The 72,089-nt window shown below is 40.2% G+C and overlaps 1 protein-coding gene across 8 annotated transcripts; it reads right to left on the reverse strand.

Moving 5' to 3' along the window:
• Positions 1–5,565: 5,565 nt before the first annotated feature.
• On the reverse strand, positions 5,566–47,318 carry TTPAL (alpha tocopherol transfer protein like). Of its 8 annotated transcripts, none has more exons than XM_044090014.1 (6): positions 47,241–47,318; positions 43,809–43,914; positions 43,181–43,639; positions 35,501–35,694; positions 8,895–9,005; positions 5,566–6,316 (listed from the first exon to the last, which is right to left on the reverse strand). In XM_044090014.1, exons 3-6 carry the CDS (start codon positions 43,617–43,619, stop codon positions 6,038–6,040), a joined length of 1,023 nt encoding a protein of 340 aa, XP_043945949.1. In that variant the 5' UTR covers positions 43,620–43,639; positions 43,809–43,914; positions 47,241–47,318; the 3' UTR covers positions 5,566–6,037. The 8 variants fall into 8 exon arrangements, with proteins under 8 accessions (XP_043945949.1, XP_043945948.1, XP_043945947.1 ...); XM_044090013.1 differs by having other exon boundaries at positions 46,965–47,304; XM_044090012.1 differs by having other exon boundaries at positions 46,862–47,304.
• Between the last annotated feature and the right edge of the window lie 24,771 nt (positions 47,319–72,089).

Consider the following 72,089-nt stretch of genomic DNA (forward strand, 5'->3'; position numbering starts at 1 on the left):
GAACACAAATTTGTGGCACTCACAGGAAAACAGTCAATGGTAATATGACCAGAAACTTTAAACAATCAGTTACTATGAGTATTTCTAGTCTAAGTGAATGGAAAGAAGACCCTACAGGAAAGGAATAAGCATTACAATATCCTCTTCTACAGACAGAGTGAGTTATGGGCAACAGAAGCTTAGCCAAACCAAAACAAAAATAAATTATATCAGTATGTCTGTAGACACTCACACACACACACACACACACACACACACACACGGCTATTTAAAGGTCAGAACAAAATAAACATTACTAACAAACTACTTACTCTATTGCAGACTTGGAGAGAGGTTTATATCATGTGAAACAGCAAGACAAAAAACATTAGGTATTTGGTTTCTGTCCACAATAGTCCTTTTAAGTGCCATAATGGCTTTTCTACAAGAACCACTGCAACACCTGTTCTGCTGCACAACAGCTGTTCACAGGAGGACAGACATAACTCTTTCCCTCCAGAGGTTGAGTTTCAAGAAGCTGGCTGTAAGCTTAATTTGACCCTATTTTCTGGTAACAACCACCCTTAATGCTTCACTTTTTGCTGCTAATCTGCTTCAGAACATCAAAACACACTTGACCAACACCTGGTTAAATTCAAACCAGGAAACTGAAGTGCAAAGCTCAAATGTATAAATAAAAACATTACTAGTGTGAGAATATTTCACAACAATAATGCCACTGAGAGAGTATGCTAAGCTTTCCATGTTTGAGGGGAATGTATACCTACAGTAATACTACTTACAAATCTTCAAGGTTGCAACTTCTAGAAATTGGAAATATAGTCCTGCCAGCAGTTTTTTTTCCCCAGAGTTTGAAATAACATGGCCTGTATCAATATATTGTCTGTTAGTGCTTGCATATAACATCTTAGTTTCAGTAAGTCAGGTTATGACCATTCTCCTTACAGCACCTACACAGTTATTCATGGAGTTTCTGATGTGACACATAGCTTACAGTTTTCTAGATGATTTTGAGAACTGTACTAGTGTAATCCAATGTTGAACAAGACTGTAAATATTACAATAAACATGACATTATAATTTAAACAGTCTAGGAAAATAAGAGCTGAAAGCCTACACATATCACAGACTGAAAGGTGAAGTTCTTGGACCATCAGCAAAAGACTGAATGGATTAGTAAAGTAAATCTATAGGGCTTAGTTTCATAGGTTATAGTTTCAGTATTCCTGTGTTCAGGCTAATTTCTTCATACCCCCCAATCCATTACCTCTGCTGGGCCTCCACCCATTTGTCACATTTGGTCCATCAGGTTCGACAGCCAGGTATCGCCTGGTTCAGCAAGGGTCATAAGACCCATTTATTCCTGCCCAGGGAGCCCATCAAGCCATTTATGTCCCCTCTGGCAATAGGTGAGTGGTTCAATGAGATACAGCTTCAGGGTACACTGGCTCAGCCTACCATCTCTTCTCCCTTGTCTTCCCTAATTTAGTTTAATCCTTGTAGCAACTCCAACAACTCCACTAGCACTTTAGTGCCTATGGAAGCAGGAATGCAACCACTTGACCTCCTGGTTTACAGTGATGTCGTTGACAATGTGCGCTTGTCAGACCCATACTCCACTGAAACACCACCTAGCTCCCTCTAAGTGTCAACCAAAAGAAGTGCCAGAGCAGCCTCCCTCTCTCCTGCAGCTTAGGAACATGGATGACTGCCCACTAACTCCTATATTTCTGGTCTAAATCTCACTTATGCCCAAACTACTAATCAAACACAGGTCATCTAGGTTGTAGCCATGGTTTCATCCCTCTGCACCAAGGAGCCAGGCACACAGACTCCTAGTTAAATTGCTATAGTTTACTAGTAGTTCTTCTTTCCACTGGTACTTCACTCTAAAGTCTAGTACAATTCACTTAGTAAGTCTTCTTGATGCTTAGCTAATTGTAATACAAAATTTGCTCTCCGATCAGTACAAACTTCTACACTTAACATAATTCTGTAAGCCTCTTCTGTAAATGCTATAAACATAAGATGTAATTTGCCACAGACAAATCAATAATTCATGCTGTACACACCTACGTGTTTCCAGTCTGTCACAACATTCCAAATGCCAGAGGGATAGTATTGTAAACCTACGCTGTACTAACACCAAGCTGTGTATTCCTTGCCCCCACTGTACTAAATTTACTCTCTACTAACTCCAAGTAGTGTACCCCAATGTATAAAGCACAAAAAATGGAATTAAACTCTAGGGTTGAGTGTATCATTATATTACAGAGATTGTTTGGTATAAGACAATCTTCACATCATACGGATTATTAACAGAAACAATCTTACAAAACTGAAACTTCTTTGAGAGCTCCACCATGCAGGAATACTTGCCTATCAAGTTCATGTTTTCCAAAAATCATGAACTTGCAGCTTTTTAATACTAAAATTTAATTACACGTTTGGCCTGCACACCAGTTTCCTCCTAACAGCTGCTTAGTACTTATACATCCTTAATGGATGAAAGTAATATGCAACGTTTTTAATCAATGGCATATTCTTGTAAACTAACATCTTGAAATACAAGGAAAAGAAGCAAATACATAATGTAAGAGTACAAGGCCTAAAACAGACCTTTGCGGTTCTCCAGTAGTATGGACTGAACTTTTCTTAGAATATTCTCCCAGTACCACAGTTCTTTGTGCTCTGGCATGAAGTCATTAAATAACCCACCACATTATAAATGGATTAACTTTATGCCAAACTAAAGATGTAATAATGCCACCAAGAGGTAGAGTATCAAATGATTTGGCTAGGCCCAAAAAGCTACGAAGACTGAGAGCCCACAATAATTTGAAATACTTACAACTTCATTAACACCCTACAGACATGTTAATATTGAACTGACATTGATAAACTCATGATGAATTATGTCAGTACTATATGTACAGCACCACAACTGTTTTGGCAGAGTCAACAGGCAGTGTTTGAAACTCCTTGAAGGCTTTTTAGCAGAGGCGCTAGAATTTTTTATTTTTGGTTATTAAATTTTACTACTTGGAGAAGTTCATGGCCAGTGGTGTTTTTTTTTTTTTTTGTGGTTGCACTATTTGAAACATCTATATGTGACAAAGGTTAAAGCTTATAGACTTTTAGTTTTGGACGGAGGACTGTTCTCCACATTTCTGAAATGGTATAACAATTGTTATTTCATTGTCACAACATTGTCACAACAAAAATCACTTGCAGATCACTAAAGCCAATAACTCTGCTGGTGAAGCACTATTCTCTTGCGCCATAGCCAAATTATGGAACTCACTCCCACCCACCATTACCTCCGTACCATCATGCACCAACTTTTTAAAAGCGCACCTAAAAACATGCTGGCTATGCCCTTGCAACTCCCACTCTAATATCATCCACCCCATCCAACTACTACCTTTCTTTCACCTCCACTAACTACCTTGATGATAGCAAGCTCAGATGCTCATAAGCCTAGTACTTATTATACAGCAGGAACTTCTCATTGTTACATTTGTTAATGCCTGTTATGTACTTCACAGATAAAGATTCTAGTTGTCTACTGATGTACTATGTTCTTCATCTGTAAATATGTTGTAAGTAATTTCTATGTTAAATTGTTAATCGCTATGTAATCCAATGTAACTACTGTCTGTTTATTTTACTGTGGAGCTTTTCTCCCCGGGCCTCCGCTGAAAATGGACCCACGTCCAGTCGGACACTCCCGATCAACAAATTTAAATAAATAAATAAATAAATAAATTGATTTATGGGAAACACAGCTGTTAATCAAAATAAAAACGAACATTTCCACTAGTAAGTTAATTAGACTGCCCCATATGGTGTGTCAAACAATTCTGAGATATTATCTCAGCCCATTTCTTAAATTTTCATAGTGTTCTTTTAACCATCACAGTATCAGGATAAGGCCACATAATTTCTGAAAAAACTAGGTATAAAAGTCAGTCACTGATTTCCCACAAAATAATCAGGAAACAGAGTACTACAGAAGGGGAAACCAAGACATAATGGAATCTAACCAGTCCCATTTTAAGGGCAGAATTCTAGACCCCCCCAAAAAAATATATATGAAGATATAAAATTTCTTCCTATGTGCTCTGATAGTCGTCAGTGTCTTTGACTTGCACACAGGCCGAGATGTTACTCAGTCCCCCTTCCCCAGCCTTCCAGTGGAAACAATGAAAGTTTCCTGTGAAATCAATGGATTAGTACAAAAAAAAATGTATTATCTTTTATGACACCATGCTTTGTCCATTAGATACCTGCTAAATTGTGTCATGGCTGACTGTTTTTGTATTTTGGAGATGGGGTGGGGGAGGAAGAAACAGAAAGATGCTTAAATGGGATTTGGGAGCAAGAATGGCCCAACTACAAACAAAGTAAGGTGGATCTATATTATGCAATATATATATCTACACACACACACACACACACACACACACACACACACACACACACACACACACACACACACATATACATATACACACACACACACACACACACACACACACACACACACACACACACACACACACACACACACACACACACACACACACACTCTGATGTTTACACTTACAAGATAGCAAGACTGACATTGGGTATATCCAAATGCCAGTATTATGTTAGGAGAAACATTTGGTGTCTGGATACAGACTTAGGTGGACAAAGTCAGTTACTATATGTGCCAAAAAGGCTATTTTCTTTGTCACAGTACAAAGAAAATATTTAACTGTTATGACTGAACCCCCATTACTTTCAGCACTCTTATCTAGAAAGGTCTGGTTGGTAAAACAGATTATGTATACAATGAATACCATTCAGCTGACTGGATTTATGCAAACCAAATAAATCCCCAAAAGTGGAGTCACTCCATGATCTTTTTAAGTATACAGTATCTGCTCAGCAAAATGTCTATAGTAGCTGTAAAATGAAGAGAGTTTAAAACAAAAATCATCAGGGAAAGATGCAGTAGTAACTACCACAAGGTCTGAAATGCAGGGCAGTATTTCTATCACCCCAAAAGTGAGAATAATTTGGTGATGATGCTGTGGGTCATGGTTGATATTTCACATATCTGGAAAGCACTCCTGTCCTTATCCCTTACACTTTCATGTTGCTATTACCTACTTTGAAATGTGTAAGCTTAACAGAATGAAAAATGGTTAATATGAAAACTACATGGTAAATGCCTAAAAATAATGTCTTCATGTTGTCTTTTCCTGAATGCTTTTTTCCCCTATGGGTTCACCAGAAGCAGTTTTTCATTCATATTGCCAAGATCATGCCACTGTGAACTGCAGTGGAGACTTTCTCCTTACCACTAATGTCCTTGCTACTGTTCATGTTCAAGCTACATTAAAAGAAAAATAAATAGTGAAACTTAACCAAATTATTCCTCCAAAGCCACAGTAATTCAGCTGATGAAAAAATAACTTGACTCCACTCCTACGTAAAATGTACATATATTCAGCAAGGACTGCTTTGTAAGCACTTGTAACATCAGAAAGAAAGTGTTAACAAAGTTAAAAACTATTGTGGGGGTAGACAGCCCTCCATACCCCCATGCTGGAGGTGTGCTGCCTCTTGTAGTCCAAAACTTTATTAATTTAATGTCAAGATCGCTACAGGAAATGATGAAAATGAAATTCTCAACTGCAGCAAACCTGGTCGACAAAACAGTACCTATTACATTAATGACGGCATTTTTTGTACTGTGTGGGTACCATATACCTAGCTGTGGGGATCTCATCTTAACCAAATACTTACACAACCACTAAGTAGTTTCCAGACTGTAACGAAAACATCAGAAACATGCTTGACCGCATCATTACCTTCTGGTACAGAACTAGAACCATTAATCAGTTCTCAGAAACATTTTTTCATTGAGGTGTGAAAATGCTCCTGCTTGTCTAATTTGTTTTTCCTAGGTAGCAAGTTATTAACAAACATGTTCCACAGATGCAACCCGGTTTGTTTGTACATTCTTGCACATTATGCACTGCCTTCAGTAACAGTAATAGAGTTGCGACTTCACTCCTCGGAATGAATCCTCACATTGAACCTCTGCTGCTTCACTTTCACTCATCAGATGCTGTTGTAACAGTTCATCATCTGTCACAGGTGAATGGGAAAAATGATGCACAAATTCTTCCTCCGAGGCCAGCAGTGTCTGATTCCATAGGGCGGTATCCAGTACACCTGCTGAACCGCCATACTCTTGAGGAAGGATATGTCTTGGTACATTTTTATGAAGAGAGTTTAAATTAGAACCATGGAGAAAAAACTACAAAAAAAAAAAAAAAGGCAAAATATGTAAACATCATTACATCTATGGCAAGTACAGAAAATTAAACATGCAACACATTCTTAAAAAAATAAACACACAGCAAAATTATCAATGAAACGCACCGACAACATATAAAAATGATGAATAAGTAAACGAACATGAACATCAAGCTGCTGTTTTGGCTTTGCTGCATCTTTGACAAAAATTGATTCGGACAAGCATTTGAATCATGTCTCTTGTGGGGGCCAACCCCCCATTATCAAGTACCCTGTATCTCTTACTTAATATGTCACCTTAGAGGTTGCTGTATCTCATGGAAAGGAAGTTTCTCCTACTAGTAACATGATCTACACAGAGTGTTTTCACACTCGGGCACTTGTAAAAGTAGCTAGATCAACCAATGTATGTTATTCTTTCTTCCCCAAGAACATTCACAGTCCACGAAAGAGATAAGCCAGATTAAATAAATAATGGACTGCTTGCTAAACTCTTACCTCTAAAATAAGACTCTGTTTGGGAGATGCTGACTACAGGAAGTTGCCAGCTAGGAAGTGGAAGCTTTTGCTATTTTCCCCCATCAGGTGTTACTTATCCATTACACGTTCTAAAGTAAACTACACTATCTCTAACAAAGTTTGAAATCCTCATTGTCTAACCAGTGATTGCTTTCTTTTAATAGGATATTTCGGAAAAAAGTAAAGCCCATGAAGCCACACAGTGAACAAAATAAGAGAACCCTAATTCATTTGAATATAGATACATATCAGTAAAACTACATTTTTGCTCTGTAAAATCTAAGAATCTTACCAGCACCCTATGCATCTTTTCCTCCCCACCTGATATTCCACAGTATTTAAACCCCTTCATAGGTCTACATTCTGCTTGCGCTCTGGGAATTCTCTGCATGATCTCACAATCCTTCTGCATGAAGTATTATCATCTCCTTATGCTGTCTTTAACTCCTACCCTGCAGCTGTCTTCAGACCTCCATCCTGCATTCCTTTCCTTCCCATTCAGTCCTATTTCATAAATGTGCTCTCACACAATGAACCATATACCATGTCTGTTCCTTTTTCATCCAGTGCATACATTCCCAGTGCTTTCTGCCTTCACTTTAATTTCATGTCCTTTCGAGCACCCTATCTTCTTGGTAACCCTCCACTGCAAAAACTCTTCCAGCTTGATGTCTCATCTGCTATATCCTTCTAAACTAAATGCCATGTGCTGAATGAAGCCTCAGCAGACATGGATTCTGAGCGAAGCCTCACCAGTTCTCTACATAACAGTAAGATGGCATATGCAACTGCGAGTCATGTGCATTTGCCTTCCAATACTGCGCTCTCACAATACACACAGTACTGTTCAATGTGAATATGACATTAATATCTACCTCTTTTTCTTCTGTTCACCTTTGGGTACTTCTCACATGACATGTAATTCTTTGATCTTCTGAAAGGTTTTAACTCTCCTCAAAAATACACATACCACAGCTGTCAAGGTATCAATGGGTATAATGTAGCATCAGCTCTACTATAAATATTGCAGAAATGTTTGCTGGCCAGGTCCTAGATTCATTCTGCAAAGATACTCAGGGCCACCAATTTGGTCTAACATGACTGGTGTGGATGTGTGCGTCTGTGCCCACCAGTGTACATTTATTGTTAAAGCACGTATTTTGCAAATACCACCAACAGAAAAAGAAAACACTACAAATGCTACATTTGCCTCTTGTTTCTTGCATGTTATGAACACTGGAAAATGTAATTTACTTTCACTGAGGTTAGCTGTAACACAGTGCACTGCTTGGAGTAGATGTCCATTTAATGTCTAAAGTCTACAAAATCCTTAACAAGAAAAAAATAAGGAATCCTGAATAAAATGTAACGGTTTGAGCACAACTTGTCAGTCGTCTACCCCTCAATTTCAGAGTCGTCTCTCTTAAAATATGGAATAAACTGGCAGTTTATGGAAAATACGATATATTTTTCTCAAGAAGCTCAAAACACAAACATGGAAACCAGGGAGAAATACCATGGCATTACAGAAACATCACAAAAACATTTAAAATTAACTTTTATATGTCTGCATAATTTACTACTTGATTCACGACTGCAGGAGGATAATCATCTTGTCAAATATGCAACCCACTGAATGACAGTCACTGATACTGCAGTGTGAGAATGGGGACACTACATGCATGCAGGAAATATGTAGGCCATAAACATTGATGCTGGAAACTAGAGGAACATTCATGGCTGCAGGGTGCAAACAGTGATGCAAACAGGAAGGAAAGCTTCTAGACTTCATCAGCATGTACTCCAGTAAGTGGAAGGATTACCTTTAAATTTCCACTTCTGGATTCCCTGGACTGCACACTGCAAGCATGCTTGTTGATGCACTGCGGTACTGATGTCCGTCATGCTGCAAGTTTGATGAGACAACTGCTTGCCTGCAGCCCTTGATCCTTTTCTACCACTAACTTTATTTAAAAAAATATTTTTCTAGACATCATTTAATGTTATTTCTATTAACAGCTCATGAAAAAATAAAAATATTTTATGATAAAAACACTTACCCTGTTGGTTATTTTTTCCTTCAGAAATGGCCTTATAATGGCAAAAATGCCTTTAAAAATTCTAGGCTCATTTATGATGTTGACGGCTTTAATTCTGACTGGAAATCCATCCTATGAAGAGACAAAATTAACCAGTTTCTCACTGCTAATGTATTGTTAATATTTGGCCACCATAATTTTTTCTGAAACCTGATGTGTTTAATATTAATAATATGCAGTGTTTAAGCATGATGTGTACATCCCACCTGCATTCCACAAACAAAATGCATGTATACTTGACAAATATAATGCTGGTGTAAGTTAGATATCCTTTACATCTTGCAGACCTGGAGACAGTTAAAAAAATTCAAAAAGAAAATTACGGTAAGTAAACTTGTCCTTGTGCTGAATACTCAGAGCATGCAATAATAGAAGTCCTAAAGCGTCTAATAGAGTTATGCCATTTTGCTGTGCGAGTTTAATAAGAAAAGTCTGCAGATTTAAAAAAAGGCAGAGTATAAGCACAGACGCAGACTTTCAAATGGTTATTTCAATAAATACTGCAGCAAGAAGTAAAACAAAAATGCTGGAATGCTATCTACTTCTATATGGACGTCATCCTTTCTGATGTACAGTGGTATTGATAACCATCTTTCAGTGGGCAGACACACATTTTTACACACATGCACACCATCAACGTCCATTTTCTACATGGGGTCACCTGATTTAATGCCACTTTCCTACCATCTTTGACAGTCCTGTCCGAGTGCTACAAGTTTTCTCTCATACAATCTATCCATCTCTTTGCTGCATGCCCTTGTTTCCTCCTGCCTTCCTCCTTTCTGCCCTAAATCTTTAACAGATTGTCTTGTTTTTCCTACACATGTACCTGAACCACTGTAATCTGTTCCTTTGACCTCTCCGCAATTGGAGCTACTTGAGCTTCTGCTCTGATGTTCTCATATCTTCATCTGTCCCCTTCTATCTACATGCTTTCTCCAAGTTTAGGAATGCTCATTTGAACACTTTCCTAATTCATAGATTCTTCTCAATTATCTGTCTCACTGCAAAATTTGGGTCAGCTGTGCTGCATCCTAATCTGAATCCATAGTCCTCATTTCCTATCTTACTTTCTACTACTCTGCAGATTTGTTTCAGTCTCCCTCTCCAGCATTTTCAAGCAGTGTGACAGGAGTTTACGAACTCTATACTGCTCAAAGTTGTGAATGCTCCCTTTGTTATTGTACACTTACACTAGAATGCTTATTGTCCAGTTTTCTGGGTTACACCCTTTTTCCATACTGCTACTAGTACCCCCTAAAGCCATTTCTCCACAAAGTCACCCAACATCTCAAGCATATGGTGTCACCTCATATGAGCCTGCTGCTTTCCTTGACTTCATTTCACTTGGGCTGTTCTTACTTCTTCTATGGTGGGCTCCTCCTCTTTCACTGTAGGCTGTGTCTGGGGCAGTACTGCTTCTGTGGGGATTTCTTAATTCAGAAGCTGCTGGAAATACTCTTTCCATCTACCTTTGATGTCCTGTTGACTGATAAATAGGTTGTTGCTGACATCTCTTATGAAGATTGTCTGCCGACTATCTGCTTTATCATTCTGTATGTGCCTTACAACTTGATAAGAGTTTCTTTGTGCCATCTGCCGAGTCACTCTCCAGAAGCTGACAGAGTGCCCCTGATGCCTTGTTCTTTGCCACTGCGACTGCTGTCTTAGCCTGCTCTCTTAGCATCTTTATTAGCCACCAAGTATTCCTTCTTAGTCTGGTCAGTCTTTTCTATCTCCACTTTCTCCTGTCTTTTGATGAATTCCTGGACTTGAGCATTCCACCACCAGCTTTCCTTAGGTACTCTGCTTCCATACCTGACTCGGCCACATATCTTTGAGGCAATGCCATTCTTCTTTAAGTCCACCTATTTCTTCTTCTTCTTCCTCCTGAGGTGATAGAGCTAGGAGTATTTCCTTGAACTCTTGCGTTTCTCTCAGGTCAAATTCAAAGGCTAGTCTCTGTTGACCTTAGAGCCTTCTCTGACTGGTGCTTTCAGCTCACTGTGGCAACCATGGGTTTATGCTGTTGACGGATTGTTTCACTGAGGATGACTTTGGAATACCTGATTCTACCCCAATGCCTTTCCTTATTCAGACGAAATCTATCAGAGATGCATACTGGACACTTTTGTAAGTGATCTTGTAACTGTCTCTCTGCTGAACCATGTGTTGGCCACCATCAAGCTATTTGCCAGGTAGAAATCTAGAATGGTTTCTCCTTTATTCCTGTTGTCCCACCATGTGGACCCAGGCGCACACACACACACACACACACACACACACACACACACACACACACACACACACACACACACAATAATTATATGTGTTTTTTTATTTTACATTTCTTTACTGGAAAGTCTGACTGGACACACGTCCTTTTTCAGCAGACACCCGGGGAGAAAAGCTCCAACAATAACAAAGACATACTATTTAAAAGCTAAAAATGAACAATGACATACGTTGTAAAAGCTAAAAATGACCAATGTTGTTGTATCTTTTGGCTTTTCCCAGTTAGGGGTCGCCACAGCGGAACTCCGGTCCGCAAAGGAAATAATACTGGCATACAAATTCTGCAATAGTACAAACAGGACATTACAGTACTTTATCACATGAGATAAAGAGGAAGGGAATTTATAATAGAAATGAAATAACCAAGTGCAGTACACTAGTACTTACTGAGGGGATGGGTTAAGTATACAGAACGGAGTTATCCATGAGGGTTACAAGGGCAAAGCCAAGTGAGTAGTGAGAACTTTTTTTGAATTGTGCTATGGAGTCATTAGAGGAAATAGAGTCAGGCAGTTTAGTCCATATTTTAGGAAAGATGTACGAGAAGGGAGATTCACCAGCTAAGTAGATAGCTTTAGTGTTTCTAAAAGAAGGTTGTCAGTGGAATGGAGAGCTCTAGAGCAGGTGTATGGTTGTATTAGATGTTTGACAGCAGGAATTTTATCAGGTTGATGAGGAGTTTGTGGGTAAAGGTTATTTGTTTATAGTGCAACAGGTAAGGGAGCTCTAGCCAGTTTAGTATCTTAAGAGAAGTGCAGTGATATGACCTGTGTGTGGCATTTGTAGCAAACTTGGCAATTTTGTTGTAACATGTTTCTAGCTTGGTGAGAGCAGTTTTACCGAGGTTGGTCAGTACAGGGGAGGCATATAAGAGAGTTGACAGGAGGTGTGTATGGGTGATAGCTTTTGTAGAACTAGTTAAAATTGTTTGTTTCTGTAAAGGAGACCTAATTTTTGTGATAGCAGCAAGCTCAGATGAGGACATGAGAGGTATGATAAAGATGTTAGGTGACAGATGGGGAAGAAATGGCTCCTGAGGGAACGTCTAGCAGTATAGAAAGAAAGGACGTACCACAGATGATTGCGATAAGCACTCTATTTTATAAACAAGAAACATTTTTATTAAATTATCACTTATGACAAAGGCAGTCATACATTTATATAAATGAAAACAAACCATGTTGACAATCTTAGTGGCAAGCATTTTACATTACAAACTACATGGACATAATTTTAGTTGCAAACATTACACATTACTTATAATCTACCCAATCACTGCCAAACATTACATAGCTCATTCAAATCCTGCCATCTTTTAAACCCCATTCCTCCCCTGTATGCACTGTTCTTACAATTCCCATTTTTTTGTAACTTGCTCCTACCCTTTTCTAAAGAACCCAATTCCAGTTGTTTTATTTCTGTTACTATATTCATGATTTCTAGTACACTTGGTTTAGACTCTGATTTCCATTTTCTAGTAATTGATTTTTTGGTAGCCACCACAATTAGAGAATTACCAAGGCTGGACTGTGTCTAGGCAATTCTGATGCTGTATCACAGCTTAGAAAAATCATTTCTGTAGTTGCACCAATCTGCTTAACCAGAATTTTCTGCAGGGAATCTTTAAAGTCTGCCAACTCAGTTACCTCTTTCTTCCCCATCACACCTCTAACATTTGCTGTCCACCCAAGGAAGAATTCTCTGGAGTCTACTTTGGGTATAAAATTATCTATGTAAACATTTTTTTTAGATGTTGTTGCATATTTAGGAGACAAACATTTATTCCTCCATTGTTTCTTTGTCAATTGCTTATTCAGTCTCTCTTTCCAATCCTTTCTAACCTCCTCTGATTGAGTCTTATAGTTACCATGCAATATTTTATATGCTCTACTAATTATTCCTTTAACAGCAGCATCTGTTCTAAATTCTACAAAAAACTCGCAACAGTGCTAGTCTTTCGTTTAGGACTCCCTATTTCTTTCTCTTTGCCTATACTCTGATATCCATGATAGGGAAGGCAACATCTAACTTGCAGTCCAAATAAATTCTTGGCCATCTTCCCATTCTATTACCTTCCTTCTCTAGTTATTTGCTCCCAATACCTTGGTTCCTTTGCCATTTTTTCCAATAAACTCCATCACCCTCTTGCCTATTGTCTGTATCCCTATTTGCAGTCATCCCTATTGGCAGAATCCCCCTTTATCCATTCCCATGTTGACTTAATTATTAGAATACTTTCTGCTACTTTATGGATATCATATTCTGCATGATTACTGTTATTCTCCTTAAAGGTCTGCATCCAAAATTCCAGTCTCTCCTTGTTTCTTGAGCTTCCCTCCTGTTTCAGCATCATCACTTTCCACTTTGAATTGCAGGTTTCTGCTTGTGCTATGTACAGGAGCCTTAACGGTGTAGCTCTGAAATACCCCTTCAAACTGGCTAATCCCAATTTGCTTCGTTATACTGGAAGAATAAACTTATCCCGCTTGACTCCTTCCCCTTTCAGATAAAATTAATTGCTATCCACACCTTCTCCTCTGGTTAATAAAAACATGCCTGACCTGTGTATAAGATTAAAGGGACTAAAAAAATTTTAAGTGCTTGTATCTTACTATCCATATCCATATAACAGAGCTTCCAATTTCTCAGTTTTTTGTATTATCTTTTGTTTGGTCTCTTCCCACATATCCTGAGCTACCACACCAGAATCATTTTAATCCATATCCTAAGTACTTTATTATCATGTCCCCATAAATATGGATATTGTGAGAATAAGCACACTAATGTCAGTGTTCAAGAACAAAGGGGCCATTCACAACTGTGGGCAGTATACAGGTATCCAACTCCTATCACTGCATGAAAGCTCTGGAGAGAATGATTGATAAACGAGTATGCAGAGTAGTAACAAAATAATACGGGAGATGAGCAGTTTGAATTTAGATAGGGATGTAGTACAACTGACCTGACATCTGCAGTGATATAGATACTTGAAAAGAATCTAGAGATGGGCAAACAGTCCAACTAGGCATTTTTGGACTTGGAGAAAGCATATGGCAAAGTCCCAAGAAAGCGGATTTGAGCAGTTCTGCAATGATCTGAAGTCCCAGAAACGTCTTTTTAAATGCCTTTACCGAATTATTACCTGTGACACTGACAAATTTACATTTATGTAAAAGTAATCAAACCGTAGTAAAAAGTTCACATTTATAAACATTATGCATCACATATTTTATATCCTATAATCAAAGCAACATTGCATACATTTTTCAATTCCTGCCTTCTCTTAAACCTCACTCCTCCTCCAAAACATTATTCTATATGCACTGTTCTCATAATTTCCATTTTTTCTATGTAATTTACTCCTACCCTTTTCTAAAGATCCCACTTCCTGCTCTATTACCTATAGTTGATTTAGACTTTAGTTTCCATTTTCTAGGAATTGCTTTTTTGGCAGACACCAAAATTAAACCAACAAGGCCTTACTATGTCTATGCAATTCAGATCCTTTATACCCACTCAAAAAAAATATCCTTAGTTACACTCGTGCTCGCCCAGAATTCCTGACAGAGTACTCTGCAAGGAATTTTTATAATGCCATCTCACTACACTCATAGGTTCATAGGTAGGTACTACGCTATTGACCATAGGGCCTATATAAGCCTAGTCAAATGGTACCCTGGCTTTTGCCAACCAAGAAAATTATTTTCCTGTGCCCCTGTCAAGCAGAGCCACAGAAGTGATCCCCGGGGTGAATTTCCTATCTCCCATCCAATCATCAAGATTTTTCTTGAAGAATGCTAATGAGGAGCTTTGTTTGATATAGACAGGTAGTTTGTTCCAGAGTATGGGAAGTCTCCGGGACAGGAATCTATCCCTCCAGCATGTTCTGTTTATTGTGGTGACAAGGTTTAGGTCCCTAGAGCGTGTAGCTCGGAGGGCTTAGGATTTCTTTACATGGAGCATGTCCAACAGCTCTGGATTTGACACAGCTTTGTATTTTGTATGTTAGGCAGAGATCGCCTCTGAGTAGGCGATATGCGACAGAGTAAAGCTGGAGTTTTTTGAGACATGAGGGCATCTGTTTGAGGCCGGTAATCCTCTTTGTGAGGTATTTCTGTGGCCTTTCCAGTTGTTGTAGATGTCTTGTAAGGTACATACCAAAAGGGGTGTTGTACTCTATAATGGGTGTAATGAGTGACGAGTAGAGGGGAACAATGACCTCTTTTTTCCTGGATGAGAAACCTTTTGTGATGAGGTGTGCCACGTAGAAGGATTTCCTGACTACTGTGGCGATGTGATTATCAAAGGAGAGACTACTGTCCACCTGTGTCCCAAGGTCTCGTCACACTTTCGGTGTTAAATAGAGAACATATGCTTTCAGGTACCTCTTTTTTCCTCAGTACACCTCCAACATTGGCCATCTACCCGAGAAAAAATTCTTTGGAGTCTTCTTGGAGTATGAAAGCATCTATGCAAACACTTACATGTAAAAATACATTTTCTAGATTTTATTGCATATTTGCAGCATCTCCTTTCTCCATTCCCATGTTGGCTTGGTTCTTAGTATACTTTCTGAATATAATATTCTGTACAATGTTTTTTCTCTTTAAGGATCTGTGTCCAAACTCCCACTCTTTCCTTATTTCTTGAATTAACCCCTTGATTCATCATCATCCCCATCCACTTTGAATTGTAGCTTTCTTCTTGTGTTATGTATAAAATCTTAACTGTGTAGCTCTAAAATATCCTTTCAAATCAAGTAATCCTAAACCTCCTTGCTCTATTGGGGAAGATAAACTGATCCCGTCCGACTCCTGGATAACATCCTTCAACTATTCATTAATTACTTACCACATCTTCTCCTCTAGTTGATAAAAAAATATGTCAGACCTGTGTATAAAACTAAAGGGACTAGAAACATTTTACTAATTGTATCATGCTATCTATATCCATAGGCAAGAGCTTCCAGTTTCTCAGTTATTCTATTATCTTTTGTTTTGTCTCTTCCCACATATCATTAGCTGCCATAACAGAAGCCTTTTTAATCCATACTCCTACACACTTCATGTTATGTCCCTGTAAATCTGGGTATTACTGGGAATGTCGAGTGGCGTTTGAAGGACATGCGTGAATGGGCATATCTTCGTTAAAGGTTGGGCATCGGGCTGGCAACGTGGCACCATAAAAATCTACTGCCAATCATTAGCGGACCGGAGTTCCGCTGTGTCAACCCCTAACCGGGAAAAGCCGAAAAGACAAACAACAACAACTGAACCAATTCCCATGTCATCCAATAGCTTACTATTACTCGTTGCACATTAAATACTTACTGCTACTCATTAGTACTACTACTAAAACATTTTATCACTTCAAACTATCGCTCTATCAACCCCTACCTCCTGATCATATTTTATTTTTCCCTCGCTATGCCCCTAAATTACCAAGACATATAAATCTGCTCCTCTTACTTGTAGTACTACCCATTCTATCTATACCCTATATCCTTACCTTCTATGAACACCTACATTATACTGGATCTCACCATTCCTTAAAACAAACATCACTACTAACTCAGCTAGCCTCACAAAGCCATATAAACATAACATCCTCATCAATCTATCTTTTACCAAAGTATCATAGAGTAGCCCATATTACTTATCTCCAAGCCAGGAAGTCACAAAACATTTTCTGTAAACTCCTAAAGCTTACACCCCCAGTAGAACCCCTAATTCTCTCCTCATAGCACATCTCAACAAACGTAGCTTAAACAATAAAATTAGCCAGCTACATGCTCTGTTAGACATACATTCATTTGATATCCTATGTTTAACAGTAATGTTTAACAAAGTGTCACATAGTTCAAAACACCTGTGTGCCACCCAGCAACAGCCCCTAAGGCAAGACAATGTACCTAACACTTTAGTCATAGGTGACTCTATAGTCCGGCACACTGATGTCCCTCTCACCAGGTTGAACAAGGAGAAAATTACAGTCAGCTGCCTGTCGGGTGCCAGGATCCGCGCATGCACTCAAGTCACTCCACAACAAGTACAAATATGACTCTGTCATTGTCCATGTTGGAGTGAATGACTTGAGATGTACCTCCCTGGACTACATGAAAAGAGACATGGAAGAGCTCTCGGATCATGTGGCCCAGGCAGGTATGACCCTAGCCCTGAGTAGCATCCTGCCTTCACCCAGAATGATACCACAATATAAGGACAAAATGACTGACTTCAACAATTGGCTAAGCTTCTGGTGTCATTCAAAGGGGATCCAGTATCTGTCTGCCTGGGACGACATGAGTGACAGACCACGATACTTTGCCAGACATGGTCTGCACCTGTCGCCTCTGGGATTCAGGTTACTGGCTAAGGCTCTTGCCACCCCTATAGTGCCTTTTTAGGCAAAGTTCAAAGAACAAAACCACCACCGTAACAGGTACAAGCATGCAAAATCTGAAGGTAATGCTACTCAACGCTAGAAGTCTAAACCTCAAAATGCATTCTCTCGAGGCACTCCTAAAAATGGAGAACATCGATATCTGTGCAGTAACTGAGCCCTGGTTCAAGGCTCCAGAGAGCACCCCTGCAATACCAGGCTACAACTCTTACCACACTTTTCGGCCACCAAAACAGGACCGAAACACTAAAGGTGGAGGAGTGTCAATATTCACCAAGGATATTCACACCACCAGGCTAGTTGCCCAACACAATGAGTCTGAAATTCTCCAGGTGCAACTAACACTAGGTAAGACTGCAATCCAAACTGTAGCTTGCTACAGATCCCCCACCATACCCCAAGATTCTCACTACACCTTTCTAAACATACTGGAAAATATTTAAGATAGAACCAAACACCCTAATACTGGGTGATTTTAACTACCCTGCCATTAACTGGGAAAGCTACTCATGTACCAACACCTTTGCCCAACGGTTCTTGGAATTCATAAATTCCAACGCCCTGGATCAACTAATCCATAGTCCCACCAGGGGCTCCAATATCCTAGACCTGGTCATTACCAACATGGGAAATCGATGCTCCACACCTATGGTCACCCCCTCGTTTGTCACGTCTGACCATAAGCTAATCACCCTTAACATCCACATCCCCCCCCCACACCCCAGTAAGGAAACCTCCATAAAAAACTTCTCCAAAGCCAACTTCATGCTACTCAAGTCAGAAGTGACAAACTTTATGACACCCATGCAGACGGGAGCTGAAAGTTCAACTGCTGAATCCTACACTAAGGCACTATACGAGCACATCCACTCATGCATAAATCGTGCCATCCCAAATAGAACCAAGTTGCTCTCATCCAAAAAAAAGAAGCCAATCTGGTGTTCCCCTGCCATAAACAAACTTTACAACAAAAGGAAGAAACTGTTGCAGAAAAGAGGAAAAATCCCAGGATGCAAAAAATTCCCTTACCAGCCTCAGTAAGAAACTGAGATCCCTCATAAAATCGTCCAAAGCTAGTTATGAAAATAAAATTGCCAAAGATTCCAAAGACAACAGCAAGGCATTCTATAACTATGTCAAGAATCTAAATGGCAATGCTCAGATCTGCTCTGAGCTAAAACAGAATGGCATTAAATATACTGATCCCAAGGATATTGCCAATATCCTGGCAGATCGATTCAGTGCCAACTTCACCCCTCTCACCCCTAAATGGCCCATCTCAATACCGGAAGATTGCCCACACAGGTAAAAACGACTCTCCAAAGCTAAGAATACAGCATCCATGGGACCAGATGACATCCTGGGCTGTGTACTACATGAACTACAATATGAACTGGCACCTCACCTAAGTGTCATGTTTAATCATAGCCTCACCTCAGGTTTTGTGCCCACTGAGTGGCGCACAGCTACAGTTATCCCACTCCACAAGGGGATCCACCTTGGATCCCGGAAACTACCATCCCATCAGTCTGACAAGCCTCATCTGCAAGGCCATGGAGCGTATTATCATGGAACTTATAAACAAAGACATTGGCAACCTTCAAACACTGGACCCCACCCAGTTTGGGTCGATCTTGTCTCCTGAACTTGATTGACTTCTTCGAATCAGTCTCCAGAGCCATAGACAAGAGTAAGGTGGTCCACACAGCCTATCTAGACCTTGCCAAGGCCTTTGACACCACCCCCCACTCTGGAATCATAGATAAGCTTACTAAGCTGGGCATTAATCCCTACGTCACCCAATGGGTTGCTAACTGGCTTACTGATAGAACCCACACTGTAAAAGTAGCTGACTCCAAATCCAGCTCCAGACAAGTGACAAGTGAAGTACCTCGGGGTTCAGTCCTGGGACCGCTCTTGTTTGGCATCTACTTCTCTGAAGTACAGGCCAACACTAAGGGACTCTGGATAACAAATAAAAGCCATTGCTGAATCCCCAAATGATGTGGATACTCTACAAAAGGGCCTTACAGAAACAGATGCTTGGTGCCAGAGACATGGGCTCAAGCTCAATGCCAAGAAATGTATAGTTATCCACTTTGGGAAAAAACATGTATCCGTGAATTACCATATAGGTTGCAGTACACTAAACACCGAAAGTTTGATAAGAGACTTAGGGACACAGGTGGACAGTGGTCTCACCTTCGATAACCACATCGCCACAACAGTCAGGAAATCCTTCTATGTGGCACACCTCATCACTAAGGGCTTTTCATCCAGAAAAAAGGAGGTCATTGTCCCACTGTACTCATCCCTCATTAGACCCATTATAGAATACAATGCCCCGTTTGGTATGTACCTCTCAAGACATCTGCAACAAGTGGAAAGGCCACAGAAATACCTCACTAAAGAATCACAGGCCTAAAGCAGATGCCCTACGCTGACCGCCTTAAAAACTCTAACTATACTCTGTCGCATACCGTCTACTCAGAGGCGATCTTTGCTTAACATACAAGGCCATGTCAAACCCAGAGCTGTTGGACATGCTACACTTAAAGAAATCCCAATCCCTCAGAGCCACACGCTCCAGGGATCTAAACCTTGTCATCACAATAAACAAAACATGCTGGAGGGATAGGTTCCTGACCCAGAGACTCCCCAGACTCTGGAATAGATTACCCATACATGTCAAGCAGAGTGCCTCTTTGGTCCTCTTCAAAAGGAACCTTGACGATTGGATGGGAGAAAGGAAATTCACCCCGGGGATCACGTCAGTCGCCCTGCTAGACAGGGGTCCAGGGAAGTAAATAGTGTGGGAAGAAATAGACAGGGAATTGTTATGGCTAGGCTTGTATAGGCCCTAGGGCCGATAGCCTAGTACCAACCTATGAACCTATGCAGGACAATGAACTCATCCCACCTGGTTATAATATTTTGAGATTAGACCATATAACCAAAAAGGGTGGAGGGGTAGCAATTCTGTACAAATCAGAGTTACATGTTACTTCACTAGATGCACAACTACCTTTAGATAGTAATGCTGAAATCGTATTTCTAAGCTTCACATCAATGCTAGCAAATCCATATACATAATATGCTCCTACCTACCTCCAGGCAATAATATCAACACCCTTGAAAGTACCCTCAGTTGGCTTTCTACATCCTTCCCACAAGAAACCATTGTACTTGCTGATTTCAATATACATTGGAATAGCTGTACTTCAGCCAAACCTGCTTCCCACATAAACCTTTATGGCTTTTCCCAAACAATCACCACCCCCACCAGAATCCATAAACCCAGTAACAAAGAAAGTACCTTAGGACTGGATCCTAGTAAATAGCCATCCCCGGTCATATAAAGCAGGCACCCTTCCTGATGACATTAGTGACCACTCACTTACTTACATAATTAGACAAAATACCTTTATTCCCAACCAAACCATCTTTAGAACTACCCAGAAAAAGAAAATATCCCAGTAAGCTTCCAAGCAGAGCTTAAGCCTTGCGATTGGTCACCCCTAAAATACCTCCCTCTTGAGGAAGCAGTATCACATTTTAACTCTAAATTCTTACAAATCATAGAATACCATGCCCCCAATCGCTCTATTAGAACTAGGAGTAAAACTGCTCCATGACTCACTAAAGAGACTAGGCATAAATTCTTATTAAGAAACAAAATCTGGTCCAAATGGAGACTAAAAATCCAACTGATCATCAAACCTTTAATCAGCTGAGAAATGCCACTAAAAATCAATACTTATTGACAAAAAAAAACTTTTACTTTAAACTCCAGCAAAATCATCAACAAAAAACACAAAGTTTCTGGTCAGGTATTAATAGACATACACCCAGGCCACTCCAAGACACCAACCCCAACGGGCCTCTCCCTTAACACTCCCAACCAGTTTGCTGATGCTTTCAATACCTTTTTTAATGAAACCGTACAATCTCTAGCAAACTCCTTACCACCTGTTAGCTCAAGTCTGCCGTCCTCCTTAACTAGCTTACCTCCTACCTTTCATTTACAACCAGTTCCAACATTCCTCATCTACACCCTACTTCAAAAACTTAAACCATGCACACCCTCAGCTGATCTGCTACCAGCCGAATACCTGCAAATAGCAGCAAAAGTACTTGCCTATCCCATTTCCATTCTAATAAATAGAACCATCACTGAAGGTTCCATTCCATCTCTCTGGAAAATCTCCCACATTATCCCACTACACAAGGGTGGTAACAACCAAAATCTCAAACTTTCACCCCATAGCCTTACTCTCTCCTATAGCCAAAATCATGGAAAAATGCATCCACTGGCAACTACCTGATCACCTTCTCCAAAATAATCTACTAACTGACTGTCAGCAGGGATTTAGGCCTTTCTATAGTACTACCACTGCCCTCATCCTTTTCTGACTGCATTAACAAAAATCATAATAACATGCTTTCATCTGCACTCTTTATTGACCTCTCTAAAGCCTTTGATATGGTTAACTATCAGTTACTTATAAACATACTTAAATCACTCTCACTAGACACACAGGCATTACAATGGTTCAAGTCCTACTTAGAAAATAGACAGCAAGCTGTCCTTTGGGACAATAACTTATCCACACATCTCCCTATAACCCTTGGTGTCCCTCAAGGCTCTATCCTGGGACCTCTCCTTTTCTCTATATTCATTAATGATCTAAATGTAAATCTTCCTCAAGCTAGCTGCATACAATATCCAGATGACACCACATTAAATTTGTGCCGCCTCTTCTTGAGCTGAACTCCAATCTATCACCCAAAAAGTATTTAACTTAGTAGAAAACTAGTTCCTTCAATGCTGCCTCTTCCCAAATCCCCCAAAACTAAACTATTGCTGTTCACTCCGACACTAAAGCCCTCCCCAATAGCTCTCACAGTTATATCCAATAATGGCACTGTCATATCACCTGACCCAACCACCAAACTCTTAGGCGTAATAATTGACCACAACCTTAACTCTGACTCGCACATTAACTCAACTATTAAATCAGTAAATAGAAAACTAGGTTCCTTTTACAGGATTAAACCTTTCCTTAACCCTGTAGCCAGAACTACCATTGCCCACACCCATCTGATCTCCACTCTCCTCTATGCCTCACCCATTTATACTAATCTATCCAAAAGCAACCTTAACAAACTGGTAACCTCCTATAACGACATTGCCAGATTTGCCACTGGCTCCCCATTTAGAACCCACCATTGACAAAATCCTAAACAGCTAGGATGGCTGGAACTGCAAAGCCAGCTTCAACTTCAGCAACTTACTATCACCCACAAGACAAGATTTTGTATCATCCCAGTAATACTCCAATACTATCTAGCCTTATCACCCCCTACAAAAATCTTACAACCCTTCACTCAGCAGATAAATTACTAGTAACCATCCACAAGTCCTACAACAAAACAGGTGATTCTCTTTTTTTCTAACTCTGTGGGGAAAACCTGGAAAAGGCTTCCCAGCGAACTATCATTGCTTTCTTCATTACCACTTTTCAAAAAGCAACTAAAAATACTCCTTAAAACATAATGGCTATGCCCATGTACTACCCCAGACTAACACTCTCCTTTCACTCCACGTCCTCATCTCTCTCTATTGCTGCTTCTCTGTATACCTCCCTCCCAAACCTCATATAGTGGGATTAGTAAGCTTCCTTAATTCTGATTCTAGCTTAGTCTTTCTGGAATCTACCTCTGATGAATGTCAAACTCTCTACTGTGTAAATATGTTTCTAGTAGTAGTGTATGGTTTTCTAAACTTTGTAGTCAAGTTCTTGATGTCAAATCTCTATCATCCTTGTACTGTATTTTTATTAGCTTAATGGAGCTTATCTCCCCGGGCCTCTACTGAAAATGGACATGCGTCCAGTTGGACTAGCCTGATCAACAAACGTAAAATAATAATATAAATTCATGTGTAGGTACATGGTTTACAACTATGGCTTTTGTGTTATCTTCATTAATGTCCCACAAAAACTCAGAATTGTCTCAGAATGTTCCTCAATACATAGATATCCTTTTCTGGTTTCATCAGGTACAAAATAATATATCTGCAAATAAAGCAACTTTTCTTGAGCAGCATGCCAACTATATCCTTGAATTTCTGAGTCACTTATTTTCTTTGCCAATTGTTCTAAATAAAACGCAAATAAAGAGGTTCCTCTGTTCAGACATCTTATCAGACAGTAACCCTCCCACTTTGATTTTTGCCTCCAATCACTCCTATATCCTTCTAATTAACCTTATTACTGTATCAGGAAATGCATATGCTTCCATTGACCCTACTCATAAAATCCCAGCTTACTCTATCAAATGCTTTCTCTGCACCAACAAGAGTGGTACTTGCTTCCCACTAGACCATTTTTGTTCTACTAATGTTATCAAATATTTGCCTCCCCTCCACAAAACCACACTGATCCATATCTATCAATTTTGGCATCATCTCTGCCATTCTTTCAACCATTACAGACATTTATAATCACGGTTTAAAACTGGAATGAGCCTATATGAAGCTGGATCTGGCAGGTCTATACTGTCTTTAGGTAATATAGCCACCACAACTTTTTTCCAAGATGTTGGTGACTCCCCATATTTTAAAATATTGTAAAACAAAACATTTCAGATCTTTAATCACTTTCTTCCCTCCTAATTTCCAAACTTCCACCAGAATATCATCTAGTTCTGGAGACTTTCTTGCAGATTGGTTTTACATCAACATTCTTATCTCATCTCCTCCGCCGGTCTTAACCATTAATTGTTGAGCCTCATCTACCTCTAATCTTGGCATATTTAAGTCTTCCATTAATATTTCCATTTGTGCTTTTTTATTTCTCCACTTCTCTGCTTTATACACATTTTCATAATATCTCCAAAATATCTCTAATACCTCTACAGGATTTCTGGTTATTTTTCTTGTTATAGGCTCCTTAATTTGTCGACAACTCTTTCTACTTTCTATTGGCTAAGTCTTTGTGACAAAAGTTTTGTGCTCTACAGTTATTACCAAAAAACAGTTGCTTATCAGCAATCTTTCTAAACACAGGCACATTATTCAGGTGCTCCCTTATTTTCTCTTTAGCACCTTGCAATTACACCTCTTCTTGTTCTGTGATATTCCCCATATTCTGTAATACTTTAACCTTTGTAAGCCCTTTTAAATAATTCTTGTGACTTCTTAGCCAGATCGCTTTTCCTTTTATTTCTACCCTATTTTTAAACTTCACTTTTTATCCTACTCACTTGTTATAACTTCTGGAGTACTTTGCATCTTCCCGAATAAATTTCCACTGTCCAATCTTTAAATTACTCACTTTTAACAAATGGGAGGGGAAGCGCCACTGTCTCATCTTTACTTCATTATCCTGTATTTTTATCTTAGTAATTACTGGCACATGATCTAAAATAGTTATTGGATACATTTCAAGGTTCCCAATTAAATGCACATGTTCCTGTGAAATATAATTTCTGTCTTGTCTAGCCCAGTTATTGCACCTTGAGGAATAATATGTAAATTATGTCCAAGTTCCTACTACTGAATTCACGTCTTCCATACCAAATATTTTCATAAATTTCTTCAGAAATCTACCCTCTTTTGTTATGATGTTCCCTTCTATACCCCCAATACATACTCATTGTTGCAAATTCCAGTCCCTGCTTATAAGTAATATTCCCTGCTGAAAGCTGATTAGTTCTCCCAAAAATATTTAAAGTTCCATAATAGCAGTCTTAGGTAGAATATAAATACATGCCAGCACAATCCTCATCCCTTGCCAGTAGCTCCTTACTACCACAACATTTGTCAGCATTATCTTTTCCCCCTCTCCGATCATTAATGAGGCTTTTCTTGCAATTAAAATGGGTACTCATCTTATCCTTTGTCTCTCACATTCTGTTGAATATCCATCCTGAAATTCCTTCATTATCAAATTCACATGCTCATTCGTTTACAAATGCATCTCTTGTAACTTACTATTTGCAGTCTGTATTTCTTAATATAACTGAATACTCTTTCCTTTTTATCAATACCTGTGAGACCATTCATATTCCAAGACAATACGAAAATGTCGCCCTTATGGTAAGAAGTCATTGCACCCACCTATTACATATGGCAGCTTTTTAAAATGTCTATTTCCATCTTTTGTGATACAGGTGCCGACTAATGTTTGGCAGGTTAATCCTTTATACATCTTTTTCTAATTATCAGCACTGGAGCATAGGTCACACTTTACAAGAAGTTTTTGTTTTAATAAAAACCCTCAAACAAAACAAACACACTGTTAATACAAACACGCATAACTATGTACATCTTCAAATAATGAAATCCAGGAATATTTGTCCCAAATACAGAACTGCTAACCTGAAAATGTGGTTATCAATGCTAAGACACACATTATTGCCTGTACTTCTGATTACAATAACTGGTGCTTATTTATCTTTATATGAAAACAACTTGCACACTTTCAGAAAAAAAATAACTTTTTTCCTTGAAGAAACCAGTGTTCTGTCTTTTTATTGACCTGTTATAAGCTTGCCACCATGGAAATGTAAGAAAAAAAATAGTCCTCTGCCACGGCCTGAAAGACAGACTGAAACACTTATTGCTAAAAAAAAAAAAATTGTGTTCTCATATTTACTTGTTTCATCTTAAAACTTGCTATTAAATTAAGCCATCTGACTTAATCCAGACATTCACCTATTTTCTGTATCACAAGATGACTTTGATCCTGCATGAAAAAAAATATTCTGAAGACAGCTGGATACAGCAGCTTGAATATCACATCTGCCTCCCAACATTCCCTGATCACTGGAATAAATTTGTTTCTCTTCTGTACTCAGGCAGTGTACTTACTAGCCAGTAACAAAATTTGGAAGAAGTGAGTTCCTGGTCCTTGTGTTTCAGTTTCTTTTTGCACAATGGAAGAGGTAAAGTTAAGCTGTTGATCACTGTTCAGCCATCTTGGAAAGTAAGTCCCTGAAACATTGATAGAATTAGTGCAGGCTATGTACAAGGACCTAATGACTTAAGTAGGAACAGTGTTAGGTCTCACAGAGGGGTTTCAAGTGAGAGTGGGAGGTCTCACAGAGGGGTTTCAAGTGAGAGTGGGTGTGCACCAGGGTTCAGTTGAGAGCCCAATTTTGTTCATACTGGTGATGGACTACATTAGCAAACAAAGCTGCTGTATGCAGCTGATGTGGCACTATAAGCAGACCGAGAAAGAACTTCAGCAAAGGATAGGGAAATGGCATGCAAAACTGAAGGCACGTGGGATGAAACAGAGTACAGATAAGACAGGTGTAATTACAGCAAATGGAGGAACTCAGAAGAAGTTAAGAATTGGGACAGAAGGGAGGAAACTGAGGGCTGGCTGAGGAAAATAGAAGTCTGAATGTGGAGGTCAAAACTAAAATCACTGGGGTGCAGCCAACTTGCACAGAGTGGCAGGGGTAGTGCATAACAAAAGAATGTCAAAGAAACTGAAAAATGTGGGGTACAAAATAGTGGTGTGGCCAGTACTACTGTATTGTTCAGAAAGTTGAGAAAAGTAGAGGTGATGAAGTTGATGTGGCTAAGATGGGCAGGATGTGTACTGGGACAGATGAAGAAATGAGGACATAAAAGCAAAAGTAGCTCTAACTGCAGAAAAGGTCAAAGAGAACAAGTGTACAGAAAAGCAGAAGATAATCTGGTGAAGAAGATTTGGGATAGACAGGAAGAAGGCAAGAGGAAATGAGGGCGTCCAACAAAGTGGTAGATGGATTATGTGAGAGAAGACCTGCGATAAATCAGGCATGAGTGCCCAAGAAGGTAGGAGAGTGGCACTGAATAGACAGAGATGTGTCAGTTGACTTGACATCCCCAACCCCATTTAGAAAATGAGAAAAAGGGGGTTGGTGATGATGATGACGACAATGATGATATATATGACTTGGTACTTTGAGCCAAATGCAGTTTATGCAACTGCTGTAAAATTGTTTTTTTTTTTCAATTTCTGTAACTGTTGTCTTTTTATTTATAACTAACTTATGTAAATTTATCCTCCAGACTATCATTTAACCATTGTATACAAGTTCTGTGATTAAAAATTGTACACAAATAAAGTGTGTGTTATTTATTCTATTGTAACTATAGAGCTTTTGTCTGTGGGTCTCTGTTGAAAATGGGCTTTTTTTTTTGTCCAGTCAAACTTTTCCAGTAGGCATTGGGCAAGAAAATTTATTTCCACTTCAATAATAACCATTCAGTGCTGCTGTTGCTTGTAATACATTACCATGACCATAACACAGTTAGTTTTAGGAAACAGAGTCAGAAATATACTCATTTAACTTAAAAAATGTTGCACTAAGAAAGGCCATTGCAACATGTAAAATGGTACTGATAATGTACTTGTTTTTTCCACAACTTTTCTCATCTTCAGTAAACAATACATTCGGAGGAATGATGCACCTTTGGAGGAGGCTTATTAAATTACATACTGTTAATTAGGTTGACATTACTACCAGCTGCAATGACAGAACCCCTGATCAATGCCAATATTTTACAGGTGAGCCTACTGTTGAAAATATTATTTCAAAACATATAAACAGTAGAAATGGAAAACGCACATGTTATAAAGGGAACAGTAATGGGAATAATGCGGCTCAGATTACTGATAACACTTTAAAATTGTTTTTCACCACAGTAACACCTGCAACATTCTGGTCTTACTAAAACTATCTGCAAAGATCACAAAGTAACAGATTTTTCACTAATAAGGACATCAACATCTCAAGTCAATCATCCCCCAGAATAGGTACTTGGTGCATCTGAATGTACCCACAGCTGAATTTCAATGCTGCCTTTAACAATTTGTTTTTAAATGCACAGCATTCCTCACAAGTACAACAAAGACTACTAATTTTTCAATAGTTAAGAGATCTGAAACTTAACCAACAATTGCCAGTACGTGCTATTACAATAATTACAGTGGTACAGTTCAATACTGCCAGTTTAAGACTCTCAAATAAAAATATGACTGACCTAATTTTTGCCTGTGAAATAAACATAGTTGGTATTAAACACCCGAGAATCATTTTGTCGTCTCCCTCTCTCTCTTTTTTTTTCAGATCCAAGAGATCCTGCAACACCTCAACTGCAGTCGACTCAGACGTGGGAAAGATTTCTACCACCTGCCACCCGTCCTGGGGACTACTTTACAGGGTGGGAGCAGTGGCAACACCCAGTCTGGTGGAGGCTGTGGTTGAGAGGATGGTGGAGAGTAGGTGGGGCCCATATGAGTCTTCTTCAACAGATGCATGACTGACTGTCCCAGTCAACTCAGACCACCAAGCTACTTGAGGCCTTGGCACCTCCTGACCACTGGGATTCCCCCTTCCAGGACCACACGGGCAGGGAAATATGTCAGACTGCCAGATTGGGATGGTATAGGGCACAAGGCAATCATCACAATCCCCTATGCATCTGTCCTCCATCTGTGCAATCTACAACCGCTTCCATTTGTCAACTCAATATAATATTCCAATCTATTTTAACTGCTTTTCATGTTCCTGTGAATACTCTTACAGATGTGAGAGTATATATATATATATATATATATATATATATATATATTTTTACATATAATTTGGAAAAATGGGTGTCTCTCCCACTTAAAAAATCCACTCACACCTCCTCCAGCGCAGTCCTCTTATGTATTTTCCTTGTCTGTTCTATCCTCTCATTCTGACTGTCCTACCTTCACCCTCTTTTCTAACTTATAAAAGCCAGAACAGAGTGTTCATATAAGGACAACTTCAAAGTGAATTTAAGTTTTATTTAGTTGGAGGGGTGTTGGGGGCAAAGCCCCGCATGTCGGGGGGGGTGTGTGGGGCAAAGCCCCCCACTATATTTAGGTTGAAAAGTTAATTTTATTTCTGGATGGCCTAATGAATTCTTTCCCAAGGAAAGAATTTGCATATATGGCTGTTCACGATTTTGAAACTTCGACACTTAGGTGTTGATCATTAAGCATTCGACAACCTAAGCTGTTGAAGAAATAATATAGACCCAATCAATCATGGTAGGGGTAAGCCAATCTACAGTGGATATAAAAAGTGTACACAGCCCTGTTAAAATGCCAGGTTTTTGTGATATAAAAAAATGAAACCAGAATAAATCATTTCAAAACTTTTCCCACCTTTAATGTGACCTATAACCTGTACAGTTCAATTGAAAAGCAAACAAATCTGTTAGTGGAGAAAGTATAAAAAATAAAAAAACGTACAATAAACTGGTTGCATACTGTACGTGTGCACACCCTTAAACTAACACTTCGTTGAAGCACCTTTTGATTTAATTACAACATTCAGTCTTCTTGGGTAGCATGGCACATCTTGACTTGGCAATATTTGCCCACTCTTCCTTGCAAAAGCACTCCAAATCTGTCAGAATGCAAGGGCATCTCTTCTGCACAGCCCCCTAAAGGTCACCCCACAGACATTCTATTGAATTTAGGTCTGGGCTCTGACTGGGCCATTATAAAATTGTAATTTTCTTCTGGGGAAGCCATTCTTTTGTTGATTTGAATGTATGCTTGTGGTCTTCAGATTTCTAGCAGACACCTGAAGGGTTTGGCCCAAACATGACTGGTATTTGGAATTGTTCATAATTCCCCCCACCTTGTCGTCCCAGCTCCAGCTGAAGAAAAGCAACCCCAAAGCATGATACTGCCACCATGCTTCACTGTGGGGATGGTGTTCTTTTGGTGATGCGAAGTGTTGTTTTGGCGACAAACGTAACTTTTGGAATTGTGGGCAAAAAGTTCAACCTTGGTCTCAGACCATAACACATTTTCCCACATGCTTTTGGGAGACTTGATGTATTGTTTTGCAAATTTTAGCAGGGCCTGGATGTTTTTCTGTGTAAGAAAAGGCTTCCGTCTTGCAACCCTACCCCATAACCCAGACATATGAAGAATATGGGAGATTGTTGTCACATGTAGTACACAGCCAGTGCTTGACAGAAATTCCTGCAGCTCCTTCAGTGTTGCTGTAGGTCTTTTGGCACCCTCCCTGACCGGTTTTCGTCTTGTCTTTTCATCAATTTTGGAGGGACATCCAATTCTTTGCAACGTCACTGTTGTCCCATATTTTCTCCACTTTGATGACTGTCTTCACTGTATTCCAGGGTATATCCAATGCAGTGGAAATTTTTTTGTACCCTTCTCCTGACTGATACCTTTCAACAATAAGATCCCTTTGATGCAGCGCAGTGGTGCAGCGGTTAATGCTGTCGCCTCACAGCAAGAGGTTCTCTGGTTCGATTCTTGGCTGGGGTGCCTTCTGTGCGAAGTTTGCATGTTCTCCCTGCGTTTGCGTGGGTTTCCTCCGGGTACTCCGGTTTCCTCCCACATTCTAAAGACATGCTTCTGGAGCAGTTCTCCCCGGGCCTCCACTGAAAACAGGATCTTTGGAACCTAGTCGGACTTTCCCGGTCAACAAATAATAAATAAATAAATAAATAAATAAATAAATAAATAAATAAATAAATAAAATGCTCTGTAAGCTCTCTGCGAACCATGGCTTTTGTTGTAGCAGGCAACTGAGTAAATGTCAGGAAAATCCTACTAGGACAGCTGAACTTTATTTGGGTTTAATCAGAGTCTCTTTAATTGATGGCAGGTGTGTACCCAAGAAGACCAAATGCTATAATTAAAACAGTGCTTCAACAAAGTATTAGTTTAAGGGTGTGCACACTTATGCAACCAGCTTATTGTACATGTTTTATATTTCCTCTAACAGATTTGTTTGTTATTCAATTGAACTGCACAGGTTACACATCACATTAAAGGTGGGAAAAGTTTTGAAATTATTTATTGTGGTCTAATTTTTTATATCACAAAAACCTGGCATTTTAACAGGGGTGTATATACTTTTTATATCCATTGTATAACCAAACAGGATAAGTTATTTTGAGCAAAAAAGGGAAACTGAATAGGCTTAAAATGGCCTGCAAGCATAGTACCTGCATATGAACCTATAAGAATACTTAGTCTGTCATGACACTTTAACCCAAGCAGGTATGTTTGCTCCTAGTCTTTGAATTATGTCAACTTATTTTGCTTGACTTCATCACATTCAGTATGATAAGTTATCTAGTGAGATGTATTTTTCTCCTTGACTGGGGTTTAATGAAAAAGAACCTTCCTGAACAAATTAATATTTGGTATCAACACCTCTACTCTGGTAATTGATAAATTTAATCCAAACACCCATGAAATCATCCTCCCTTCATTATTCTTCCATTATTTTTCAGATTTTAACTATGTTAAGTCCCAGCAAATGGAAGGAACAGAGGTTACAGCTGATCATTAACAAATTATGTTTTCTGAACTGCTTCACTTTTACATTTGTTCTATTTTGACTACAAAGATTAACTTTGAGTTGCCACTATTGAGCTTCCAATGCCCAAAATGACCAGTTGTATTGTCCCATCATTTTATTTTAGACACCGAAATATGCAAACAGTAGTTAGAAATTCTTTTGCAAGGCCCCTCCCCCGAAACACACCTGATAGCTAAATACATTTTCTTCTGAGGTCACACTAACTTGGAGTAAAACAACATACATTTAATTGATTTTGTCCAAGTTACTACAACCTTGGAAGTAGTATATCTGTACTTGTGGTGTAAAGTCAGCATATTAATACTTTCCCAAATGCCCCTCCTTAAGCAGGACAGTCCCTATAGGGTAGTTGCATTCTATGGGAAACAAACATGAAAAATGGCAAGAATCCTAATATTTCACAACAAAAATAATCCCCATGTTTCCTTTAAAAGCTGCATATAACAACTACACTATATCTGAAACTCCTGAATATTATATGAAACGGCATAAAAAATCTTTTATTTAGGCAAAAAATGAAAGTTCAGTCCTCTGTATCGGTTAGAGGTATAGTATAGCCTGCAAAATCTCACACTTCAATAAAAATGTCAAACCTTGGGCATCTGAAAAAGTGTCAACCTTATCAAAAGGGGTAGCAGGATGATATGGTTGGTCAGCTGGGCAGTAAAAAACCCAGTGGTAGCAAGCCAAAACAGATATGACTAAATTATATGCACCATTTAAATCAGATGCCAAGAGAGAGAACAATACTATTAAGGTTGTTATTAATGATAGAATAACAGTGGGATTTAATTCCTTGTAAAATGTGAAATGTATTGAAAAATGGAGAAGTTACTTTACATATACGTTTCATTTCACAGCGATTCCTGGAAAATTTAAGTTAACAAATTTTTAATGTATTCCTGCTATGTATAGAGTCATACAGAAGAGGTCAGTACAAATACAACGTTCATTTTAACGGGGTATCTACATGCACTTTTGGTGAGCACTGTCATACTGTCATTAACTCTCATTTGGGTTATACCACTTTTGGTGGACCCGTCCCCAAACTAAAAAAAAAATGGTGGACTGTGTATGAAACACAGGTGCAGAAACTATGGAATTAGTCAACTGCCCCATGTTTAGCAATTTGAGTTTAAGTAAATTCCCACAAACTACCACCCTAAAACAGATGTAAGATTCAATTCATGATAATGCTGATTACAAGGCTGTTTTGTTTCCCTAAAATGCTCATCCAGTACCTGGAATTCCTCACAAGAGCAAAGAGATTTTAGCATAAAATACCTCAGCTTTGAGGATGATGACCTTCTGAACAGTCAATAATTCCAAGTATATTTCTGTATTCATTCCCTTGCTCAACCTGGTAATCCCACTCTACTCACCCTACGATATTCCACTTTTCCCTTTGTTTTGAAACAGATGTTGCACTCTTTTACAATAATTTATGATAGCAATATAATTCTTGTTTTATTCTAAATTCAAAAGAAAAATGCAAAAGTGCAACTACTGTGAGAACAAGGAAGCAATGTATGGGCTAGCTGTACCTTGGAGAATATTGGAGCAAAGCGTATGTTCTTTTTTGTAAAGTTTTTTCCTAATTTTTACACTATAACTCTACAACACTGTAATACAAAATAATGTGCTGTATTATTTCACTTTTACTGAGAAACTATTATATAATTAATGGAGAAATTCTGTAGTGTACGGCAGTTGCATATCGCCTACTCAGAGGCGATCTCTGCCTAACACACAAAGCTAGGTCAAACCCAGAGCTTTAAGACATGCTTCACTTAAAGAAATCCCAATCCCTATGAGCTACACAGTTTAGGGACCTAAACCAATAAGCAGAACATGCTGGAGGGATAGATTCCTGTCCCAGAGACTTCCCATACTCTGGAACAAACTACCTATCTATATCAAACAAAGCTCCTCATTAGCGCTCTTCAAGAAAAATCTTGATGATTGGATGGGAGACAGGAAATTCACCCCAGGGATCATTCCTGTGGTTCTGCTCGACAGTGGCACAGGAAAACTATTTTCTTGGGTGGCGAAAGCCAAGGTACCTTTGGCTAGGCTTATATAGGCCCTAGGGCCAATAGCTTAGTACCTACCTATGAACCTATAAAGAGATGTGCAAGTCATTCCCACTGAAAACAAAAAACCTGCTGTCCCTTGTTGGCAAATACCATGAAACCATTCAACTTGATCAACTCTAGCAGATGGGACCTTGGTTTAATGTGCCATTTGAAGGACAGCAACTCATAAATGTAACCCTATCAAAAACAGAGTGGGAATTCTAGTGCCTGGTATGAGAAAATGGTATGGTACGGTTTCTAATTTTACTTAGTAGAATGGGGATACCTTCTGAACTGACTTTGTATTCTTTCAAATGTTTTTCAACACAGTTATCAATGGACCTAAGTAGACACAGGCACACATACACACACAAGGTACTTAGTGAAAGTAAGTATGCAGGTAAGTACGTAAATATGCACCTAAGTGTGTATGCAGAAGGCACGACTCAGAATTGCTGTCATGTAAAATCACTACAACTCAGAACTGCTTTCGTGTAAAATCACTACTTGGTTACTCTCATGCTATTATGATGTCTGGATTAGTAGTAAAATTTTTTTTTACTTCTGTGCCAATTTCAAGAAAGCATCAAATCATTAAACTTTTGATTCATTAGCTTCTTAGAACCCGCAGAGTATTAACGGTGACTGAACTGAATGCCATTCATTCTATTAAAAAAAAAAAAAAAAAAAATGGTGCTAAAAACATTTAGACAAATGGGCAGATTTATTTTTGGGCCATTTCTCTCTCACACCCCTAAAATGGGGTGTGCCATTGTCTTTCCTGTGACACGCATTACATATGGGTAATTTCTCTCCCACACCCCTAATATGAGGTATGTCAAAGTCTTTCCTGTGGCATCCATTATTTAAAATCACCTACTCCAGAAGCACACAATCAATGGCAATAAACGGCAGTTTTAAGAAAATGAGTTCCTATACCTTTCTTCCAACCATATGGCATTCAGCAAAGAAAGCAACTCTGGCAGGGGTACCAGTGATATAAGAGAAATAATTGGCTTTTGTCAAGTGTGATCCATCTGATGCAGGGTCCAGAGGTGCCCATAAGCATCCACCCAATGACTTTTTTCCATCTCTGCAACAGGAGGCATACACAACGCTAAAATTGCAGATATCCCCACACCCTTGGGTGGAATACATAAAGTGAAATCATCCTTATCCTGGTACACCAATGTGCCCACCCCTGGCCACTAGCAAGACCAAGCTAATGCTGAGTAATGTTCACAGCCCAAAGCTAACCCCTGAAGATCCAACCACACTGTGACAACATGATAAAATATATACACTGATGTCTCCTATTACCTCATCATCTCAGTGAGACCATATCATTTTACATTCATTTAAAGAGAACAATTTTACCTCTGTACTTACCTGAAGAAGTCCAACTACCCTTTTGGCCAGAAAGGGGCCAAGGTGGGAAGCCTGAGATAAACCAACACCATTATAATCTGCAAGGATTACGATCCCATTCACCTGGGTTTCCTCAGACTGTATAAGCTTTTCTAGCGTTAGGTACAGGGCACGTAGGTTCTCAATTATTGGATAATTATGTGGCATCCATCTACCTACAATAAAATAAAAATAAAATTAGAGGACACATCTTGCAAAGGATTAACATTTACTTTTGACTTTGCTTAAAATATACCACCATCTACATAATAGCAATGAAGTTGCAAGAATCCCAGCTCAAAGGTACTTAGTGTTTTAAGTAATTACCAAATTACTGTTCCTGTGACAAATGACATTAAACTTTGCACTGATGTTTTTGTCTTGGTGTTAATCTTGGTGGCTTTGAGACTGCCCGCCCCTCTTGTAAATTTGCACTTGGATACTCCTCCTGGGCCCATCTCATTTGCTCACTCAAAAAAAAAAAAAAAAAAAAAAAATTATCTGCTTTTACTGTATTTGTGTTTCTTCCTACTTTATTTTGCTTTTGCGTCATCTTAAAAGTACTCAATTGTATTTATTACTGCTTGGTGTAACTCACTCTAAGCCTTTTAGTTTAAGCACTTGGGCTTCAGACCAGTTGTTCTACATTAAGTAGGTTTGTGCTCTGCACTGTAGTGGCAGGACATGTAGCTTACATCCTTCTAAGTTGGGAACTGCTGATTGAGGGCTCAGTGTCTGTTATTCTAAAAGTGTATTAGTTCTGGTTTAAGCACTGGGGCTTCAAGCCAGTTATTTTGGTTTGTGGTCTGCACTCTTGTGGGAGGAGAGGCTGGACTCTGCCCTTCTGAGCTGGGAATTTCTGGTTAGAGGCTTATAGTGCCTGCATATTTGAACTGTTTCTTACTAAATTGGTACACCTTGTTTGCTGTAGCATAGACTAGATTCAGGCCTGCTGAATCTAGCTTTGTTTGTATAACTTGAGCACTAATCCAGGCATTCTTTAAAGTATTCAATTGTATTTATTACTGCTTGATAGTAACTTGATTAAAGTGTAGCTATCATTCTAAGTCTTTTGGATTAAGCACTTGGGCTCAGGTTTGTGGCCTGCACTGTGGTGGCAGGACAGGTAGGTTACATCCTTCTAAGTTGGGAACTGCTGATTGAGGGCTCAGTGACTGTTATTCTAAAAGTGTATTAGTTCTGGTTTAAGCACCTGGGCTTCAGGCCAGTTATTTTACATTAAGAAGGTTCGTGGTCTGCACTCTTGTGGGAGGAGAGGCTGGACTCTGCCCTTCTGAGCTGGGAATTTCTGGTTAAAGGCTTATAGTGCCTGCATATCTGAACTGTTTCTTACTGGAATTGGTACACCTTGTTTGCTGTAGCATAGACTAGATCCAGGCCTGCTGAATCTAGCTTTGTTTGTATGCTTGTTTGCTTATTTCCCTGAAACGCTAATTCCACCTAAAATGTGGCTTTTCAGTGCTTAGGTGGATCCCTAGTGACATCTGCATTGCTTACTGTACTTATTTCCTTGTTTCACTTGAAAGAAAGTTACTGTTTGTCATTTTTGCATTTAAGTTACCTGTAACACACTGGATTTAAGTTACCTGGCACTTGCTCACTAAAACAATTGTATAAGTCAGCACTAAAAAATTAAAAGCACTACACCCTCACAAACTCCCCTTGAGTACCTTGTTTCCCATTGGCCCTTTTTTTTCAATTATAAAGGAATTCCCAATACTATTCTAGCATGTCCAAAGGTCAGTTGTCAATCTCCTCTCCGGTCCAGCTGGTGAATCTGGGAATCTTGAGGCAATGTTACAACTGCCTCATGTACACAGACAACCCTCTCCTCCTCCCAACAAATTCCAACACATGTGAGAGATGCAACCATATAGCCAAACTGGAGGCTAAGCTCTCTCAACTCAGTACCGGCAAAATCTGTCAGGAGGAGAAGGAAACCATACTCACTACAATTCCAGTCTCACATAGACCTACCACGACAGCAAACCAAACACATAAACACACAAAAACATACTCGGAGGCTCTAAATAAAAATCTGCCTAAGCAGCAGAGACCTCCAAAGCAGACACCCAAGCAACCGCTACCCCAAAACACACCTCTCTATCGGCACAGGCACAGCACACTCACTGGAAGCCACACAGCACTGATGTCAGAAGGTCCAGATCACCCTGTAGGGGCCCAGGGATCCGCCACATAACACACAAAAGCAGAGGTCACCACAAGGCAAGTACAAATAACTCTCAGTCATTGTCTATGCTGCTGTGAATGACCTGATGCTGACTCCCCTGATATATTGAAAAGAGACACAGAGAAGCTCTCTGGAGCATGTGGACTAGAGCCCACCATGAAATGATGACCTTGCATCCTTGCTCCACAAGAACCAAATAAGAATATGCCACCATATGAAGACAAGATCAACAATTTTCCACAATATTGAGTGACATTTATGTCAAAGGGGATCAAAGGGGATCCTGTCTGCCTGGATTGACAGATTTAGGCCAGCCACAGGCTGTCACGGACGGGTTTTAACCCGTCACCCGGGCTCTTGTTACCCCCATAATGCCTTTTCCATAACCCCATTTGTGCCTTTAGGCAAAAGGCTCAAAAGACACCTCCACCTAGGTCAAGGAAATGCAAAAGATAAAAGAGAAAATGCTGCCTCAAGTCAAAATGCCACCTCATGATGCATGCACTTTCCTTAGCATGGAGAACACATGGATCTGTGCAGTAACAGAAACCTGGAAGGCTGCCGGTCCACCCAGAGCACTTCCAGGTTATACCTCATACCATACTTCAGCCCCAAGCCTCAAACCCGAACCAGAGGAGGAGGAGGAGGGGAGTACCAAAAATCATAGATACCCCAGGTTGGTGGTTGGTGGCACAAGCATCAGCATCAGAGACTATCCATGTACAACTAAAGTAAAAAAAAACTGCAGCTGGGCTAGCCTGTACAGACCACCCACCCCAAACCCAACCCCCCTCCCAGCCCTCCCTTTGAAGAAAAACTGGAAAAGTCTCTCCAAACACCATTATATTAGGGACTTTTAACTTACCCAATAATAGACTGGGAGCATACTCTTAGCTCCAACCTAGCTCACTCAAGGGTTCCTAATTTATATAAAAAAAAATGCTAGAAGAGAACTTTACAACAACTCCACAAGAGGGAAAAACATACTGACCTAATCATCACCAACATGGGGACTCTATGCTCAGACCAGAAGTATATCCCACCGGGTAGATCAGACCCATAACTAATCTCACTGGATATTCACATCCCGACCCCACCCCTGCCCAGAAAACCACAGTGAAAAACTTCTCTAAAGCAAATTTCACACTCCTCAAAACCGAGGTGGAATCCTTCAAAGCCCCTGGGCCTGTGGAAAACATGGCCCAGACCGCAGAATCCTTTATAAACGCATTCTATGAACACCTTCAGGAATGCTTGGATCATGCAATCCCAAATAAAACCAAGACCCAATCCTCCAAAGGCAGACGTCCTGTCTGGTGGACCCCAGCCATAAACAAACTATACAATAGAAGGAGGAAGCTACTACATGATAGAGCAAAATCCCAAAAAGGGAAGGCATCTCTGATCAGTGTTAGCAAAAAACTACGGGCACTCATAAAATCGTCTAAGGCCAGCTTCGAGAGAAAAATTTCACAGGACACGAAGGATAATCACAAGGCTTTCTTTAGTTATGTTAGGAACCTGGGTGGAAATTCCCAGATATGCTCAGAATTAGTCCAAAATGACAAAAAATACACCAAACCCACAGACATTGCCAACATCCTAGCTGACAGGTTCAGCGCAAACTGCCCCCACCAAAAGGGCAAATATCTATCCCAGCAGAATGCTGCCCCCCTGACATCTCAGATGCTCAGGTAAGAGCTGCCCTCTCCAAAGCAAAAACACAGCATCAATGGGACCAGACGGTGTCCCGGGCTGCATCCTACATGAACTCCAAGAAGAGCTAAACCCAAACATAAAACTACTGTTCAATCTCAGCCTTACCACAGGATATGTACCCAAAGAGTGGCGTACAGCAACAGTGGCCCCTCTCCACAAAGGTGGTGCCTCAACGGATCCTGGAAACCATCACCCCATAAGCCTGACTAGCTTGGTCTGCAAAGCTATGGAAAGGATCATCATGGACCTCATAAAAAAAGAAAGATATTGGGGACCTACAGACACTGGATCCTACCCAGTTCGTCTTTGTTAAGGGCAGATCCTGCCTCTTAAACCTGGTCGATTTCTTTGAAACAGTCACCAAGGCCATTGACGAGGGGAAGGTGGTCCACACAGCCTACTTGGACCTCGCAAAAGCCTTCAATACAATACCCCACTCGGGCATTATAGATAAGCTCACCAGCTTAAATATAAACCCCTATGTCACTAGACGGGTTGCAAACTGGCTCAAGGACAGAACCCACATGGTTAGAATTGCTGGAGCCATGTCGGACTCCAAACCAGTTACAGGTGGCATCCCACAAGGCTCAGTCCTGGGATCTCTCCTGTTCGGTATATATTTCTCGGAGGTACAGGCCAACACGAAAGGACTGTGGCTAACCAAGTTCGCAGATGACTGCAAACTGGGTGCTATAATCGACTCTCCAGCCGACACAAGCATCCTCCAAAAGGGCCTCAAAGAAACAAACAACTGGTGCCAGAGCCATGGCCTCAAGCTAAACACCAAAAAGTGTATAGTCATCCCCTTTGGCAAAAACAAAGTGCCCACAAATTACCACATAGGTGGTAATCCATTAAGTACAGAAGAAGTAATTAGGGACCTGGGGACTCAAGTTGATAGCAATCTCTCATTTGACAACCACATGGCCAAAGTGGTTAGAAAAACATTTTATATAGCCCACCTAATCATGAAGGGATTCACATCTAGATCAGGGCAGGTCATCGTGCCTCTTTACTCATCCCTCATCAGGCCCATAATTGAGTACAATGCCCTTTTGGGATGTACCTTACCAGACACCTGCAGCAACTGGAAAGACCCCAAAAGTACCTCACCAAGAGGATCAAAGGGCTCAAACAGATGCCATATGCTGCCCGGTAAAAGAAACTCCAGCTCTACTCAGTGGCATACCGCCTGCTCAGAGGCGATCTGTGCCTGGCGATAAAGCCATGTCCAACCCGGAATTAATGGACATGCTGCACCTCAGAAAATCCAAATCCCATCGAGCTACACGCTCGAGAGACTTGAACCTCAGCACTGAAATAAATAGGACATGCTGGAGGGACAGATTCATAATCCAGAGGCTCCCTTCACTCTGGAATAAAATCCCAGTCCAGGTTAGGCAGAGTCCCTCATTGACTCTCTTCAAGAGGAATCTTGATGAGTGGATGGGGGAATCATAGGTTTACCCCGGATATCACTTCTGTGTCACTGTTAGACAGAGGCACAGTATACTAACCTCGAAAAAGGGCATATCAAAATTAATTTAAAATGGGTGGCGAAAGCCAAACACACTCTGGCTAGGCTTATAAATGCCCTAGGGCAGATAGCCTAGTATGAACCTATGATGCTAATTACTACACATGCTGCAACATCAACATAGCAGACTGACAGTAGCGTTTTAATCAGTTGTGTTAAAATGGATCTATATCAACTTACTGAAAAGCAATACACTGAAAGTACTATGCTGAAATGTCAAAAAGGTTGAAATCAAAGTATCTACTCCACTACAAGTGTAGACAGCTGGTCTACGTTAGCACTTGTTTCCAAATTTCACTAGCAGGGGATTGATATTGTTTAACTGGCTGTGAGCTGGTGCAGTGTACATATGTAGTTCCTGTGTTCAACACTGTAACAATTCAAGAGTTTGACATTTCAGGATTTTGCATTCAGCATTATGACTTTCAGTAGAACACTTTTCATTCAGCTGTTACCTACCCGTTCAAACTGCTAACACTGTCATCAATCACCCCATAGCTCTTGGCCTTATAGAAGGCTGACAGCTTTCTTTCTACATACATTTAACTAGATAAGCCCACTGGACATGTGTCCCTTTTCAGGCTGATCCGAGAGCAATGCCTGGTTAGGTGATTGCTCAGATTCACACAATAGGCAAATGTTGGCAGACAGGAAAACAGCACATTAACATCTCAATGCCCTTAATCATCTGTGCTGACAGACACTATGATGTTATACTTCATGTGATCAATCGGTTCTAAAATATCTTCCAAAGCCACATATTAGTGCACAGTATGTAGAAAGTAAAACACAGACATAAAAACACACACAAGAAGGACTGAAACCCCCTAATGCCACTACAAACCTTTCCATGCATAGGAATATCCCAGCTGGAATGTCTTCTCCCCAATGGTTCCTCACTACAGCATATAAATTAATTATTATCTGACACATACCACAGAAGCCCCATTGCCAGCAAATACACATATTACCATATTAAACAGATATCTTATTTGTGGCAATACAATTTGCATCAACCTGTCCCACCTATCCAAAATAATGCAGCACCTTTTTCCCTGTATTAACTTTATCATAACCCCAAGACTACACTGGGAGAGAGCCGAAATTCATGAAAACATCAACAAACGTTCTTCTATCCCAAACGGAGAAGAGAACTGTGACAGAAAACTCTTTCCACATCACTCCCTCTCATTAAGACATCCTCAGCACATAGAGCTACAGGAAGACCCCTCCTCCTTCCCTTTTATACACATGTCCCTAGCTATAGCAACCATTTCTACTCTAATCATTTGTTTGTTGTGCACTGTGTAAACCAAACTGCTTACACTTCCGATTATAAATTCCAAGACGTAATACAGGAGTACTATGCAATGTAAATATTGTATAGGTCTTTAGTACATACAAGAAGGCAAGTGAAAAATTATTATTGGCATAACAATACCACCACCTTACCTACCGTCTCCTCCTGGTCGTAAAGAATCTTTCAATCACAAGTCTATATTTTATGCCACGCAAGGGGTACCAGATTTGTTGGCAAACACATGGCCCCTGCTCTATAATACCTGGTTGCCTTAGGTCAGTGAGGATTTGTATATCACTGAGCTGATGAGATGGAGACACTGGGGAAGACTAGTGGTTGCAGTGTGCTGTCCGTGGACATTGTATTCTGCATCCTCACAAGCCACTCTTATGCAATGATCATTTGTTTGTTCCTTGTATAAAGAATTTAGGAACCCCGGCCTGAGATAACTACAATAAGAATAGGTTTAGGGGCTAGAAAATAAAAAAGTGTTATTAGAAATGAAAACTAAAATAACCAGATAAAATGCCAGTGTTAAAATGTGAATGTAAAAGTTAATATCTTAAGTGACGGAAGCATACCCCATAGTTAGGGTATCAAACATATGACTTTTCATAGATAAAAAAGAATACCAACTATTTCAAACATTATAACATATCCATCTCCCAATAGTTCAATACTCTGATCTCACAATTAACAACAACTTTTAATTCTACATTAACATTGTTGTTATACTATTACCACAGCTTTATTACTTTTCAGAAGAATTATCACATTACTATACCATTTTCCTGACAAGTATTTGTGCTCACTAGCCTGCCATTTTACATTTTTTACACTGTTACACACACATTAGAATAATACTCTGAGCTTCAAAAGTCTCTTATACTGTACCTGGTCGAAGGCAAATGACACGTCGGCCATCGGGGTCAGGATGAGGTAGAACAGTTACAAATCCCAAGTCCAGAACAGCTTTTATTGCAGAGGGCCTTAAATTGTCAAATAACTCTGGCCAGCCCCTTCGGCCACTATGGTAATTTACAAACAACTGAAGTGCCCTGTCATAGTCAAACTTTCTGGCTCTGAGAAATCTTAGCAAGAAAGCATCATCTAACCGTGTCCTCAGATTTGGATGCTCTTTTAAAATCATGTCGCGCAGGGCTTGAACATCCCTGAGCCTCCATTCTGGCTTCTCTTGGAGCTCCTCACGTGCCTTTGTAATTAGTTCTGGTGATAATGTGCACTCATACCTTGGAGGTCCCTGGGGGGCTTCATGGTGAACAGGAAGATCTACCACAAGGCTGCTATCCAAAGGTGTTGTTTCATCTGCCATGGACTTTGTAACGTACTACACTACAGTCAAAACATAAAAGGGAAGATAACTTACTTACAGGTCAATGTTACAGGTCAATACATTTCAAATTAACTCCACACAGATTACTCAATTACTCATGATGCTGGATTCCAACAATTTAGTAATATCACTGCATTACATTATGTTATGATATTAAACAAATGCTACCTCAAATGAAAATTCAGTCTTGAACATAACTGACGTTCATGGACTGCATAACATCAGCTTCTTCTCCTGCATCACTGTAGTTAGATATTTTGCTCCCTGTACACAGCTGCAGAGAGTGAAGAACACTTAATTTAAGATACAGAATTTCAATGGAATTTTTGCTCTCTATATATCTGACTGCTACCAATATAAACAAGCATAGTTCCTACAGGGCAATTTAATAAATTACGACCTGGTGACCTGCTTAGCAGTTTTGTAAGTGCATATAATTCTGGATTAACCAAAAACAATAATTCTGGATTAACCAAAAACAATAAGAATTAATCTCAAAAACAATTATGTTATGTAAACAACATACGTTTCGTAACTATACAACTTTTCAAACCCACATTTTCCCTATTCTGTTCCACACCTATACTTTGGGGAAGACTAGTAAGAACTCACAATCTATATGGGAAGTGTAGAAAATACTACATTATTTTTAATACTCACAACATTAGAGAACAAAAAAGATAAACTGGCACCATATATAAAAAAGAAACAGTAAACTAGAGAAAATTTATAAATGAAAAATTAGGAGAAACAATTTCAAACAGATTGGTGTGAACACGGGAGGCTAAGGTAGGACGGGAAGAACTGGTGGATGAGCAGACTAGCTAGTGTCAGCTGATGGTCAACTACAAAGAAAAGGAGAAAATACTACTACTACTACTAATAATAATAATAACAACAACAATAAAAAAACACAGCTTTCAATTAAAATCATTTTGACCCAGGCCTTTTACAGATTTACTTGTAATAAGCAAATTATGAAAAGAACAAACAAATGCAACAGCAAAGATATCCCAAACAAAAAACACATGAAAGAACAGGATTACCCAGCAAGCACCAATTTAAGAAAAAAAAAAAAAAACGATACATTAACTTGCCTAGAAGCTGGAAGGGAATATGAAAAAATATATATTTTAAGTGTACAACGAAATCCTGTAAGTTGTTTAAACATTACTGTATTACAAATGAGACTTCAGAGCAGCAGCATGGGAATAACGTATCCCAACCAAGCAGCAAAGCTCCATCATTCCAATACACACGGGAGAATAACAATATTTGGCTAATGAATAAGTAAACAAACAAACTACACAGCATAAAAGAGGAGTTTCTTTATATATCAACTATTATTACACATTTCTTCGTGATAGAGACCCCTTAACATTTTCAGGCAGGTTGCTACTTGTACCACCTCTTGTGATTTTACATAGTTTTTGGTTTTGGATGCACAAAGATCATAGGAGGTTACTAGGCTACTGGCCGTGAAGCCCTTATAAACCTAGCCAAGAGTTTAGCCCATGCATAGACAAGTCAGCACCTGATGCCCCTGTCCAGCAGGGACACGGGTGGAATCCCAGGGATGTATTTTCTGTTTCCTGTCCTGTTATCCAGGTTGCACTTAAAAAGGGGTAAATAGGTACTCTGCTTGAGGTGGAGAGGAAGTCTATTCCACAGATGGGTGAGTCTCTGGGACACAATTCTGTCCTGCCAACAAGTCTTGTTGAAGTCACAGACCAGGTTGAGGCCACTTGTGTGGGTTACTTGAGTGGAGCTTGACTTGCAGATATGCAGCAGTCCCATCAAGGCAGGGTATGAGATTGCTTTGTATGCCAGATAGAGATCACCTCTGAGGAGTCTGCATGAAACTGAGTAGAGGGATAGGGCTTTTTGCCTATCTGTGTAGAGTAGATGTTTTAAGCCCTGGATTCTCCAGGTAAGGAACCTCTGTAACAGAAGTCCTTTTCCATTTCAGTTATTCTTACATAAAAAATGTGTATACAGTACAAACAAATGCCTATGTATTAAAATGATTAAGGCTATACAGCTAGCAATAAGATGTTTTTACGTAACAGTTTTGTTAATATTATGCGCACTGATTGTTCCAAGCACACGCACACACATACGGGTGTTGAAAACACTTTTTTGAGCAATGCTTAAAAAGTACAAAAATCAACTCCATTCTACTTGCCCAGAATTAACATTCCTTTATACTGCTGCATAAGCACTGATGTCGACATTTGATAAGCACACTGTCAGACCATTACAGAAGATGGGATGTGCAAATGTTTACTCTGATAGTGCAATTCTTATGAAATCTAAATTAGAAAACTTTGGTAAAGACTACAAAAACTCCACATCCCAATGCACAGTACAGTAAGAAAAATGTTTTGCACCTTACGAATGAATAAAAACAAATACTGCAAAACATAATTCTGCAGTTAAGAAATAAAGAACTGTTACTTTACTGTACCAGAATTCAGAGGCCATTATGTCATAACCCACATAATGCTAAGCTACAAGTTTCTCAGTTATAAAGTGAAACAAGAAGTACAATCCTCTATAATACTGCAAATTGTTCAGCGTTTCAAAATTCTAAACCAGGAATACTAGATAATGAAACAAATATTCAGTGTTTCAAAATACTAAGCTAGGAACACTAGATAATGGTAATGCCAACCAATAATCGTAAAAGTTAGAAAGAGAGTTAGGTGCTAAAAGAAAAGCAATGCAAAACGCTGGAGGAACTGTGCTTTGAGATCCAGAAATTTGGGCCATAAGTCATGACACCACCAGTTTAAAAAATCTACATCCATCTATCTATCTGTGTATATATAAACACTCTTGGAATCCCAGTGCAACACCCAGAAAGTTCCTAAGTTTGTACCTTAGCTGCTGCAATAATAAGATTCTCAACCCTGTAAGTGGTTGTGGCTGTGTTTCCAGACGATATAGGTTGCCAGTGTGCAGTGGGGTATGCCATATGGTAACCAAGCAACAATACATCTCCAGTCCTAACATACACCCACACTGCAAAGAAAAAAATATTTCTACTACCACCTCTGTATAAAAGATGGGCAGCAAACACACTGCAAGTGTACCCCCTTCCCCAAGCAAGTGTTGCTGACTGCCCAAGCAGGATACTGTCAGCCTTCCCGGAAGTTAAAGCTGCTTAATCAGGTAACCGTTCACGGCCAAAAATATATATCATATATTTATACTCGTACCACGTGTCCTATTTCCAGTGCATTTCTATAATGTAATTCCAAATTGTGGTGAGCTGCTTATCAGAAGGTGTTTTTACCCAGTAGCCGTTTTTGGAAATATTACCAAAGCAGAAGACACCTGTCTCACCATACAATGGTGTCGAAATGTTTTACTTCCCTTCCTTTTACAACGTCGACATTTTGAGGTTCCCACCTGGTACCGAGCTGTAGCAAAGAATGCCAATCCTAGTCAGCAAATAAATAAATAAAACCACTGCAAGAACAAGTGAGCCCACAATATGACGCATACGTCAGCTGTTGTCACGTACAAAAAGAATGTCATCCCATTTCTGGGTACAGAGCCCTATCTCCAGTCGTTAGTGTCTATGACAGATCAAACCTGCTCGCTGTGGCACTCCCACTGCCGGAATCCCTCGTCACAGTTCAGGTGCCTTGATAGTGCTGTGTATGCATTTCCACAAGGTGGAGCTGTTGCCCCACCATTAAGAAGATACTGTAATAACCCCGCCCCCCCCCCGATAGCTGCTTACGTCATTGCAGGGTTGCCAGTAAGCGTAATCATTGTGCTACAAAAATGTTGGCAGTTATATGTAAGAGATCGAAAATTAGGCGGGTTCTTTCATGATTGTCTGTGATAAGTGCTGGTTGTATATCAAGTAACATTTGTAAATCACTAGTACGTTTTTATAGTCATTTTGACTTAACTCTTTGTTTACGTGTTACACACATTTTGATCTTTGAACTGAATAATACACAGGCGGTTTGTGTAGAGAATGACTTTTACCACAATATATTCTTCTATTTTTGGAAGAGCAGATTGTTAATCTTTATCAGTAATTCATTTGCATTAAAAGGAGGAGCTTTAATTATATGCTAAGAAAAGCAGATAGTTAATTTTTATCAGCAAACCGTTTACTTAAATAGGCGAGCAGTTGCAGTTCAAAACAGAAAGTCTTTCTGGTACCCCGTTTGTACAGGGAGGTGAAACCCTGTCACCAGATCAAAGAGTAGTGTTGTAATAGTGACATCTCCTTGTTCACGGAACTAAGCGGACATCTGAACGTCTTCACTGGTAAATTACAGGGCATTGATAAGTAATAATCCGGACGTGAGTAATGTGAAGCTAACTGTAAAATGTCTGCTGCAGTAACACTGTACAACAGTTACAGTACTGTTTCTTTGCCCCCTCGAGCTAACGTACTGAATTCCCGATGAATATTCATGAAGCTGGTGAAGACATTTATGAATATTCATTTGTTATTGGAACAGTCACCGCTGGCGGGCGGGACTTGCTACTGTGCATCTGGGGAGGCACTGTTCTGCAACAACACCGTACCTGACTCACATCTCATTAACAAGGAATTGGAGTATGTTCATATTTTAGGATGAGTTGAACCCTATATCGGGAAGTGCATATTCTAGTTCAGAGATTCCATAGATTGATACCTTCAGCTTTTCGGGGTTGCATAATTCATTATGAGCTTGGTTAATTTATAATCTGTCTTTTTTTTAAGTACTGCTTTGAGTAATGCGTTTAAGAAACTTGAAAGGATAGTTTGGTATTGTACTGGTGGAATTGAACATTGTATTTATTTATTTTATTTAACATTTGTTTACCGGGAAAGTCCGACTTAGAGTTGGAACAAAGCCAATTTTCAGCAGAGGCCCGGGGAGAAACGCACCAGATACATGTCTTTGTAACGTGGGAGGAAACCAGAGTACCCGGAGAAAACCCACACAAACGCAGGGAGGACATGCAGACTCTGCACAGAAGGCACACCAGCCAAGAATCAAACCGGACAACCTCTTGCTGTGAGGTGACAACGCTACCGCTGCACTATTTTGTTTCCTGAGCAGGTTAAACTCCTGAACCGGGGCAGCGCCACTACGCCTTTGTAAGGTAGTCATGGTCATAAAGGATATTTTATTCGAATTTTTAGTTCATTTGGTTTTACTAGTACAACAGGCTAGAAAAAATATTTTTTTCTAGCTTGTGACTCCCTACCTGACGGGTCCCCCCCCCCCCAAAAAAAATGTTTATTCATTCCCTGTTAGTAACAGCATAGTCACTTGCTTGTGCAACGGATGACTGGAGAGAAGTTGTCTTCCAGGCAAGAACTGTCTGCAGCCACAGACTGTTAACCTTCACCTGGTCGCTGAATGACAGACCTTTCCCTTGGAGACAACTCAAGCAACTTTCAACCAATCCTAGTAACTTCACCCCCCCCCCCAATCTGTCAATTCTCCACTTGAGAGCCTGCATTTATACCCATCATCCTTGCAGGCAGAAGGGTTTGTTTTCTATACATGATCCAAATCTCACCCTCTGTTGGCTGATGTGGAATACCTGCATCACCGTGGAGGCTTAGTGTGTTTTCCTTTATCATGTTCATGCTACCACATGCACTCTGTAACTGAGGGTTAGCAAGACAGGCTTGGTAGACCCAGTCCATGACTTCAGTCACTGTGGAGTACTAACTGTGGAGTACTAGTGCCTGTAAACCCCTGGTTGTTGGTTGTAAATGCAGTCATTGACTGGAACCAGCAAATCCTTCCCCAGGATGAGTGAGCCAGCCAGTATCCCTAATCCTCCTGTCTCAGTTGGCTGCAGTAGTACATGGATGTTGTTTGTCTTTTTGGCTTTTCCCAGTTAGGGGTCACCACAGCAGAACTCCGGTCTGCTAATGATTGGCAGTAGATTTTTATGGTGCCGAGTTGCCAGCCTGACGCCCAACCTTCAGCGAAGGTTGACCCATTCATGCATGTCTTTCGGAGACCACTCGACAGCAGGGAGGACATAGAAGGCACTCCAGCCGAGAATCGAACAGGAGAATCTCTTGCTGTGAGGCAACAATGCTACCGCTATACCACCGCAGTAGTACATGGATCTGCTCCTTAAATCTAGGATTGGTAGATTGTAGTCAAGAGATTTAGCTTTCCTTTCTACATCACAGAACTGAGCCATTTTGAACTTCATCAAAAAAAACAAACAAACAAAAAACCCACTCCTGTTTTATGTGAAATAAGGCCAGTTTCTCTAGGCATTACCTGCCCTTCCCAATCTAGGTTCCCTTATTCGGTCCTTCAGGCATAATAAACCAATGCTGCAAGAGTTTTGTACAGTTGTTGCATTTTTGTTGTTGCATTTTTTAACCATATTTCAGACTGCAATTTAATTCTTCCTAAGTGGAGTAGGAAACTCTGTTTAACTTCAGCTTCCTCAGTACTGTCTGCCTCATCTCTCAGGTTAAATGTTTGTAAATCTGCCTTTTCACTTTCTACATTTCTCCCATGGTGCAACTTTTTTGCCACCCCCTTTTCACTGTTCACAATCCTACTTTAAACCACTTTGTATATTTGCAGAGGTTTCTTTAACCTCGTTGTTCCGTAAAATCCTCTCACCTGTGGTACTCCATTCTTCCATAATCCCCCTAATAATATCTCCCACTTCTAATTCAGCAGCATTTTATCTTCTACCTTAATCTTGCCAGTTTCCAGACTATTTCCCCATCTACTTTTGTTTGCCCCATTATTTGCCTAACTCCCTCCACAAGCATCTTCAGTAGACTCACTTTTCTCCTACTGACCGTTTCACCTTGATTTTTGTCTGTCTCTCGTCTTCATTCTACACTAAATTTCATTGTTATACCATGTTTACTAAAATTATGGCAACCCCACCAATTCTTCCACAACCAGTCTCTTGAAATCCTTTAACTTTTCTCTTGCATGTGATGTCACTACCTTCTGACTCTTAAGCAGCCTCTTCTCCCAGTTTGTTGGTATATAAGGACATAACAGCAGTTTTGTTTGCTTTTCCTTTTTAATTACCACTGTCTTCACTGCTCCTTTTTATGGAGCCTTTATTCATTTGCCCAGTACAGTTACAACATTGTTTTTCAGTTAGTCATAATTCTTACCCTTTGTGTCCTTAACCTATCCACATGCAGCACCTAAGTAACCATGCACTCTTCTCTGTGGTAATCTTATAGCCCTCCCCAACACCTGTACAACAAACTGATTTGTAAGAGTTGTATATTAATCCTTATGTCCCCTCAAATCCCTCTAAAATTCCATCTATGACTAACAGGCCTTCCTTTACCCTTTATGTCGGCAGTGTATAGTCCTCTGTAAGCATAGTAAAACTTATCTGTCCTCCCATCCTGTAACAGTTTTCTAAACCCCTCTGTAAAAAAAATGTCTATCACAAAATGCATAACAAAGGAAGAAGGGAAAATCCACACTAGTGTTCTTGTTTAACTTGAAAAGTTTCAACAAGCACTCATCCATCAAGTGCCCAGATTTTGAATTTATGTACAATATTTCCACCTACTGTCTAAACTCTGTCCTCACATTAAACCTTCAATCACTGCCTCAGATATATATCCTGACCACTGTGTTGAATGTTCTTTTTATGACAAAGTCTACTGCTTCCACTTGAATCTTTCTGTCCCACTCCTCTTTGCATTTCAGCACTCTTCTTTGGCTTCATTGAGATATTACCTTCCCATACCCCACTTGCACCTATTCCTTTACCTCCACGTGTGCTCCCTTTAGTATTCTTGTTAACACCTTTGCAGAGATCTTCGGGCTTCTGTTTAGTACTGCTGTTTTCTGTTTCTTTCCACTCCTCCCCTTTGAGTAGTACAATCAGAGAGCTGATGCGTCGCCTCTGACAGCAGTACCTTCTCAAAACTTACATTTTCCTAAGTATGTCTTGTAGTATATAAAAGTAATTTTGGAGTATGTCCTCCCCTGCTGCCTTTTGCACTTTTCAATAGTGTTTACTTTTCCACTGTGCAATTGTCTCATCTGTTTTCTTTTTCCTTCTCATTCAATTATATCTCCCGTAGCTTCATTTCTTTCACTAATATCTCACGTGTTCTAGGCGCCCTCCTGTGAACAGCTTTCTATAGTACTCTCTAACCCCCTCCCCCATCTGCTTTCTTTCAAAAACTCTTAACTTCTTCCTAATTCACCACACTGCTTACGATGTATGCACTATTAATTGAATTCAAGACACTTTTTTTTTTTTTTTTTTGAGACTGTAGTTTCAGATCCTGAATGTAGTATGACTTGAATTCAAAATGTTGCTTTTTGTGACTGTAGTTTCATATCTTGGCCCTCTGATGAACTACCTCTCCATCCTTGAGAAAGGCCCAAGCACATATCAGAGGTACATTTTAACCTTTTCATTCAAGTGCTTTTACCCACTTTACCACTAATATGGTGGTCTGCACTTTTTCTTACTCCTTACATGATTGTTGCACAGTTATTGTAGATTTCAGATCACTGTTGCCTTGGGCAATGGTAAAGTGATTCAAAGTTAAGTTGATAGCCCTTACAATGCATTCATATGGATTCAGACAATCATGAGTTGATGCTTCTTAATATTGTGAAGGTAGGATTCATAGTAATGGAAGCCTTCAACTCAACACTACATCTTGCCGCCTTAATTTCATCTGTTGAATTTAAAGCACCCATTTTCTCTTCCTCCTGCTTATCTCCCTTATCCTTTCCTGTCCTCATTTACCTTCACCACAGATCAACATTTTTTTCTTTTTTCCTTTACTTTTCCCCTTAAACTCCACGACTCTACTTGCAGTTATTTAGTTCCTCTTTTAACGTCTGTGTTTTCCTCCTCTTTCTGCTTCTCATTTCCTGTCCTGCAATGTAACTCCACACTATTTTTAAATCCTGCTCTACATTCGCTTCATTGCAGTTTTGTATTCTTCTCAGACTGCTTGTTCTCTCTCTTTTTACTAGCGTTTGTCTCATATCCACAGTCAGTCATTCTGCTAAACCCATCTCCTATCTCTTTATACACCGATTATTTAAATCTTAAAAGGTGACAATGATCTGAAATGTTTAGCTTCCACACACACATACTCACTTATCCCCTCAGGCAGAAAGGAATAATCAGGTTTCTTCCCAAGAGTTATCTCTTAAAAAGTATTCCATCCCTTTTCTCTATCTCTCTCCACATACCTAGCTATTCTCTAGACTCGAATGCCTATTTTCCATAGGTTCATGGATATTCCAAGGCCATTAAGTCTTATGGCCATTCATGCTTTCCCAGTACCCACCCTCATGCTGCACCTCCTTTATCTAGGAGGGCCATACCAGTCAATCCTAGAGTAAATTTTTGGTTACCCATTCAGTCATCTAATTTATGTTGAAAAGAACAAAGTGAGTTGCACTGCTTAACGTGCAAGGGTAGTTATTCCACGGATTTGGGACATGCTGGGTAATAAACCTGTCCCTCCACCATGGTTTATTTATTTGTTGGTAACAATTTATGTCCCAGATTCTAGTATTAGTAGAAATATTGGACTTTCAGGGATGCAACTGGTCCTGGCATAGTAAGTGAGGCAGAATCTCCTCTCAAAAGTCTGTAATACATTGAATAAAGGGATAGACCTTACTGCTTGGCTTGGTAGCTCAGGAACTTTAGGCGTGTGATCTTTTTGGTTGGAGAACTTATGAGGTCTTTCTAATTATCTGATATGTTTAATGAGATACAACCCAAAGGGAGTGTTGTACTTGTTAACTGGTCTAATCAGTGCTGGATAGAAGGGAATAATTGCCTTTTTAGACCATGACATTTCTTTGGTAGTTAGCTGTACTAAATAAAAGGATTTCCTGATGACTATTGTCACGAGGGGGTTATCAGTTCATGTTCTTAGGTCCCTGGCTACAGTGTCATTTTGTAGTGATGTGTTGTCTGTACAATATAATGAAGGAAGGGCTTGTCTACCAAAAAGGGTGGTACTACACTTTTTCCATTTAGTTTGTTCGCATTTTTATTACACTGAGAGCATCACAGAGTGACTTAACAACCCCAGTTTACAGTCATCTGCAACCTTTGTTAGCCTGAGGTCTTGACTGTCTACTTGGGGATCTTTACAAGTTAATGCTGAAAAGGAGAGACCCCAATACTGAGTCCTGAGGGGGCACCACTGGTCACTTTCATATCTTCTGATGAGGGACCTGCAACTCATACTGTGTGGGTTCTGTCTTTCAGCCAGTTTGCTATCTATCTTACCACGAGTAAAAGCATTTAGCTTCTTTAGAATGCCAGCATAAGAAATGGAGTCACTTCCTCATACAGTTTATCTAATTTGTTCTGTTCTCTAACATTTAAAATCTTCATCTACTCTTCCTTAATCAGAGATTTTCTATTTCTGCTGCACACTTTAAAGAACGTCTGCAAACCGTCTGATTTATCCTGATGCAGGTCTTAAAAATTCCCTTCTCTGACCTTCCTCCCTTGTTTTCACATGTTTTGTTCGCTCCAGTATTAACTACATCCCCTACCCCCTTAATCCCAACTAAATCTTATAGTTCTCTTGCCAGCATAATCCTGACTGCCCCCCCACACTGTACAGTATTGTTCACTATCCCTTGTTAACATCAGATTTCCTTTTTTTTTAATAAGTTTCCCTTCCTGTGACAACATTAATCCTGCTTCCCCTTTTTGAGTTTGGCAGAAATTGTTCTCTCTTTCTTGGGTGCAAAATCCCTCTCCTCCCTTGTTCCTTTACCATACTCCTCACTTATGTTGCACTGTCTCTCTTTTTCCTGCATCTCGTATGCATATGAAAATTAGTGCCCTTCCCTCCCTTGGTAGCCTCTACTTTGCACCCCTATATTCTGCTAAACTAAAGTAAAATTCAGTTTGTCCTCTCTCTCTCTCCCTTTCCTTTCAGTGTGTCAAGAGAAAATGCTGTTTCCTTAACATTATACAGATTTAATTACTACCTTACAATAATTCTTTAATGTTTGTACCATCTGTTTTTCTGCTTTTCACATTTTCATTTTCTTGCAACATTTCATTTTTACAGTCATTAACCTTCTTTTTGCCTTTGTTTCCATTTTATCGCGGACAAGTAACAGTATAAAACTGACTCCTTGCATTTCCATCACTTTGTATTTAACCCATAGTAGTAATAAAGAAAATAAATCTTCCAATCAGATAATTACTAAACAGGTGTAATACATAACAGTGGAAAGTTTATTTTTTTGATGATTTGCATAACTGACGAACCTTAGTAGTCAATGTTTTGCCTCAACTTTTGAGTAGACTAAGCTAAATCCTTCAGGCTTCTACCCAGTTGTTTACCGCCCCACTTTCCTGTATTCATTGAAAACAACAATCTTTCTACAGCACGTAGAATTCAGAGCTCTTCTTTATTCTCCTTACTTGGCTCACTCATCCATGTTTGACCCTTCACTTTGTAAGATCCTGCTCAGTAAGGCATATCGTTTGCACAGTACTGACCACTGCCACCACCTTCCCTATATTCAAACACCAAAGACTCAGTGTATACAGGCTAGGGTGACTGTCCCACTGACAAAGTATGGTCTCAGTTTTCACTGATTTTTATCCACATCGTTATGAACATACTTGTTTTCCTTGCACATTTTGCACTTCAACCCCCTTGTCTTTGCCTTCAACCTGATCCTGCTTCTAGACCATTTTATCCTACACTGTACTGTTGCCCCCTTAATATCGCTGCATCAGTGCCCGTTCTCTAATGCATTGCAACTTCCTTTTCACTGTTTTTTTCTTTTCACAGCTAGCATTCTAATTGCGTGTATGTCCCTCTTTAAATCTTTTATCTGTTGCATGATATTTCCCTCCCTGTATTCCAGACTCTCTGTTCCCAGTGGATGCTTTCCAGAGGATGTTATACCTGCAACATGTCTTCTTCAACCACATCTTAATGTGTCTGTTTCCTGCATTTCTTGCTTGCTTTCTACAGCCACAGTCTCATTCACTGTCCCCTTATTCCTTACTCTTTCTATTTGTTTCCAACTGTTGCTGTGATGACAACTGCCCCAGGTTGTCCTGCCATACACCATTTGATATTACAGGATTGATTTGCTAGTAACTGCTGTTTTTGTTGCAGAATGCTTCTGATCCCATTTAGACACAAACCGTGTAGCCCCAGGGCCTCAAAGCATTCCACCTTTCCAAAGAATAGAAATTAGTATATGATAGGTATGGGTTCCTTGGCAGTGCCTCTCCAGAGCTACACTATACTCTTTTCCATGGTAAGCTCAGTTAAATAGAAAAACATAGTCCTGCAGTGTTACCCATTTGTTCAGGTCATGCATGATGAAGTTCTTCAGATTTACTCCATCTGCTTCCTCTGACATTCCTACTGTTGGAAGTTTTTACCTTCTTACTTTTGTAACAGCCTCTATCTAATTTTGATTGTTTTGTGACTGTGCTGATCACATCCAGCTATATTTACCTGTGCATTTAAGGACTTCCCATTTTTGCATCTGTTTGATATTTGAGAAGTACATTTTTGCTGAATTAACCCTTCTGTATAAGTTTGAAGCTGGAATTGTTTGATACCACATCTGGCATGATGAACTTCATTTAGCTAAATAATTTCCAGAGATCAGATTTTATGCCTTAAGTCGTATCTGTCTCAAAGCTATCTTCAGCTATAGTAGGTCAACCTGCAGGTGCAGACTTTGCACCCCTTATTCATTGTCCTGACTCTTATGCACCTAAATACCATGTGACTGCACTCCCTATGTCTCCTAAGGGAGCAGAACAAAGAAAATTACATTCTGCATTTTTAAAACACCTTTATAAAATTATCATGCAGGATATAGGCACATATATATTAACAGGCAAACAATATATTGACATTTTTCATTTGCATACATTATACACTACATATATGTTTTCCTTCTTTATAACAACTCTGATTTAGTCCAACATTACATAAATTACTCAATTTCTGCCTTCCCTTAAACCTCCTTCATCCTTTTGAACATTATTTTCCGTGTATTGTTCCCACAAATTCCATTTTCTATGTAATGTGCTCCTTTCCTTTTAACTAAATATCTCATTTCCTATGTTTATCTTTTTTCACAATATTCAGTATGTGAAATACAGTTGGTTTAGATTCTGAATTCCATTTTCTAGTGATTGCTTTTTTGGCAGCCAATAAAATTAAACTTAACAAGGTCTTACTATGTCTGGGCAATTCAGACTCTTGTGTCCTAGCTCAAAATAATCATTTCCTTAGTTACAACCATTTGTTCCCTCAATATTTCTGATCGAGTACTCTGCACGGAATTCTTAAAATCTTACAGCTCATTACACTTCCCAAAACATGTTCCCAATTATCTCTTTCTTTCCCATCACATCGCCAACATTTGCTAACTACTTGAGGAAAAATTCTGTGAAGTCTGCTTGGTATATAAAAGCAACTATACAAATATGTCCAAGCAAAAATCCTAAACCTTCTGGACTTTGTTGCATACTTGTGAGCCATGCGTACGTCCTTCCATTGTTCCCTTGTAATTTGTTTTTCTAGTCTGTCTTCCCAAATATTTTCTAACCTCCTCTGATTGACTCTTATGGTTATCATGCAATATTTTATATGCCCTATTAATTATCCTTTTTTTCATAACAGCTTCTGTGCTAGATTAAACTAAAAACTCTGCTAGAGCACATATTTCACTTGGGACTCCTGTTCCCTTTCTCTTTGCCTATATTCTGATATCAGTCCATATGTCTTGGAATTAAATTTCACATTTTGAGATAAATCTTTGTGATCTACCTTTTCGGTATATGCGTTGTTTACATAACAGTAATCTAGTGAATTACACTTTTTGCAAAATTTTCCTGTTTGCACATTTTAACACACTGAGTCTGAACTGGATGGGTTCCAGAAAAATATGGTAAAAGTCAGGCATTAGACAATGCAGCATTGCCTTAGTAGCAGACCTGCATGAATGAGGAACTGGTAATCCTTGTAATGGCGACTGTAGTCAAGCAGTAATGCTTGGATACATGTGCACCTTATCAGTTGTACTTTTTTATGCAATACATTGTGCATCATGATGGTATAATATTACATGTCCATACAGCAGACCACATGCCTGGATGAAACCATGGATTTGCCGAAGCTTGGAATTATTCAGGTAATACAACTGTACATTGGTGGTACATTAGAATACAGTGCAAACAGATTAAAATGATTACCTTCAAAATGGGAATTTACTTCTGATCACATGACTAGTATCTTTTATGTATTCTTCCTTCAAAGTATTCACTCTAAGGTTTATTTGATGTTTTCATTTCCATGAGGCAAACCTATGTTTTTCCTCTAAACTACTGATTGGGGACTAGTTCCTCACTGAGTCAAGGTGAAGTGATGATTTAACTTAAATTAATACAATAGGACACATAGTTGCAGTGTACGTTTGTTTCAGACTGAAACAGTGTAAATTATAAATACCTGCATCTGAATGCTTCACTTTTTTCTCAGCCCATTCAGCCACTAAAAACATTTTTCAACCAGACTTGTAATAGGAATGCAGCAGTGTACTATAGAGATTTTATTTACAGGAAATATGTCTGCAAATATGCATGCAAATGTTAAATTAGCACATTGAAAGATAAAAGAAACCAGAAATAGTGGTTCTTTGTTCATATCCAATAAACGATTTAAGAAAGGTGAAGGCTTGGACAACCTTAGTAGAACTGTTAAAGGCAGAAAAAAATGAATTTTACTGCAAGCTAACAAACGGCGTAAAACAAGTGGTCCCAGTAAGAAAAAAATATATTGGGGAATGTAAAAATAAACCACATTTGCGAAACACCAACATTATGTCACAGACACACACACATCATCATCATCATCTTTCGGCTTTTCCCGTTAGGGGTCGCCACAGCGGATCATCTCTTTCCATTTCTTCCTATCCTCTGCATCTTGCTCTGTCACACCAACCGCTTGCATGTCCTCTCTCACCACGTCCATAAACCTTATCTTAGGCCTTCCTCTTTTCCTCTTACCTAGCAGCTCCATCCTTAGCATCTTTTTCCCAATATACCCATCATCCCTCCTCAGCACATGTCCAAACCAGCGCAATCTCGTCTCTCTTGCTTTGTCTCCAAACTGTCCAACATGGGCTGACCCTCTAATATACTGATTCCTAATCCTATGCATCCTAGTCACACCGAGTGCAAATCTTAACATCTTTAACTCTGCCACATCCAGCTCTGACTGACACACACACACACACACACACACATATATATATATATATATATATATATATATATATATATATATATATATACACACACACACACATATATATATATATATATACACACACACACTATACATAGAGATAGATATGTAACAAAAATTGCTATTTAAAGCCTAGAATAAATCAAAATCTACCCACATTAAAGATTCTGTCAAAAAATGAGTAAAAACGGAAAGCTAACCATAACAAAGATCAAAGCAAAAAACAAGATTACCACCCAAAGCTAAGGATAACAATACATCCTTGCTTAACTGCATCACACAATTGAGAAATAGTATACAACAATGCTCTGAATTAATTCATAATGGTATTACCTACTCTGACCCTAAAAGCACAGCTGTTATACTTACAGATAAATGTAGTGCCAACTTCACACCAGAAACTGTCACTGATGTTCCACTAGTTCAGAAGCCCTTTCCTCCCTAAAGATTACTATGATATATATCTTTGATTTACCTTTAGAGAGTGTAGCTATGACTTCCATGGGCTCTGACAATATACCTGGTTACTTAACAGCACCAGATGCTCCCTTTCTGAACCCCTCCCAAAGCTGTTTGAGTTAATCCCCATCTCAAATCCCATGAACTATAGACTGATCAGAGTAACAAGCCTATAATACAAAGTTATGAAACACATTCAGTTTACTTTCATATATTCTGATAAAAACCTTTTGCTCTGGAGATGAAGCAATATGGTTTTGTCAAAGGGAGATCACATTTACTTAATTTAGTAAACTTTGAAAAAGTCACTGAAGCTATGGATTAACAGTTATGCAATTTGTTCATGATACCTGGAGGTGGATAAGGCCTTTGACAGTGTTCTGTATACTAGAACTGTAAATAAGGTTAAAGGCCTAAATGTAGACCATTTTGTGTTTTAAGACTGCAAGTATTCTGTCTGATTTGTAGAACCCATGTGATTGAAGTAACAGATGACACCTCAGAAAGTAGGTAGATAGATAGTGCTGTTCATCAGGGCCCAGTTCTATGGCTCCTTCTATTCAGCATGTATTCCTAGGATCTCCAACCTCCTAGCCCAGACATATGGCTAACTACATTTGCTAACGATTGCAAGCAGCCATACAAATCAGTGGTATATTAGAAACAGGCTTGAATTAAATGCAGAAAAGTTTAGCATTGTCACTTTTGGTAGCAAACAGCAGCTTACAGTATAAACATGACCTCACAACAGACTGATATGGTTGTCCAGGATCTTGGCATCTTTGTAGACAACTCCCTATCCTTTGATCACATCATTGCAACACTAGTCAGGGAATCCTCCTATTGAGACCACTTAATAACTAAATATGTCTCATTCAGGTCAAATTGTTATCTTTCTTCTATACTTTGCCTTGATATGACAAATTATAATGCATGTGGTTGTTGCAGAGGGTTAAGACTGTGAGCTGTACTTTCTGTGGTACAGGGTTGATTCCATGAGCCCTCTTTTACCTGGTGTGTGACCTTGAGCAACTCACTTAACCACACATTGCTCTTAGGTCACCTCTGAAAAGAGACTGTGTCCCCTATGGGCCTACCTGGTTAACAGATGTGTATTATTATTATTGATTTCGTATGTATGTATCCAAACACATCACACAGCAAGAAAGACTCCTGAGGTTTCTATTCAAAAAGATTGTTGGACTAAAGACCTTCAGCTACCAATACTGCCCAGAAGATCTATCTTTGTATTCTGTCTCTTATGGATTCCCATGGGGTGAATTATGTCTGGCATTGCATACTATTAAGGTCCCAACACTCTTTGACTGCCTACAACTCTACAGTCACTCAGACTAAAGACTTGAAGCTCTGTAATCAAATAAAATGTTACTCAGTCCTTGCCCCATCTTTAGAATAATTTTCTGATAAATATAAAACATAGCAATATATTTGCTTTCTTTAAGGCAAGCCTTGATGATTGGAAGGTCATCAGTAAATTCTTCTCTGGTCTGATTTGTTTTTCCCTCTTGGAAGCAGGAGGTACCCTATCAGGATAGGTACTATCATAGGTTCATAGGTTCATACTAGGCTATCTGCCCGAGGGCATTTATAAGCCTAGCCCATAGTTTTGTGGCTTACGCCACCCCTTTTGTATGGGGAACTATACCCATTATTTTGCTGTGCCTCTGTCCAGCAGTGGCACTGAGGTAATCCCTGGAGTATATCTGCGATCTCCCATCCATTGGTCAAGATTTCTCTTGAACAAGGCCAGCGAGGTGCTCTGCCTCACATATACCGGGATTTTGTTCCACAGCATAGGGAGTCTTTGGGTGATGAATCTATCCCTCCAGCACGTCCTATTAATAGCCGTGTTGAGGTTTAAGTCTCCCGCCCTTGTGGCTCTGCTAGATCTAGATTTTTTGAGGTGAAGCATATTCATCAAATCTGGGTTAGACATGGCCTTGTATGTCAGGCAAAGGTCACCTCTGAGCAGCGTGGCGACTGAATAGAGCTGGAGTTCTTTCAGTCGGGCAGCATAGGACAGATTTTTGAGACCCTTTATCCTTTTGGTGAGGAACTTTTGAGGCCTCTCCAGCTGCTGCAAGTGTCGGGTCAGATACATTCCGAATGGGGCATTGTACTCAATCATTGGTCTGATGAGTGATGAGTATAGGGAGACTATGACCTCCCTTGATCTAGATGTGAATCCCTTCATGATAAGGTGGGCAATGTAGAAGGTCTTCCTAACTACTTTAGCTACATGGGTGTCGAATGACAGGCTACTGTCAACCTGGGTCCCCAGGTCCCTGATAACTTCTTCTGTGCTCAGAGGATTACCACCTATATGGTAGCTAGGGGTAACCTTGTTTTTCCCGAAGGGTATGACTATGCATTTTTTGGCATTTAACTTTAGGCCATTGCTCTGGCACCAGTCATCCGTTTCTGTGAGACCCTTCTGAAGGATATCTGTGTCAGATGTGTTTTCGACTATGGCGCCAGTTTGCAGTCATCTGCAAACGTTGTCAGCCATAACCCTCCTGTGTTTGCTTGTACTTCGGAAAAGTAGATGCCAAACAAGAGTGGGCCCAGGACTGAGCCCTGTGGGACACCACTTGTGACAGGCTTTTAGTCTGACATGGCGCCAGCAACTCTGACCCTGTGGGTTCTGTCACTCAGCCAGTTTGCAACCCATCTTGTGATGTATGGGTTAACATTTAAGCTGATGAGTTTTTCAATGATACCCGAGTGGGGTATTGTGTCAAGGCCTTCGCCAGATCGAGGTAGGCTGTATGGACTGCCTTTCCTCATCAATGGCTTTGGTGACTGTTTCAAAAAGTCAACCAAGTTTAAAAGGCATGATCTGCCTTTGACAAAGCCAAACTGGGTTGGATCCAAAGTCTGCAAATTCCTATGTCTTTATTTATGAGGTCCATTATGATCCTCTCCATAGCTTTGCAGATAAGGCTTGTCAAGCTAATGGGCGGTAATTTCCAGGGTCTGTGGAGGCACCGCCTTTGTGAAGTGGGACCACAGTCGCAGTGCCACTCCTGGGTACGTATCCAGAGGTGAGACTATGATTAAACAGCTGTCCTAGCTGTGGGTTTAATTCCTCATTGAGTTCGTGGAGCACACAGCCTGGGACACCATCAGGTCCCATGGATGCTGTGTTTTTGCTTTGGAGAGAGCAGTTCTCACTTGGGCGTTGAGATGTTTGGGGGCTGCAACCATTTGGTATAGATATCTCTCCTTTTGGGCGCGGCGGGGAGAAGTTTGCACTGAACCTGTCAGCCAGTATGTTGGCAATGTCTGTAGGATCAGTAATCTTCACATCATTTTGAACTAGTTCTGAGCATATCTGGGAGTTTCCTCCCAGGTTTCTAACATAGCTAAAGAAGGCCTTATGATTGTCTTTTGAGTCTTTAGCTATTTTTCTCTCAAAATTTGCTTTGGATGATTTTATGAGAGCTCTTAGCTTTTTACTTATAGTGATCAAAGGTGTCTTACCTTTTAAGGATTTTGCTCTATCTTGTAGTAGTTTCCTCCTTTTGTTGTAGAGTTTGTTTATGGCTGGGGTCCACCAGACTGGACGCTTGCCTTTGGTACAAAGAGTCTTTGTTTTGCTTGGGATTGCCTTATCCATGCAGTCCTGCAGGTGCTGGTAGAAGGCATTTGTAAGTGATTCAGCGGCTTGAGTACATTTTTCCGCCGGCTCGGGGGCCTTAAAGGAGACCACACTAGTCTTTAGAAGTGTGAAGTCGGCTTTCGAGAAGTTTTTTACTGTGGTCTTTTTTATTTCAGGTGGGGGTGGGATGAGGACCTCCAGCGAGATTAGTTTATGATCCAGTTGGTGGAGTTTACACTCTGCCTTGTTGCCATGTGCCATGAGCACAAGAACTAGCCAGTTTGAACGGAGGAAGAATCAAGGCAGCTAGGACTAAATTTAGATCCCAAGGAGGAAGTGGTTCTCTTATTGGGAGTCTTAAAAGGATAGTACCCCTCAGGAAAGCTTTGCATAGCCTGTGGGACATAACATTGGAACCCATTTCTCCCACGTGAAAGTTGGAAATAGCAGCCAATTGATCTCGGATAGTTGCTGTTGTTGCTCCTTGGTTAAAAATTTCAGTGAGGAATTCTAGGATCTTTGAAATGGGTGCAGTAAAAGGATCAATATTATTTTTGTCAGCCCAACAAGAGAACCGTTTCCATTTGCTAGCATACAGTTTTCTCGTAGAGGATTTGTGAGGGAAAATTAGAATATGTTGTACTGCTGGGGAGATGTCAGGAAGCCTGTCTAAGCCAGGAAGTGGAGAAACCAAGCTGTAAGCTTCAGGGTTTGTAAGGAAGGATGGAGTGTTCCCGACTGATGCATCAGCAGATCCGAAGCTGGGTCCAGAATCCAAGGCTCCTCCAGAAGATGGGGCCATAGAAATGGAAACCAGATTTGACGAGGCCAGTAGGGGACAACGAGAATTAGCTTGAAACCCACTGATTTTACTTTCTGAAGAACCTTGGGAATCCGAGGGAATGGGGAGAAGGCATACAGAAGTCCTGGGGGCCAATCGTGAACGAGTGCATCCCTGAGTGATTGTCCCAGTGGGGGAACTAGGGCAAAATAGCTGCTGCATTTGGCACTGATGAATGTGGCAAAAAGATCGCTGCAAGGCTGGCCCCATTTGAGAAAAATCTGGTTCGGAATGTCCTGTTTCAGGGACCACTCGTGAGGCATAAGTATAGCCCTGATTAGCTTGTCCGCTATGTAGGATTTCCCCGGGATGTGCGTCATGATCAGAAAGCATTGGGAGGACATCGCCCCTTGCCATACTCTTAGGGCCACTCAATATAAGGGGTAGGATCTGGTTCCGCCTTGCTTGTTTATGTACCATACCACTGATGTGGTGCAGTGTTAGCATTGTTGCCTCACAGCAAGAGGTTCTCCCATTCGATTCATGGCTGGAGTGCGGGGAGTGCCTTCTGTGTGGAGTCTGCATGTCCTCCCCGTGGTTGGGTGGGTGTTCAAAAGACATGCGGAAATGGGCGTGCCTTCGTTGAAGGTTGAACATCGAGCTGGCACCTCGGCGTTCGTGAAAATCTACTGCCAATCATTAGTGGACCGGAGTTCCGCTGTGGCGACCCCTAACCGGGAAAAGCCGAAAGACAACAACAACCACTGACATGTTGTCTGTCTGAATTGCTATCATCCCTGTGCGGAGAGAGCTGTGAAGTGCTTGCAATGCCAGGAGCACTGCTCTCATCTTGAGGACATTTATGTGTAAGTGGTACTTGTGTTGTTGCTAAGTTCCATGAACAGTCTGTCTTAGATAATGCCCTCCCACCCTATCTGGGAAGCGTCCGTGATCACTGTGGCCACCGGTTGGGGGAGGACGAACGGTCTGCCTATCGTCAGCTGGGTGGATTGAAGCTATCAGTTTAGGTCCTTCTTGCTGGTCTCCATGATGAGAATTTCGTGAGACATGGGTAGATCTTGCATGGACCGTTGAGCAAACAGGAGCCACTGCAATAACCTCATGTGGAAGCGCGCCAAGGGAACTAGTGTTATTGCTGCTACCATTGAGCCCTGGACTTTCAAAACAAATCTTGCTTGAGTCTTTTTCCTCCCGATTAAAATAGCAACTTGGTGTTGAATGGTCGACACCCTTTCCTGAGGTAATTTTGCTATCATGTCTTTGGTGTCTAGATCTGCTCCTGTAAATGTAATATATTGACAGGGCAACAAGGCAGATTTTTTTTGTAGTTTATGGTGATGCCTAGCTGAGAGCAGAGGCTGACTGTGGTGTTCCTTGTCTCGGTTAGTCGATGCTCAGTGGCGGCGGTGAGGAGCCAGTCGTCCAGATATGGAAACATCCGGAATCCTAGATGCCTCAGAATAGTCGTGACTACTGCCATGCATTTGGTAAACATCTTGGGGGCTGTGGTGACGCCAAAGGGCAGTGCTCTGAACTGGTAGTGACTGGCTCTCAGCCAGAAGCATAGAAATCTCCTGGATCACCTGTCCATCTTGATATGGTAGTACGCATCCTGGAGATCAATGGAGCACATCTAATTGTCCTTTCCCAGAAAGGGAAGTATGGACTGCAGTGTCACCATCCAGAACTTTGTCTTTTTGACAGACTTGTTGAGTCTGCTGAGGTCCAAAATGGGCCTCCAGTCCCCTGTTTTCTTTGGTACTAAAAAGAACCTTGAGTAAGTTCTGGACCCGATTTACTGTGCGGGAACTTCTTAGATGACTCTCTTTCTTAGCAACTTTTGAACTTCTAGAGTTGCTTGTTCCCTTAGATTGGGTGGCACATATAGGATGGGTTTTTTTTTTTTTTTTTTGGGAAGAGGTGGCATGGAGAAAAGAATATTATATCCCCTGGATATTAACTGTACCCATGTCTCTTTTGTGATCTTTTGCCAGGCTTCTGGGTACAGTGACAATCTTCCCCCGACTAGTTCCAGAGGTGGACAGGCGGGCCTCCTTTCAGGAGCACTGGAAGGGCCTACCAGAGAGCGTATCTCCGTTGCCCTGATGCTGCGGACCCCCTTTGCTGTGAGGGCGGGGTCTCCCATTATTATTCCACCCTCTGCCTCGGGGGAAAATTCACCATGTGCGCCAGGCAAAGCTCCCTGGGATGTCCAGAACCACATTTTTCCACCTTTTTGATCTTTGGGATAAGGTCTAGAAGGCATGGAAAAATGTACTCCCACTGTAGAGAGAGTCTTGACATCCTGCTTGCACCTAGTTAGAGTCTCTAATACCTTAGGTCCGAACAACGACAAGGCATCAAAAGGGGCATTAGTAAAGGAGGACTTGAAAGGCTCCACAAATTGACAAAGGCACATCCAGGAATGTCTCCATAAGGCAACTCCTGTGCCTGCAGCCCTGCTCGCTCCATTGGCTGCATAGGAGATAAGCCATATGGAGGAGTTAACTACCAAATATAGGGTCACAAGCTGAGAAGTAGTTTTATCTGCAGCTACCGCAGCTGTAGGATCCTGTAGGGTATCTCCTAGCTCTTTCAGGAGATCCCTCTGAAGACGGGTGAAATGGGATAAATAATTCAGTGACCTGAGAGTAAAGGCCGCTGAAGAAAAGACACTCTTCCCATATCTGTCCATCGTATAGGACTCTTTGTTCAGCGGATGGACAGAAGTAGAAGTCTCTGCTAATTCCTTCTTAGTGGCCGCCGCCACCACCATAGCATCAACTGGCATGCCCTTGGTTAGGAAAGTTTTGTCATCTGGTTCCATTATGGACTTGGGCCTCCGTGGAACTGGTTCCATCTATTCCAGAGCATTCCATGCCTTTCAACTTACTACCCCTAGCAGCGGGTTGAAGGGCGGAGACACCCAAGAGGTGGAGGGTTGGGAACCGAATGCATCCAGGTACATGGACTCATCCTCAGAAGGGGAAAGGGACTTCCAGTCACCCTCTGCTTGAGGATTTCCAGGATATCTGAGAATGAGACATTCTCAGAGGGGGATCGTGGGGAGGCTTCTGAGTCCCCTAAGTCTGTGTCCAATGTCAGGGGCTCAGGGGAGTCCACATGCTTCCTCTTACGTGTCCTTTTCCAAGGGACCTCCTTAGGGGGATGCCCTGGGGAGGTTTCAGAAGAGGGGGGGGTCGCCCAATGGGGCATCCTGGGGCACTAGTTCCCTACGCTTAGAATGGAGGGGTGGTGAGAGGGACAACACTGGCTCCATAGGGGATGGAGTAACTGAAGCCAAGGGAGGAGCTGTCTGAGAGGACAGCACACTCCTCATCACCTCGAAGGCACCATGATCCCGGCCCGAGAGGGTCCCCGGCTCCGAAGAGTTGAAAGACCTCTCCCACACCAAGAGCGATGGCTCCAAGGCCGATGTGGGAGCCGAGCTCACCTGTGCCAAAGCTCCAAGAGGGAGAGTGGGGTTGGACAAGGGTCCAATGCCGCTCCCCCCCACTGAGCCGACGAAGTGTCGGCAACCAGATCCATCGATAGGAGGTATAGAGGAGATCATAGTGGATGTTGGAACCAAGAGACTGTAGGTTTTTGGAACAGATGGTTCCACCACAATGATTTCCATGCACTCCTGCTCCAAGCTCAGGTGAGTCGAAGGAGGAATAGATGATCCGGGGAGTACAGTAGTCGGCTCCACATCCATATGGACTGGGCTCAATAAAATCTTGGTGAGAGTTGGTGTCTTGAAAAGCTTCTTCACCACCCTCTCCACATCATTGTCTGAAATGGAGGGTGGCCTAATGGTTAAGGTGTTTGCCTTACAAACACAAGGTGCAGGGTTTGAGTCTCACAAGGGATAATTGGCTAGGCTTAAAATGGCTCGCAAGGAGGGTTGGAAGGGTGGTCTAATGGTTAAGGTGTTTGTCTTGCAAACACAAGGTGCAGGGTTTGAGTCTCACAAGGGACAATTGGCTAGGCTTAAAATGGCTCACAAGGGCAGTTAGCTTAGTACTAATCTATGAACCTATGAACCTATGAAAGGCTTCTGGATGATCGGTGACTGCCCGCCACAGACTGTAGAAGTGGTGAGTGTGGAGCGGACTGCACCGGTTCCAAAGAAGGAGACCTAGTCCTTTTGTGGCTCCTAGATGGTTCTGAGGACACTGACAGAACCACAGGAGATAGTCTTGTTGGACCCGAGAGGTTTCGGATCCAATGAACTGGAAGATTTCTCTCTGTGTCTCGACTGCTCTGAGGACAGAACCGACGGAGATGTCAGTTTGGAGGATTTTCTTGGTTTACTTGCCTGATTCCCTTCCACAGGCATGTCAAAGGGTCCTTTTAGTAAGCCTCTCAGTATGTTTGCTTTTGCACTCCTGCAGCACTGTGACGCTGAAGGCATGACACATAGAACACGAGTCCTGTAGGTGCACCCCTCCCAAGCAATAAACACAACTCAGATGTCCATCAGTCAGGGACTTTTTTTGGGAGCACGAGTCAACACTTGTGGAATCCAGAAGGTTTGGATTCTTTGGACGCTTCTTTAGACATTATTGAAAGCACAAACAGCAATAAGCACAGTACACTGTAGTCATAGATATCAAGAAAAAAGAAATCTATAATTCTATAATAACCACAACAATACTATATCTAAATTTTTTTTTTTTTTTACAACAAGAAATGGAAGGTAACAGAAGAGGGAGAGCCTCTAAGTTAAACAACAACTCCTCCAACCGAGGAGACCCTCTAACTTAAACGGCAATCTGTTTTTCATATTTTTCAGTGTGTGTGTGTGTGTGTGTGTGTGTGTGTGTGTGTGTGTGTGTGTGTGTGTATATCCGTGACTGTGTATACATATGCCAAAGCTACTGTCAAGTACTAAATGTTTGATTTACATTAGTTGTATTACTTTTTGTACAATGCCTTCAGTTTTCAAGTCATGCCTGAAAAGGGGCCTCAGACCACTGTACTCAGTTAACAGATGTATAAAAATAGATAGATGGAGACAGAGAGAGAGAAATGGATAGGATACAGACTGATATCTCAGAAAGCAAAAAAAAAAATGACAAGTGGTATTCCTCAGGACTCGCTACTGCAATCCTTTCTGTTTGGCATCTACTTCTCTGATCTCTAAACCACCATCCCAGATGTTTGGCTAACAGTTGCTTTTGACTGCAAGATGGATTTTGTCTTTGCTCAGCGTCATATACCATATTACTAGAGAAAGTTATAAACTATACACATCAGTGGTGTATTAGAAATAGGCTTAAATTAAATGCAAAAATGTGTAGAAGTGTCATCTTTGGTAAACAAATTTCAGCAGCAGCTTACTGTATGGATTGCACCTACCTCCAGACTGATACAGCTGTCGGAGATCTTGGTACCTTTGCCAGGAAACCCTTCTACCCAACCTAATTAATAACTAAAGTTATTTCATCCAGGCCAAAAGGAGTTATTATTCCTTTGTACTCTCGATAGCTCAGACCAATTGTAGAATATAATAGCCTGCTTAATACATATCTATCCAAAAACATCATGCAGTTAGAAAAAAACCCAGAGGCTCCTAACTAAAAAAAAATCACTGGACTAAAGACCCTTGTGTACCAAGACAGACCTGAAAACCATATCTCTATACTCTTATCTCCTATAGGTGCCTGTGAGGTGATTCAAGTTGCATTATTTTCTGTTAAGGACCCGACCCTACTTAGTCTCCTACATCTCTGGAAAACAAATGGTTCAAAAGCACTTAAACTAAAGACTTGCATCTCCATCAGTAAATAAATAAGACATTCTGGAGGGACAGATTTATTGCTCAGTAATTCTCCCAATATGTGAAATATTCAATTACATGCAAAACAGAGTGAGACCCTCACTTTCTCTAAGGCAAAACTTGACAATTGGATGGTTGCCAATAAATTCATCCCGGGCTTGACTTGTTTTCCCATTCTCCAGAGAGGGTGAATGTTAAAGTGATTATGGTCTGTGGACTGGTTCTGCCTTGCAACTACAAATCTATGAACACATCAGTGATCTGAAACAAAAATGGTGAAATAGCATCAAAATATAGTCACCAAAATCAGATAAATTAATTGTTCTTTGATTCCACTTCTGAGCTCTGTAGCTTCCAGTCTGACACAGTACTTTTCTGGCTGTTACAGTCCTCTTGTCATTTGGTAATGAAACCGTCTAGTTCATAAAAGTGAGTGTTACTTCCACAGAAACCGCACTTTGTTGCGTTACAATCCTGCATTCAATCAGTGTTTTGAAAAATTCTTACAGTGAAATCAAAACACTAGTCCCTCTCCAAGTTTGCCAATGGTAATCATTGTCTTAAATCTTTTGATGTTTGTTTCAAACATTTGCATACATAGCTAACTTAATTATAACACATTTTCATGTTCTGTTTATATCGGGGAGCAGGCTTAATAATGTAATTTTCACACCTATAACAGAATTACAAAAAAAAAACAAAAAAAAACAACCCCCCCCAAAAAAAGTACAGGAGAACAGCAAATATTGAGCCTTGTTTCTTGTTCTTGCACAGGGAAGCAGGCCTCCTGCACCTCCCAACATAGGGACAACACCCCCACACCACCACTACTTAAGCATAGTAACTCTAAATGGCTAGATCTCAGAAAAGGAGACATATTCTGAGATACAGTGATGTCAGACTTAGTGTATATATATATATATATATATATATATATATATATATATATATACTTCCCATTTTTTGTACATTCAGGCTCACTTTTCAGAATGTGCAGTTGCAAATCTAAGAATTTAAAACTGCAATCTGGGGGTACATAAATATTTAAAAAATGTGACATTTCAATAAGTTATCCTTCTTTACAAAGGAGTTTCCAATCATCTCTTTTTCCAGGAAAGCAAGCTAGATAGTTTTGTAAGTTTTTCTACATGCAGTATGTGCAAGGCTTTCTTTTAACAAAGGATAGTGATCTCAAAATTATGAAACACTTTTTTAGTGTTATGTTTACAAAAGTTTCTGACTGAACTTCTCTTAAAGGGTCTTCCAAGAGCTTCTAAATGTATGCTTTTCTGAATTGTTATTTTTTTTTTGCAATCTGATTTTTATTAGCATTTTTTAAATATACAGATACAGACTTATTGTAAAATATTGAAACTTGTAAGAGGCTGGCGCTAAAAGTTAAAGACTGGTACTAAAAAATTGAAAATTTACCATTTCTTACTGTTTGTCTCTGGCCACTACGGTACTAAAAAATTGAAAATTTACCATTTCTTACTGTTTGTCTCTGGCCACTACATAGTTGGGGGTGGAATAAACCCCGCTCCGCTCCCCGCCCTGCCACCATATCCCACCCGCCCCCAGTATAGCTAAATTTATAGCCAACTAACCACACCCCTACCTCTATTTCGTTAGCCAACCACTTTTGACTTTAAAACTCCATCCACCTTTCCTCCAAAAGGTTCTCAACTCAGAACTTTATCGCCCAAAGAAAATGAAGTCTAGTACACCCATTACAACTAAACTAACGCTAAAAATTGTACCGTGTATATTACTTCTTATTATCAAACTATACCTGCTAACTAGATATGAAGGACAGACACTCCCAGGTTTTTACTACCCCAGAAGCCAAACTAGTACCTTCCCACCCCCATCTGTCTCCAAAATCATACTATCCATCTGCCTAGTAAAACATACCACCCCACTTACCATAACCCCTTCAAACCCAACCCAAAGTATACCAAATCCAAACATGAACTTAAACTACTATTTAAACTCATAAGACTATTAGACTATCTAAGTAAAAATATAACCATAGCTGGGGATATCCATCCAAATCCAGGCCCCACACCCTCTCTAACTACAAACAGCCAACCACCCTCCCTACCAAACTCCCTTCAGATATATCACTTAAATATAAGAAGTTTAAATAAAAAGGTCCATGACATGCATGCCCTTATAGCAATGTACCTCCCAGACATAATGTGTCTAAGAGAAACCTGGCTAAAACAAGGGACCAAAGATAATGAAGTAATGCCACCAGGCTACAATATATATAGAAATGATCGTCAGTATAAAAAAGGAGGTGGCGTTGCGGTGCTCTATAAGAACACACTGAATGTCACTACTAACTCGCCTCAACCACCTCAAATCTCAAATGCTGAAATACTAGCACTAAAACTACAAATAAACAAAGACAAAAATATTAATCTAATTGTGACCTATATTCCCCCCGGAGATAACTCTGATACACTTGAGCACATCCTTAGCTGGCTATC

Source organism: Protopterus annectens, chromosome 12.part0 (genome assembly GCF_019279795.1).
Source record: "Protopterus annectens isolate FY-2018-M chromosome 12.part0, PAN1.0, whole genome shotgun sequence".
Lineage (NCBI taxonomy): Eukaryota > Metazoa > Chordata > Ceratodontiformes > Protopteridae > Protopterus > Protopterus annectens.

Excerpts from the sequence above, each read along its gene's own strand:
- TTPAL (XM_044090014.1), bottom strand. The coding sequence starts at position 43,619 with ATGGCAGATGAAACAACACCTTTGGATAGCAGCCTTGTGGTAGATCTT. Across the intron at positions 35,695-43,180 it reads TGTCATTTGCCTTCGACCAG|GTAGATGGATGCCACATAAT; the intron begins GTACAGTATAAG and ends ATTTTATTGTAG. Across the intron at positions 9,006-35,500 it reads GGGTAGTTGGACTTCTTCAG|GATGGATTTCCAGTCAGAAT; the intron begins GTAAGTACAGAG and ends GTCTCTTCATAG.